The sequence below is a fragment of the Lolium rigidum genome, unplaced genomic scaffold (genome assembly GCF_022539505.1).
Source record: "Lolium rigidum isolate FL_2022 unplaced genomic scaffold, APGP_CSIRO_Lrig_0.1 contig_42955_1, whole genome shotgun sequence".
NCBI lineage: Eukaryota > Viridiplantae > Streptophyta > Magnoliopsida > Poales > Poaceae > Lolium > Lolium rigidum.
Window position 1 is genome coordinate 1 of NW_025900555.1, and position 60,170 is coordinate 60,170.

Consider the following 60,170-nt stretch of genomic DNA (forward strand, 5'->3'; position numbering starts at 1 on the left):
GGTAGTAGTGAGGTAGGGATGTCCTCATCACAGAAAGTAATCAGAACCGAAAAATTTGAAATTTAAATCTAGCGGGAGAAAAAGTTCGGCGATGAAATCATAATTCATACTTACATAATTTACATATCGATCGCAAAATAAACATCACATATAGGTAGTTCCTCCGCTGCGCGACCTACGATGAACAAAATTCGGCCCTACCGGGGCCTCTACGCGCGGAGGACGGGGCGGCGGACGACGGCGAGGCGGAACCCCGCGCGCGCCTACTCGTGCACCTGCCGGATGGTGTCCGCCTCCTCGCGGCGGAAGCACGCACGCCGATCACCGTCGCCTCCTCGTCGTTGTTGTGGACGTAGTCCCTGGAATTGAAGACGCCGCGACGCGGCACCTCCTCCTCGTCGCTGCTGTCGTCGACGGGCGGCGCTAGGGTCCGACCCGACGCTCCGGAGGAAGAGCCCTCGCCGCTATTGGCGTAGCGGGTGAGGTTCCCCGGAGGCGTCAGGCCCCAATTCGTCCACCGCTGCGCGCTCCGCTTTCGCGCACCCTCGGAGCGGTTCCACTTTCGCTGCTCCGCCTTCGAGCGGAAGACCGGGGGGCACGACGGCGAGTTGTTGCCGCCAATCCGGCTGCCTACCCTCCTGCAGCTGCCGGTGCCAACCAAGCAGTGGAGGTGGAGCACACGGAAGCGCGAATGCGGTGGCGGCTGCGCTCGGATTGCTCGTCGGAATAGCGGGGCGGAAGATGACGGAGCGGCGAAAGCGGCAGAGGGGAGTAGGGTTTCAGAACCGAGCCCCCTCTGCGGCGTGTATAAATAGGGGCCGCGCGGAGTTTCTCGGGCCCCCGAGAAATTTTTTCGGGTCGGGTCGCCGATTTAGGCTCTATTCTATGCGGCTTTTAGCCCGAACCCGTAAATCCACCGGAAAAATTCAGTCCCGGTGGAATTTACGGGCTCTATATTAGAGTTGCTCTTAGGGCATCTTCAACGGGGTGATGTAAATAGGACGTCCAAAGCGACCATTTGCGTCTGTTTGCGTCGGTCCATGGATACAAAAATGATCATTTTTTACCGCGCCTCCGTTTGTGTCTCGGTGCCCTAGCCGCCCTACACATATTATTTTTTCATTCATCAATTGAAAAGCATAATTTAAATAAGCAATAAACGGAAAATAAGAGGAAACAAATACAATACTAAAATGAAAATGGCTAGGCCCCTAGACTACCTGTCGCCCCTCGGGGCGGTTGGACGATCCGGCCCCGTCGTTGTCTCCCTCTCCTCCGCTTCTCCGTCGCTGCCCGCCGCTCCATCCACTGCACGCTCGCCAGAGCTCGGTGGGCCCCTATGTCCTCTAGTAGTTGCTGCTGCAACGCCTCGTTGGCGTTATCTTGGGCCTTCTTCGGCATCTCGAAGGACGCGAATAAAGCCCTCTTCTCTATTGCTTTCTCCTCCGGGTCAGGTCCGCTCCAGTCGTCGTCGTCGTCTTCGTCCCCATCAGACTCCTCCCTTACGGTCGCCGCCTCCCGGCGGTGTTGCTGCTTCATGTTGAATGCCGCGTGGGCCGCCCGCTCCTCCTCTGCCTCCTGCTCCGCGTCAGCCATGAACTTCGCGTTCATCACTGCGTCAATAACGTCGTCTGCGCTATCTTTGTTCTCGTCGTCGAACTCGTCGGTGTCGGTGTTGTCGGACGGGGGAGGTGGTATTTTCTAACACATAGGTTATCACAAAATGGTATTTTCTAGAAAATAACTTTTGATTTGATTCTTTTCCTCAATACCATGTATCAAGAACGTTGGGGTTGCACTATTCAACATCCGAAACCAAGATGTCGAGGTGTCTTGCTGACGTGGCACCTTGGTGTGACGTGGACATGCCGAACGCCCCTAAATCGGGGCATCTAGCAGCCCGAGCTCGACGTCGTGACCCGTGATGTTGAGGTCGTAGAGGTCTACACCCCAGGTTGGGCGCTAAGCTTGGGCACCCCAGCACCTAGTTCAGGCGCGCATAGCCGCTCAACACCTCAACTCCTTGACCTAGAGCCTTTGAATAAGACGACTTTGGAATTGCATAATGGCCCAAGTCTACCTAATTAAGAAAGGGAGCCAACATCTCGTTGTTGAATGGTCAGATTCTATATTAGTTTTCAGAGCGAGTAATTTTGATCTAAACTTTTCCTTGTAGGGAATTGGGAAAAATGGTCAGATTCTATATTATTTTTCAGAAGAACGTGTCATTTCCGTCTAAACATTGTTGGATCGGACTACCCAGCGGCGCCGCACAATACTCTTACCGTGCGGCGCCTGGCAAACTCTGCGACGTCTGCGTCCTTCCTTCGCTGTTCGCATGGGTTCACGTTAGAAAAGTCAAACTTGTCCTGCGCTGTTCACACAGGCTTATCTCGTCATGTCGCTGTCTGAATACAGTGAACTGCACAGTGGCCATTTGATGGGGCTTCAGCCACGTAATTATCTCAAAGTCTACCAGTATATCACTACATCCTCCAGGAAAAAATGCACTAATAGCAGTAAGTCATAGCAAAGCAGAAGGCACTATACCAAAGTGGTCGAACAATACGAGAGCTTGAACTCTGTGGAGCGCCAAAGTGACCATCTCACTTGCATGACATCATTCCTGCCGGTTTAATTAGTATAGTCACCATTATGTCAATTACATGCAATTACCAGGTTATTCGGTAGCCACTGCCAGATTAACTAGGAATGACTGCCGTATAAAGTTCAGCGGAATAAAATCTCCATGCCCCTAATTAATCCGGCAAATTAGTCTCATTTAAACTTGGCAACTGCCCAAAATTAATCTGGCAATTAGAATCTTAACACTCTAGCAGTTACTAGTAAATATGTCAACTATCACTAATTAATCGGGCAATTACTACTAATTAATTTGTAAATTACTACTAGTAGTACTAAATTAATCAGGCAAGTAAAGATGGAGGCGAGCAAACGTCTCCTCGCGCAGATAGCTCAGTGGCGGAGATGGACATGGCTAGTACGACTAGAGTAGCTCCATGTTCTCGTCGACCTGAGCCTCCCCATGGGGACGACGGCATCCTCCTCTCGTGTATCCCTGCGCTCGTCGACGAGTGGCTCTGCTGCGTGCTCGGCGTCAGTTGCTTTCTCGGCTGCATGCTGGATGGCGGCAGCCTCCCCTTTTGTAGCGTGCCCGACGGCGGCCGCTCTCCGCGCTGCGTCGTGCGGCGACGGCGGCGTCTCTGCTTCGCAGTGCTCGGTAGTACGTACTTGCGGCCTCCTCCGATGTGTGCTCAGCGTCCTCCGGCGCTGCTCCGTGCTCGGCGGCGGCCTCGAGCGCTGCTCCGTGCTCGGCGGTGGCGAAGACCTCCCGCATGGCTCCGCGCTCGGCAGCGACGACGGCCTCCCCTGTTGCGTCGTGCGGCGACAGCGACCTCCCATGCTGCGTCGAGCTCGGCGGCGACGGCGGCCTCCCACGGTGCGTCGTGCTCGGCGGCAAGGCAACCTCCAGCGTTGCTCAGTGCTCAGCAGCGACGGCGGCCGGCTCCTCCTATCTTCCCTCTTGGCGCTGCTTCCCGTCGGGCTCCACAGATAAGCGATGTGTGGTGAAGGGGTACTCGACATAAGGTGGGGTTGCAGCCTGAGGGATAAGATGCGGTCGCTGCCTAAGTAGAGCGATGCGTTTTTTCCGCCGCACGCGGAGCCTCACGATGCGGCGCCTCTGTGTATCATTTTCCAACATTGTTTCCTATAAAAAGACCAGATTTGTCATTTTTCATTGGTGCGTTCAGCAAATCCTAATGCGCCAAGCCGACGCAAACGACCGAGAGATCCCCGCGTGTGCTCAGCAAATTCCTCTTTTCTCGTTGCCGGTTGGGCCCCGAGTGACCCGACAGCGCCTTCACTAGTCGAGCCGCGTCGCGTCCCGCGTCCGCTGCTCCGCGCGCTGCCCCTCACCGCCCCAAAACTAAAGTTTCAGGTGGGATGGACATGGGACGTCCGCCTCCCATTCTCCCACGTCCCTATTATCCCGTTGTCCCATCTCCCTGTAATCCCAGCAACTCAAAAACGAATTGGATTTCTTCGGGATATCCCACTTGCCCCTATTAAACTCACAAATAATCCCAAATTTCAGAAGTTAACGGAGCAAATGAACAGAGAGCTACATAAGCTGCCCGTCGAAGTCGTAGCGGCCGACCGTCTCGAGGTCGCCGCCGGCGGTGAAGCGGACCTGGTACGCGCCCAGCTCTCGCGAACACGTACCGCATCCCCAGCGCGGCCGCCAGCTCCGACAGGCCGCATCCAGCGCTCCTCCTCGGCGCGCACCTTCTGCAGCCCGATGATGTCCGCCCCCGTCTCCCGCAGCACCTCCTCCACGCTCCGCCGCCGGCTAGCGTCCAGACCCCCTGTCAACGACGGCAGCTGCTTCTTCACGGCCCTTGGGCTGCTGCCGCCGAGCCTGCCGCTCCGGTCCAGGGAGATCTCGTTGTCCTGCGCAGTTGATCGACACCCGCGCCTTGCTCGGCGTACAGGCCAGCAGGCTCGCCTGCGCCTTCAGAATCGAACGCGTCCATCGCCGAGGTCGCCGCGCGCTGGAAGAAGTTGATGCAGCGAGGAGAGGAAGCGGCCGCGCGGAGATAGGGATGCCGGAGGCGGCGGCGGCGGAAGATTCGCGTGGGCGTGCAAAAACTGCGTGAGAGGGTTCGCTCCAGAGGGCGTGAGGGACACGTGGGCTGTCGCTGGGCTGATTGGGCTCGTCCCACTCAGCCCGTACGGGATTAGTGAAATTACTGAGAGGGTCAAACGGGATTAGTGGGATGGGATGGGACACGGGATTGCTGGAAAGTCCCATCCCACTTGAAATGTTACCCAAAACCACACCCAGCTGGCGTCAGGCCGTCACACTCCCACCGCACCCTGTCCTCACCGCGGGTGCCCGCACCGCCCGGCGACTCATTCCTCCCCCTTCAAATCGGATTCCCTTTTCTCTCTCTATTCCCCGTCTGCCAGGAGCTCCGTCTCGCGCACCGCCACCGCCACTACCGCCATTGGACCGACCCCCGAGCGCCGCAGCAGCTGACCCTCGCGCGATGTTGCGACACGCGGCGGCCCGGCGGTCGGCGCAGATCCGGCGCCTCCTGTCCACGTCCGCCCCCGCCGCGGGCGCCGGCTCCGCCCTGCGCGGCCCCTGCATCGTCCACAAGCGCGGCACCGACATCCTCCACGACCCATGGTACAACAAGGTATACAAGCCCTCTCCTCCCCGACCTCCCCCGACCTCTCCTCGATCTCGCGATCCGACGCGGTTCTCATGTTCGATTTCGTGTTCGCGCAGGACACGGCGTTCCCGCTCACGGAGCGCGACCGCCTGGGCCTCCGCGGCCTGCTCCCGCCGCGGGTCATGTCCTTCGAGCAGCAGTACGAGCGCTTCAGTGAGTCGTCCCGCGCACCCCCTCTCATTGTCGCGTCCTCGGTTACGCTAGGGCCGAATCTCTCTCTAGCGAGATCACGCAATCCGTCGTCGCCCGCTAACGTCGTGAACCCTTACCCGTGTTGTTACACAGTAAACTCGTACCACTCGCTGGAGCACAACACCAAGGGGGAGCCCGAGTCGGTGGTCTCGCTCGCCAAGTGGAGGATCCTCAACAGGCTGCACGACCGGAACGAGACGCTCTACTACAGGGTGACCTCCCGCTCCTCTGCTACAAGTGGTGGCTGGCCTTTTGTTTTTATCGTGGCAGTGAATTGCGTGTCTGACTGACGCGTTTATGTTCCTGCATAGGTGCTGATTGACAACATCAAGGATTTCGCGCCCATCATATACACCCCCACTGTCGGCTTGGTCTGTGAGAACTACAGCGGTCTCTTCAGGCGCCCCCGTGGGATGTACTTCAGCGCAAAGGACAAGGGGGAGATGATGTCCATGATTTACAACTGGCCAGCAGAAACGGTACGCGTACTGTTTCCAACAAAGTGATAGTAATACTTTTTTTGTTCACCACTGTAGCTGCACAGAGAAGGTTGAGATTTAAATGTTGCATCAATTTGATATCATATTGCGTTCATCGAATTGCAAATTGATGCTGACAGGGATTGCAGAGTAATTTACTTTGAAATCTATTGTCAGTTTCCATATGTATGCTTCATGCTTTATACTCCCTCCGTTCACTAATGTAACATCTTTTCAGTTTTTTTCATAAATGCATGAATCTAGACGTGTTTTAGTGTGCATGTTCACTTATTTTGGTCCGTATCTAGTCCATTTTGAAATATCGGAAAGGTCTTACATTAGTGAACATAGGGAGTACTATATATTTCTATCTAATAAAATATATAAGTGTAATATAATTGCTCCCATTCCTGCTTTGCTTGTATTGAACTTCTTCATGTGGTTGGCCGTTTCTTATTTCAGGTTGACATGATAGTTGTGACCGATGGGAGTCGCATTCTAGGGCTAGGTGATCTTGGTGTTCAGGGCATAGGTATACCTATTGGTAAACTTGATGTTTATGTTGCAGCTGCTGGTATCAATCCACAGAAGGTATATTAATGTGTTCCTTTCTGCTTGGATCATAAAAACAAATTTCTTCCGTTATCTACAGGTTGTGTATGGCATTTCCCCCATTTTATATGTTTCCCTCCTTTAGGTTCTCCCAATAATGCTTGACGTGGGGACAAATAACCAAAAGCTGCTTGACGACAAGCTATGTGCGTAAGCTACATTAAATGTAACTTCTGAAACAGTTCATATAAATGTTTTTATCCACTTTTGCGGCAAGCACAGATGGGCATTCTCTGATTAAATCAAAAGTCTAACCATACTAGTTCTCTAGAACAAAAGGGTAGAAACTGATTTGCTGTTAGGAGTAAATTCCTACATCATAGCATAGCTTATTAAGTGAGTATTTTCTTAGATTTAGGATTGAGGCAACCTAGGTTGGAAGGAGAGGAATACTTAGCTGTTGTAGATGAATTCATGGAAGCTGTTCATGCACGGTGGCCTAAAGCAATTGTTCAGGTATGTATGTATGTATGTGTGGTGTGGTCATACTTTGCTTGCTTACTCAATCATGCTCCGTTGCTAAAGTGGTAAATCCTCAGTTTGAAGACTTCCAAATGAAATGGGCATTTGAAACTCTTCAGAGGTATCGGAACCGATTCTGCATGTTCAATGATGATGTACAGGTAAGATGATTCCCCAACTTTGCTGTTGTGTAGAGTATTAGCACTCTTCCTTTCCTTCCAGTTATATATTATAATTTGTTGGTCTCTTCCTATTTCATAGGGGACGGCAGGAGTTGCTCTAGCTGGTCTACTTGGAGCTGTTAGAGCACAGGGTCGACCCCTAACAGACTTCACTAAGCAGAAAATAGTTGTGGTGGGAGCTGGAAGGTATGTGATACGTTTGACATGATTGCACATTTTCCTCAGTATATTTCATATAATCTTTTGCTTGTCAAAATTTTGTTTCGTCAATTCTAACACCTCTTCAGAATTCAGTGCTGGGTTAGGTGTGCTTAACATGGCTAAGCATGCAATGTTAAGGATGCCAGGGATCCATAAAGTTGGAGAACTGGGCGAAGGACACAATCAGTTCTGGGTCCTTGACAAGGATGTAAGTTTAATCTGTGCAATCAAATACATGTTTAATGCTTTCCTGCTAGATATCTTCTGTCATATGTGTTCAGTTGACATTTTAGCACTAAGTCATCATTTGTAAGTGTGTAATAGGCTGAGTACTTACGTGCCACTGTTGTGATGTACCATGCAGGGTCTTATTACCAAAGGTAGAAAGGACCTGGATCCAGCAGTTGCTCGTTTTGCCAGAGGTTTTGGTCCTGAAGAGGTTGAAGATCTCCATGAGGGGGCTAGTCTTGTTGAAGTGGTATTTAAATTTTGTTAATATTTCTTTAATCTTGAGCTAAATCAATGTTATTAGCACGAAAGATTTCCAACTGGTTTTGTAGTTTCACTGATTCAGCTCATCATCAGGTCAAGAAAGTAAAGCCTCATGTGCTTTTAGGACTATCTGGAGTTGGTGGTATTTTTACTGAAGAGGTGCAATCTCTTATCTCATGAGTAATGACTGCTGGAAGCTGATGTCTATTCTTTTATTTGTTTCCCTATTTACCAGTCTACTCATACCAACCTCAAACCAGAGGCTTGGCTATAGCTGCAAGTAGTCCATTTAACCTTACTATTTATTTCATTGTTACATATCTGCTCTTTAGCATGCTTCAGCATGGTTCAGAATTGTCTCATGAACAACGACAGCCTCAAATATGTGCATCTCCTGTTAGGTTCCCAAAACCGTCTACTTTCTGAACGTATAACATTAAATTGGCTAATATCATCTTAACAAGTGCTTAATTATACTCCTATATGATATTCTCATGTCCTACTCTATCATTTTCAGCACTTGAGTTTTAACTTCAGGATTTTTTTATACTTCCAGGTTCTCAAGGCTATGAAAGAATCTGATTCCCCCTGCCCTGCAATATTTGCAATGTCAAACCCAACTACAAAAGGTTTACCCCTAATTTTTAGCTTTTAAATACTCCCTCCGTTCACTAATATAAGATGTTTTAGGTTTTAGTAGATTCATCTACTTTGGTATGTATCTAGTCTACTTTTAGTGTGTAGATTCACTCACTATGGTGTGTATGTAGTTCACTTTGAAGGTGTCTAAAACATCTTATATTTGTAAACAGAGGGAGTACTTGTAATAAGGACTTGACTAACATTGGCCTTTTCTCGTTACAGCCGAGTGTACACCTGAAGATGTATTCAAGCATGTTGGAGAAAATGCAGTATTTGCTAGCGGAAGCCCTTTCAGTAACGTTGCTTTAAGTGAGTCATGTCTAACCTCCTTTGTATTGTTTGTGCTAAATTTCCTGTTGGTGACTGCTAATGGTATTTTTTGAATGTCCTAGGCAATGGTAGAAAAGGGTATGCTAATCAAGCAAACAACATGTATCTGTTTCCTGGGTATGACAATCTTCTGTTTTTTTTTCTGGCCATTCTTTGGTTTTCATTTTCACTTGATGTAAATTTGTGTGAAATACAGGATTGGTTTAGGAGCCCTTCTTTCAGGTGCTCGGCATATTTCGGATGGCATGCTCCATGCTGCATCTGAGTGGTAAGTCCTGTTTCATTGGATCATGTCATTGGTTTAACTGATGATATTCCCTTGCTTTACTTAATTTAAGTATCATTTGCGCAAGATGCAAACAAACTTGTAGGTACTATTGCCATTTGGAGGCAAAGTGCTAAACATTTAGGTTTGCAGGCTTCAATCACAAGGCTTTTCACAAAGTGGACCCATGATTATTGATTTTTCAATTTACATTGCACAATATTTGTAGTTGATTTTCACAATTGAGCTAAGTATTAAACTAATAATTGCTGGTGCAGCCTTGCTTCATACATCACTGATGATGCAATTCGAAAAGGAATCCTCTTTCCTTCAATATCAAGGTTAGCTCCTCACCCAGCTCTTGCCATTGCACTGTGTAACCACATGCCTTGTATTTTACCGCTGCTAACTACCACCCACCCACATTGCAGTATCAGGCACATCACCGCACGTGTCGGCGCTGCAGTCGCCCGTGCCGCTGTTGATGAAGATCTGGCCGAAGGATGTGCTGATGTGGATCCTAGAGAGCTCAGGAGCATGTCAGAGGTATGACATACCAAATCTCACATCCGTAAAGTTGCTTGCCAGAACAGTGCCTGATTTTCTTTATGTGCTCACAGTCGGACACAGTGGACTACGTGGCTCGGAAGATGTGGTACCCTGTTTACAGCCCCCTTGTGAATGACAAATAGAGTTCAGCGAAGCACACTTGAAGAGATGTATCGGGCACATATATTTCTTCTGAGTAGTTACCAATTTGCTATCTTGATTTAGCCGCTCTACTTGAGAGTATTTCAGCAGAGCTGCCCAGCCCACGTAATGCTGTTGAGCCATTTATTTACATTGACAGGTTCGTCAAACATTGCTCAATTTTGAGACCCGTTGAACGATATAAGTTCATGTCTCGCCTTAAGGACTTCAATAAATATCAGGTGCTGGATTTGTTTCTGCATCTTCATTGTTAAACTAAATTAACTTTGCAAATTTGTTTATGAAATCGTTCAGAAGGTGTATTTTCTGAAACTTCTTCATGCTACACAAGGTAAGGACAATATACTGAGCGCAAGTATATAAAACACATAGTTCGTCGTATGCCTGAAACTCTTGAGAGTGACAACGGATTGTCGATACCTTAGCATGCATCAAGTGGTCAAATTGACCCAGCTTCAAGATTATTCAGTATCTGGGCCAACAAAATTATGCCTTTTGGCTTATCATTAAATTTCAGTAATTACTCACCTATTTCGAAAAAATGGGATGAAACAAAATGATCCAGGCTCTTCCATTCAGCTTACGCGTGCCAGAAGTTTTGAAGTTTAAAATATGTAGAACGGGAGATGATGCTTTCATACGTGCCTGTGCCTAGTAGTGCTTACGGACTCGCTTTGCAGCTTAAAACTGTGAATTCGAATGTGCTTCAGGCTTTCCAGCTGCCCTAACTCGTGATAAGAGTTAGGGTGCACAAGTTCTTCCAGGGGTACGAAGCTTCCACTCTGAAAACAAATTTCATGCAGTTGTTCTGTCTGTAGTCTGCATATGTCCGTGAAGCCAATTGTGACCTCGTAGAAAAGCATCAAAACATGCAGTTAAGCAGTCGGGGTGTGGCCCTCACAGCCAGTGACAAACAAGAAAGAGATCGTTTGATATATGTGCTAATTGCATATCAAATTTGCGACAATCGACAGAAGTGTTATATGTCAATTTGTAGGTACTAGTGAATAGCTAAAGTTGGACAGTTCCCCTCGGGTCGCTCCCCAGGGCGGCTGTAGGGGCGACCGAACGGGCCGCCAGCAAGCCCCGATCCCGGCCCTCCTCGCCACTACTGCCGCCGGGCCTAGCCGCCAAACGGTGGTCTGGGATCGGTGGACGCTGGGGATGGCTGCTCAAGCTGTTGGGTAGGCGGCGGTCGGCTCATCTGATGCGAGGCGATCCGGGCGGCATCCTGGTGTCGGGGTGGCGGTGGTGGATGCCACCGGCGGCGTGCCTTGCCGGCTACGGAGGTGCAGGGTGATGGGCTAGATTGGGCACAAACCCTAGATCGGCCCTAACCTTGTCCCCTCCGCGGTCTCGGCTATCCATGGTGGAGAGCCGGCTGCTGGACCGGCAGGCGCCGCTCGTGCGAAGGCTTGGGATCTTCGGACTTCATGTTCTTCGCTTAGTGTCTCCGGCATTGCCTCGACCGACCCGCGATGGTCGGCGCCGTTGAGGTCCAATCTGAATAAAGGCGGCGGTCCTAGGGTTTCTCTTGTGCGAAGATGAATATATGCCAGAAGCCTGTCCTTCTTTATCTGGCCGAAGTGTTGTGTTCCGGAAGCTCCGCCGGCGAATGTAACAGTGCATCTATTGCCTGTAATTTGCTGGATCGGGTGATATTCGGTCGTGCGCATCCCATGCTTTTATTTCGATAGTGGAGGGAGCGGCGTGAAGCTTTCCGTGTTGCCACCAGATGACATTCTGGCTCATGGTGAAATCAGAGTCGGGAAATATCATGAAGGCCGGATGAGAGGACTAGCAATGGAAGATCGAATCGGTGTGTTGTTGAGGAACTTGCTTGGCGTTCTAGGTTTCGCGACGAAGCAATATGTAAGTGGCGACGGCAGCACAAGTGAAATTCGGAGTCTCACCTTTTAGTGTGAAAATTCAAGACCTGACCTTAATTGGTTGTGCCTGACAAAGGCCTTATTGAAGATATTGTTTTAAGAGCGGGAAATATCTTCAGGTTGAAAACCTAAGACCTTTTGATGGGGTGATGATGAAGCTTGTGCACTGTTTCCTTCTTGGAGGCGTCGCTTTGGAGAGCCTGGAGTTCAGGTGTTGTCTTGGTGACGGTTGTGTTGTTGCTGCTAGGGTTGAAATACCATAACGAGACCTTTATTTCTTAGCTTTCTTTCTCTTTTTTAGTTGTGTGCATCCGTACTACCATTAGGCTATTGTGTTGTTGCAGAAGCTGAATGTAATTGGTATATATTGATATTAATATATCCTTGATCGAAAATGCCAATGTCGAAGTACAGACTTTGCAGGTTCACTCCGGACAGACGCTTCCATTAACGAGTGGTTGAGTAGGCTGATTGAAGCAGTTCCTCGCTGTCATCGAAAAGAGATTAATGCCCTGGCTCGGTTCCTATGGTTGCAAGCCAAGTTGTGTGGAGTGTTAGGGGAGGTAGAGCAGGAGGAACGGTGAGTGGAGCCGAGCCTGATCGTCTGTGATCATGGCTAGATCTTGTAAACTTTCTTCTCTGTCTTAATATAGAAGACACACAGCTTGTGTGTTCTTGAAAATGTCGTTGTTGTCTTGGGAAAAGCAATGATCATGAAACCCTGCAGATGGAAACTTTGTTATTCATCCTTGGACTATTGTCCGAGTTCATTCACATAACACCATTGAACTCTAAAATCAGATACGGAGTAACTATATATAAATGGCATGTACTAGCATTTCAGAAGCAAATCAAATATCACTGCAATGTGTTGACCACTTTTAAGGGTTTTAGATGACGCCTATATGCGTGCCATATCATTCCCACATCATTTTAAGCTAGAAAAAATATGATGAAAATTTGGAAAATAAGTCATTTTCAGGAATAAATTTTAAGGTGTTTTCAAAATCAAAATCAGGACCTCTGTATTCTGAAGACATTTGAGAGAAAAGTTTTGGAGAAAATTCAGTAATAGAGATATAATATTTTATAATATCTCTACTATAATACCAAAAAGGTTTTACCAAATTTATGATTTGGTTTTCAAATAAAAATACGTCATCTAAATCTAAAACAATATAAAACCCTTCTCTGATCGAAACCTGCATAATCACCAAAACCGGCCTCCCCGCCAGCCCTCGCGCTCACAGCAGCCTGCAAAACGCCGCGGCGCCCCGGAACAGCAGCGGCTACACTGTCGACCCGCCGGCCGACCCCGGTCCGCGCTGGATGTCCGGGTCCCGATCCATCGTCCACCATACGTATGCCCCGATTCGTTTCTGTTTCCGATCTACTCGTCGTCTTCGAAAAGGGCGTTGATAGAATTAGTTACCGATGGGAAATCCTTGGGAACGAGAGGGTTCTGGTATGCAGATATCCATGTATTCTAGTGGATTTTCTAGCCTTTATCTGCTTTTGGCCTTTTGCATTCTTTGTTTTGAAGAAAGCAAACATAAATCATAGCACGACGACAACGCTTACATGAAATATTCGTTTCCCAAGGTTAATAGTTGTTCTACTCGTATATCGACCTTGTTCTGCTGCAGGTATGACGAGGAATGTGTTTCTAAGCTTAGATCTGCACAAACTCTGCAAGTACCAGACGAATCATCCTGGAAGGAGTTCCTCCACTCTATAGCAATGAAGGAATCCGATACTTTCTGGTCTCGCCGGGCAGTTGCTGGTCACACTGCTGTGTTCTTGCCAGTATCACGAAGCTACATTTCCACGTCTCCTGGGTCGTCTCTTTTGGTCCGGTTACGTCGTGATTGGAATTCGACGTTTTACATCAGGGTTGATCAGAATGGATCTTTCCACACATATCCTCCTGTGGGTGGACAGTTTCAGAGCTTACAAGAAGCGGACAATGCCATCGACCGCTATCTTCGTGACCGTCGGAGTCCAATGATGTAATGTTTCTCAATTTTGTTCTAGATTTTTATCGTCTTCCTTATCCCGATTTATGTGCATACTTGCAAAGTTGCAACTGATCATATTCAAACAGGGGGTACACGTCCACATGCCTCTATGATGTAAGTCAGAAAATATAAGCACAGTTTTATAGCATAACTATTGAAAAGTATAGATGCCGCTAAGTTAGTCTGTAGGAAAGTTCACAAGGTCATTAAAGAATACATTCCTAAGCTAATTTTAAAGGTTCCAGTTCTTAAATTAAGGGTGCATTATTTTGTATCTAGCCTAGCTATGTGAGCTGTAATTTCTATAATTGTTTAGCTTTTAAGTTTTAACCATGCGCACATATGTAACTATCTTTTCTCATACTAAACGATGGTGACAACAGAGCATTAAGTCCCATTAAGTCAAAACAGTATATAAGAGCACACTTAGCTGGGATCTAAAATGAAAGATGGGTACTGTCTTCAAAAACGAAAAAGAATTAATTCGTTCGTTCACTAATATAAGATGTTTTGGCATGCTAATTTAGTTTGCCAAAACGTCTTATATCTTATATTAATGAACAACGAAAGTACATGTTTATAACTTGGCATGTAAGCACTTCATTTTGCTTCATTTTAGACGATTGCTACCTTGATATATGTTAGAGGTGCAACTTGGGAGCTGTTCGATCTGTACTAACATCCTTCCATACAAACTAATCACCCTAGCTCTTTGTCAGGCTGATAACATTAGCAGAGTTTCACGTATTCCCTGCTTTTCAGAAAGTACAATGTACTGATCTCATAGAATGCTCCTTTATAAATTAGGTGCAAGGAGCTGGCTGGGGTTTCTCAAAAGGAGATGGCTATACGGCGATGCCTTTACTGGCCTGACGGCACAAGGAAGAAACGTAGAAAATCACAAGTGATTGAGAAAACTCTTGATCCGATGCGCTCATTGGTTCAAGCTTTAATGGACCAGTATAACGAGAATCACCAACCTGTGGGGTTTTGCTCTCCCTTCCTCCTATCCTTATTACCTATGCCACTTCCAGTATTGGACTATGTCTTATTGTCTTATACATGTAAAAAATTGCTAATACGATTCATGTTCCTTGGTTTCAGGATCTTCCATATGAACTCAAAGATTTTCTTCACTGCCAGTATATTTCTGAGAGTAGTATCGGCAGCTACTATCATTTGAATTTCACTGCAAATAGGAATGGAGTTGAGGATATTGACCGTAGCAAAGACAGTATGTTCTTTGTTGAAGTCAAATTTATGAAAGGAGAACAATTAGAATTGGTGGTTAACTGTTTCTGCATTGTTGAACCTAATGACAATGGTAATCTACGCTCTTATCTAAGACGGAGTAATTTTCAGCTATAATTTGTGGGTTGCACTAACTCGAACTTATCTGTTGCTGTTAGATATTGATACTTTCTAAGTCCACCTGTTTTTTTTTGCCTGTTTCTGTTTCCCTTGATGACATGACATTTGTAATACCTCAAAACTGCTTCATGCTGTCATGTGTAATGGATGTATATACACATGTTCATAATTATGTGTTTATGCCTGTCTGGGCATTTGACAGTCATACTAATTCCCTCTGTTATTTTTTTCGGTTGAAAATAGGTCACTGCTATGGTTGTATAAATAATGGAAGTGCTTACATGAAGCACCCCAGCAAGGATGATGCATACACTGGTGGTCACTTGGACACATATTCGTCATTTGGATATGATAGGAGTGACTCTGATAATTCTGATAGCGTATGATGATCTATCTCCTAGTGAACATTTAATATTGTGTTGCTTCGTTGTTAATTACTATTGTTTCCCCCTCTTTTCACAGGAGGAGGCTGAGGAGACTAGGATAAGACGTATGTACGCGGTAATGCCACATCTTGTTTTAGGTTTATTACCATTTGTAGCTGCATGATGTTGATTGCTTAATCTTTTCTTCTGTATTTTCTTTAGGACTATGATGTTGAAGAACGTATTGTGGCTGAACTGGGCCTCGACAAAGACCCTCCACCTAACATAACTGAAGAAGATCTGAGGAGGGTGTTTGGGCGTGAAACATGACATCACCTTGCACTTTCTGGGACTCTATGTAGGAGTATGTATATTCGGATCAGCAGGTCTGTTAGTGTTAATCTTCCCAAGTTGTAGACCAAAGCGGCGTATTTCATGTTATTTAGGCGCGAGAAGAAAAGGATGTCCTAAAGTTGCATTGGGAGATTATTTGGTTTGCGATGGATTTTTATTTATAACAAGTTGTATTTAATTAAGAGAACAGACATGTGAACCGGGGCATAGCCCGGATGGTTGCCGGGTGCTGATACCTGCAGTGACCCGCGAGATCCTGAGTTTGAGTGCTAGCGCCCGCTCTCTTGCTGTACACACCAATTATCATCTATTGAATTGCTTGGAGGGCTTCTTACCCCCAAGTCGCATTTTTTTAAAGAGAACAGACATGTAGTTGGATGGTTAGGACAACAGTGGCACCCCCACCCCCCGGCCCACCAAGGATCAAACCCCAGTTTTTATACTCGGTGTCTCATAAAAGTGAAATATCCTACGTTCCCGCCGATAGCGAGACGTCTGTGATGAATGTATGTCCTGTATTTTAGAGTTCACTATGTTTCGGGAAAATAACTTTCTGATTTTATAGCTAGTGTATTATAATCTCGGCTGTAATCAGAGTTTTCTTGTTATCTATTTATTTCTAAAGATAAAACCGATTTATAAAAGATTGTACACCACTAAATCACAAACCAAAAGTTTGTAAAAAAATACATATCCTAAGAAGGGTTTGTAGAAGCGTCAAAAGCAAAATTCGTGACGCAAGATCCAACGGATCAGAAACACAACACCTGGAATCAGATGAGGCGGCACTACATGGTGGATCCGAGCTAAGTAGGAAAAGTAAGGATTATTAAGCTTATTTACGAAGGTTCTAGCTGATTTCTCCTTACTGTGCTAAAAAATCACAACTAAAGTTACTGAATTCTTGGACGTGTATACCGAAGAGTCGGGAGCGCAGTCTTTGAGGATTTCAGAACCAAGATTTTTTTAGACAACTTTTTTTTTTTGAGCGGAATTTTTTTAGACAACTGGATTTGAGAACCAAGTATCACGGGGGAAAGAGATGCGGGCTCATTTCTTTAGCCCGCATTAGACTTGGGCTTTCTGCTCAGCCCAGGCTGTTGGCCCATACAAGTTAAGCCTCCTTTCTATTAAGAATTTCGGTGGAGCAGGTTGCGCCGTGCTGTGCTCTCGCGTTTAGTCCCACACCGCTGAGCGGGGAGCGCACAGGGGGTGGAGAACCAGTATATAACCAGACGCAGGGCAACGATTCAAAGCATACCTTTCTCGGCCTTTTGGCTAAGATCAAGTGTAGTATCTGTTCTTATCAGTTTAATATCTGATATGTGGGCCATGTGCCCACAACGATATTAAATTTATTTTTTATGGGGAAGGGTCCACCACAGTAGCTTGCTGCTGGGGCCCTTGGGTGTCGCCCAGGCGTTGCACTGCAGCCTGGGCCGGCGCACCCCAACCAAATCAACTCAAGATTAAACCTTTCTGCTTAAACCATGTTAGCTCTCTCGGTGTGCTAACTTTGGGCATAAAGCCTACTTTGATTTAACAGATCTAGACGTGCATATTGCTGGTGTTCAGCGTGGGAACATAAACAGAGGCACACGGAGCCAAAATTGTTGTGAGACTTCCAAGGTTGCAGTATTTTAGAAGGGGCTCGCCACTTTTTCTCATTCAAGTACAAGCAACACATAATAAAAGCCTCGGCATTGCATTTCATTAACTAAACTTAAGAATGAACAATGTTATCACAAGGGACATCAAATGTAACTCTTGCTTGACATATAGAGGATTCACTTCAAAGGGTGGCTGTCATCTTCCAGGAAGTTTAGAATCGCTACCTCCAGCATGTCGACGCGCGCAGCACCCAACAAAGTACACCAATGACTAGCGAAAAAGCAAAGCGCATACAACTATCAGAAAGTCATGATAACAAATAAGGTGGGGCAATTTATTGTGTTGAGAAAGAGCATACACTAAATCGCATTTGAGGGAAAATTGGGCTTACCAGAATAACAAACAATATCACATTGAAGATGGCAACCACCCGCCACTCTGTTTTCATATATTGTGCTACGCCAGCTCTAGAAGCAAAAAAAACTTCAAATGAGAACTGAGACTGTAAAAAGGTTTTGCATTTCGAAGGTGAAATAGGAGATGAACAGCTTACTTGCAAGAATTGCAGTCATAGCACCTTAGGGACTTGTCATTTTTGTACAGTTTGCAGTCGACGTTTGCGCTCACTGGATGGAAGCTCAGATCAAAGTTGGAAGCATTCAAAGCTGGATATCCACACCTGGCAGTGTTCAGAGAAATAACCGCAACCATGTCACACTCTGATGACAAGCAATTAAAGGTCCAGAATACAATGTGGAAGGTACAGGGGGGCATACTCAGCCGGTGGGCGGCAACAGCCAGATTCGATGGGAGTCAGATCAGCAAGCTTGTATTGTTTCAGAGTCTGCATCAAGTACAAAAAGATTCTGCATCAAGTCGAATGGTATAACTAAAATCACCGCAATACAAATGGTAGAAACTTTGAGACATCACATCAGGTAAAATAGGGGAGGTTGCAGAAAAGGAGAGACCTTGTATCTTTTTGACAGGCTACTGCAATCATCCGATTTCACAAGGCAACTTCTAAGATGGGTCCATTTTTCAGTGTCATTGAGCTTTAAAATAAAAAAAAATATGTGAGTTGTTACCGTTACCAGCATAGATAAACATGAATAAATTGCATACTGGGAAAAAAAAGAGAAGGAAACAAACTTCCCGACATACCTGTTTGATGAACCAAGAGCTATAGTCCTGAAGACGATACTCTTTATATCTGTATAGAACATGAGAAATGGCAACTGAGAACCCTATGCATGCAATGTGTTCTTTGCAGAAAGCAATTTTGTTCACAGTTCATGTAGTGACAAGCAGACAGAAAGTTGACAAAATTGGCTACATAGTGCATGTTTTCAACTTTTCATATGATAAGTGATACATTTCTTCAACTTGTCATTTGGCATTTCAATCATTAACATATAGTGAGATACCTGGCCCCAGGAACAGCATGTCCAGATCCAGTATTTGTAATGATAAACCTGCAACATTAGAAAGCAAGATGAGTTAAGAAAACATGCACCCACTAAAGTGGGCTACTGATTTATTAAGTCAAATGATAATAAAGCTCTATAATTAAATCCCATCAACTAATCAATGCACACTCTAGCAAAATTACAAATAAATAGTACAACCATGATTGCCACCAACTAAAAGTTTTGCTCGCGAATGAATCAGAGCAACTTACGCAAGCACAGTGAACACCATGATTGCCACCAGGACCACGAACAGCATTGTTAGATACTAGATACCCACATGTCAAGGCAACAACAAGTAACTCCAAAAGCACCAAGACAGCAACCAGCATCAGTGGCACTGATGTGGCTGCAAGTTTATGCATCAAATGTCACAACAAGGATACTGTCCAAAGCAAGCACGAAATGTTCTTCCAAGCACCCACGAATCCTGCAAGCGACCTGCAGCATGGGCACTAAACCAGGTTAATAATGTGAAGCACTACTATTCACTGACGCGGTGGGAATACAATTGGGAGATAGGCGTACATGAGAAAAATGACTCCTCCGAGAGCCATGACAGGGATGGTGAGGGACCGTCTGCACTCGTCGTTGTGGGTGCTCATCCAGAACCCAAAACCCACCACCAGTATCGCCAGCATCTGTTCAACAAAGAGCAATTGAAGAGCATCATAATGCGCGCCGAACATGAAAAAGGAAGCCATTCTTTCTAGAGGGCCCGGCATTAAACTGTGTGGAGCACTATCCTTAACATTAAGTTAGAGATTGATACTTCCAAAAGAAAGATGTTAACAATTGGCAAGGATGGATCATTGCGAGATGACAGGATAAGGACGCATACAACTAAAAAAAAATAATGGACAGAGACACACCAGATGGGAACAAACATGAGGCAAACACAAGGGGAAGAGAAATGCTACGATTGTCGGCTGAAATTCAGAAACCAACCAAGCAGTTCAACTGATTTATACTCGAAATGTGCAGCGCCAAAATAATTTGGAACCCAATTCCGAAAAAAGCTAAGCATCCGAGAAAACAATGTGCAGTAAGCCTCTCGGCAGCAGCGGCAGTTCGAAGCGGCTCGGCCGCCCATCGGGGAGGGAGAAGGAACGGAGCAGGGTAGGAAAAGGGAGGCGAGGAAGGGGGCTGACTGACCATGGTGAAGAAGTTGATCCACCTGATGACGAAGGTGCTGGTGCTGCTGCCCATCCCGAATCAGGCGCGGACGACGGTGGCCACAGCCACTGGATTCCGCACGGGACAGAGACGGAGTGAGGACTGACGAGTGGAGATCTGGGAGTGCGCCGCCGGAGACGGCGAGACCCGGGTCGCGGCGGTGCGGCACCTTCCTGACGGACCTGCCCCTGCCCGTGTCAGCGAGTGCGTGCAGTTAGAGCATCTCCAACAGTATGCCTGTAGGTGGTCACGGGCCGTCCACGGTGCCGCCAGCCCAGCCCGATTAAATCCTTATATCGGACGCCCACTGTCGGGGGAAAAAATTTGGTGGGCTTTCGCTACTCGTTCCCTACCGCCGCCAGCCCGCCACGCCGCTCGACGGGATTAGGTCTTCCTCGCTGCGAGTCTGCGACGCTGCGGTCCGCTCCTCTTCGTGCCGCGCCGGCGAGCCGCGCCATGGCCGGCGACGGTCCGCCGCTCCCTCCCTCCGCTCAACCAACTACCGCTCCCTCCCTCCACTCCGCTTCCCCCTCGAGCTCGCGTGCCGCCGCCACCCCTCCTCTCTCTCTGCCGCTCGCCGCTCCCCTCCATGGCCACTGCCCTCCGCCTCCTGTGTTGATCTCGTCCACGTCCGGCACCTCCATTCTGCCACGGGAAAGGACCACTCTCACCCCGTTGTTTGAGCAGCAGACCTGTGGGGAGCTCCCGGCGGCCGGCGAGGTTCTTGGGGATCCACAACCGCACGCATCCGGCGAGGTCCATGGGGAGCTGCCGAAGAAGATTTGCAAGAAGGTACTCGTCCTCTCTTACTCCTTACTTGCAGTTTGCAGCAACGAATTAGGAGACATGATGTTGATTCACTTTGTTCTTCTATGTGCACACATTTGATATTCCGATTTTAGGCCAAATGATGTGCAATTTGAGGTGACTGAATTTCAGACAACTGAGAATTAGCATAACTTCTTGAAATGTTTAGTGGAAGGATTATGTACTTAAATCCAACCTCATTCCTGCATCGTATGAGTAGGGATCAAAATGAAGAAAACACAGCTAGACCTTTAAGGCAGTAAAACACAGCTCACAAAGTTGAATCCACTGTTTTTTTACACAGTTAAATGGTGTCTTGATGTTTCAAAATTATCATGTAAACTGCAGAAGTGCGGCGAGGCCCGTGGGGTTCAGAAATTTACGAATGATTCTCGTATAGAGCAGCGGGATGGTAACGTGGTTACCACGTCATGTCCATCTTCAAAGAAGAGCACAAAGAAGGTTATATTTTTTTCATTGGTTTTAAAATGCTACTTGAATTACCATATAACTGTCACAAATATGCTGGAGTGTTGATATCAGTAGCTAAGACATATCCGTAGCTAAGACATATATGCTGGAGTGTTAGTGAATCAAACATGAAAATAACACCATGTGGTGCGGATTTGTATCCACTGACAGACAGTATTGTAACAGCTAATCAAAAAAGGAAATGCCCTTACTAATGTGGCTGCTATTAGTTACTACTTGCTACTGAATCCCAGTGTATTTATAGGATAACTATTTGAGGACTAAAAATTGATGGTAAACTAGGCTGTAACAGTGCCCAGGCTCAGATTATTATTTGGTAGTATTTCGAGCAATCCCCAACTATAAATTGCTGTACATACTTTTCTCAAAAGTTTCTGCTGCTGCACATACTTTTGCCATTTACGTTTGTACCTTATAGTTTAATCAGACTTCCTGTTCCAGCTATTCTAGTTTGTCAAATTGTATGACTACTCATGCGTCGTATCTGGCATGTCTGATGTATTGACGACGAGGTCATCTACAGCAGCCAGCCCTCTGGCTTCGTCGACACCGCCAACCCGTCGCACGTCTGTCGCCTCCACAAGAGCCTCTACGGGCTGAAACAGGCCCCATGCGCCGATGCGCGTGGTTCTCCCGCTTCACGGGCTACCTCGCCACGCTCAGCTTCGTCGCCTCCAAGTCTGACTCGTCGCTTTTCATCCTCCACCGTGGCGGCTCGACGGTGTACCTCCTCCTCTACGTCGACGATATCATATTGACGGCAAACACATCGGGCTTCCTCAACACCGTCATCACCGTGCTGCACCGTGAGTTCTCCATGACGGACATGGGTGAGCTCCATCACTTCTTGGGGATCAACGTCCACCGCAACATGTTCTGGCTGGATCTTTGGTTTGGGCAGCGACCACTTAAGGACCTTTTCCCCACTCTCTTTAATACATGTGACAATCAGCAAATCTCTGTTGCTTCCGCTTGCGCAACCCCTTCGGGACTCCGCTTCCGCAGAGCCTTTGGCCCTCAGGCCAGAGTAGAATGGGCCAGCCTGCTCCCCATCCTCCAGGAAACCAGTCTCGCTCCGGGTGTGGACACTATCGCTTGGATCCTCGACCCCTCGGGCTGTTATTCAGTGTCTTCCATGTATAAGAAACTTTCTGAGGGCGCGTCTGTCGCTCACGCAAGGGATGTGTGGGCTGCCAAACTCCCCCTCAAGATTCGGATCTTTACCTGGCAGCTGATCCTTGATCGCCTTCCTTCCAGCCAATTGGTGGCTTCCAGGTTTGGCCCGGCAACTGGGAGATGCGCCCTCTGTGACGCCCCAGAGGACGCCAACCACATCTTCTTCACCTGTTCGCTGGCTAGATTTATGTGGAGCGTCGTCAGGCAGCTTCTTGAATGCCGCTGGTCTCCTACCTCTTTTGCCCAGTTCTTTGCCATCGTTTCTAGCTTTTCGGGCCGTCCGCGCCGTCTTATTTGGACCTTATTTGCGGCACAAAGCTGGGCGCTTTGGCACGTTCGCAACAAGCACGTTTTTGAATCAAGGGTGATCTCTAAACCTGCTAACCTCCTGTATAAAACTATTGTGATTTTGCAGCTTTGGACTCCTCTCGCAAAGGCGCAAGACAGAGCAAATCTGGTGGAGATGGCAAGGCAACTAAGACTTATGCACGCGGACATGGTGGCAAGTGATCAGCATGGATCAACGGTGACACAGGCGCACGCGACCCCTCCTGCTCATGCTCCATGACTTAGTCTGGGCGCTCCTGTTCTCATTTTATGCTGTTAACTTTATCTTCTATGGCTAAGCTGTATGCCGCAATATTGTAATCCAACTATGTTTCGAACCTTGAGGGCTTTATTAATTTAAAGTCGGGCACCAGATGCCTTTTATCTAAAAAACGTCCACCGCAACACCAATGGCTTGTTCCTGTCGCAAGAGCAGTACACACTGGAGGTTCTGGAACGTGCGTCCATGCTCAACTGCAACCCCATCTCGATGCCCATCGACACCAAGGCGAAGCTCTCCGCATTGGATGGTGACCCCGTCCCTGATCCGTCGCTCTACCGCAGCCTCGCCGGTGCGCTGCAATACTTGACGCTCACCCGGCCCAACATCTCCTATGCCGTGCAGCAGTGTTGTCTCTTCATGCACGACCCGCGCACCTCGCACCTATAGCTTGTCAAGCGTGTCCTGCGGTACCTCCGCGGCACCACGAGGCTCGGCCTGCATCTTCATCGCTCACCGACTACGGAGCTCGTTGTCTACTCCGACGCCGATTGGGCTGGGTGTCCCGACACCAGGAAGTCCACCTCCGGCTACCGCGTCTTCCTCGGCGGCAACCTTGTCTCTTGGAGCTCCAAGCGACAGCTGGCGGTGTCTCGATCGAGCGCGGAGGCGGAGTACCGGCCGTGGCCAATGCGGTCGCCGAAAGCTGCTGGGTTCGCCAGCTGCTCACCGAACTCCATCGCCCGCCAACACGCGCCACTATCGTCTACTGCGACAACGTCTCCGCCATGTACATGTCAAGCAACCCAGTTCATCACCAGCGCATGAAACATGTGGAGATCGATCTCCACTTCGTCCGAGAGCGGGTCTCCATCGGTGACATTCGTGTGCTTCATGTTCCTACCACCTCGCAGTTCGCCGACATCTTCACCAAAGGGCTCTCGACCAGCGTCTTCCTCGACTTTCGTTCCAGCCTCAACGTCCGCGATGCCGCCGTTTCGACTGCGGGGGGCTTTTGGAATGGCACGCTGGGTACAGTCGACGACCTGCCTCAACGGTCAGCACAACCTCCTGGAGCGAGTCTCATGCCACGCTCGCCCACGCTCCCGCGGTGACCGCGCCACTCGCGCACGTTGCGCACGCCCTCCGCGGCACAATAGCTTAGGTTGTTACTGTGATCACGTCCTTGTACTCCCTCTCTGTAAGTATATATAAACACACCTGACATATCAATACAAGGCAGCAGAGTGATTCACAATCTATCTTAGTGTGCTTTGATATCACAATTGTAGAGATTTGTATGCACTATTATTGTCAAATATTGCCACGTGTTACTTCAAAACACAGTTGATGCCAAAATTTTCAATATTATTTGCTGATTATATAAGGTTTAGTTAAACAGTTAGCTTAACAAACGTAAATAGCAGCAGAAAACCAGAGCAATAGGAGCGGTCCGCACGTACACGAGGCAACAACGTATACTACATTCCTACCGAGCTTTGGTCAGCTGCGTCTTGCGTGCCTGTGTGCTTTGATCAGCTACGTAGCGGGCAAACGGCCGCCCACTTATCTGGGCGGGAGTAAATGGATCAGCAGCAACGTCCCGTTCAATTTAAAAAGACACAAGCGGCACTTGGTGGAACGTCACGGACGTGCCCGTTTACAGGTATATCCAACAGAGGCTGTAAACTGGGCGCGCGCTAAAAAAACTGCCAATATACAGCGCCAAACGCGTTTTTGCGCCCTCCAGCAGACGCTGTAAAATAGGTCGCGCTGTAAATATTTTAGTGCGCGCGGTAGTTTGCGCTATCCAAAGCTCTATATTTGACGCGTCATCTGGCGCGCGCTGTAAGTTGGCTTCTCCACCGCGCGAAGAAAACAACTCGGAAATATCGTCCGAGTTCCCTTCCACCAGCCGCGCCATGGCCTCCCCACCTCCCGCCGCCGCGCTCGATGGCCGCCACAGCGCCGGCCTCCCCATCTCACGCTACGCCATGGCCGCTCCGCCCAACCTCCCCCCATCTCCCGCCGCGCCATGGCCGCCCGGCCCAACCTCCCCCATCTCCCGCTGCGCCATGGCCGCTCCGCCCGACCTCCCCCCATCTCCGCGCTGCGACGACGAAGGTCCGCCGGCCGTGCTTGGCCTCGCCTGGCCCTCCGCGCATCCCGCTGAATCTCCGTCGAGCTTCGTCGGCCCAGCCTGGCCCCGCATCCCGGAGCTCCGCCCGTCGGGGCCCTCCACGCGCGCCTGCCCGGGGCGTCCGCCGCAGCCAGCTAGATGATTCCGGCGGCCGCGCGTGTGAATTGCTAGCAAGATTCGTTGATTCGGCGGCCACGCACGCATTTGCTAGCTAGATTCGTTGATTCGGCGGCCCCGCGTGTGCATTGCTAGCTAGATGATTCCGGCGGCCGCGCGCATTGCTAGCTAGATTGATTGCAGCGGACGCGTGAATGGCCGTGAGTGCATACTAGTTTGCTTTCTCTCTTATCTGTGGCCGTTTAGATTTGTGAAATTTAGTTGATTTTTTCAGATTTATTTGTGGGCTGTTTAATCTTGTTTGATGTATGTATGTTGAAGAAACCTGTTTGTGGAGCTCTATTTTACAGCCTCTGGCGAAGGGCTCATTTTTAGCTTTTTAGTCGCGCTGTAAAATAGAGCCTCTGCTGAAGCTCGGGTCGGCTTCGCGCGCTGTATCCGGATGAAGCGCGCTGTAAACGACTTTTACAGCGCCAAATTTTAGAGCCTCTGTTGGAGATGCTCTTAAGCTTGGCACACGGGCAGAGAGACTGAGAGAGAGATGGGGAAGCAGCAGAGTGAGGAAGTGGTCGCATCCTTGTAGGAACGATGACGTGTGGGGCAGAGGTGTCAGGCGGTGAGGACAGAGGAAAGGGTCCTACTTTTGGTCGGGTTTGAACGGCGGCCGCGGCCCCTTTGCGTCGGGGCCAGGTGGGTGGTGGGAGCACAGTAAAGCTTGTAAAGCATTAGAGTATCTCCAGTCGCGTCCCCTAAACCGTCCCCCAAAGCGATTTGGGGCGCGCCGGATACAAAAAGCGTTCCAGCCGCGTCTCCCAAAGCCCATTTTTGTCCGGCGCGCCCCGATACGGTGTCCGGCGCCCCGAGCCCGTCCCCGTCCCACAGGGGACGCTCCGGGGATGCCGGACACAACGAAAGCGAGGCCAACCGACGCGGGCCCGACCCGTCGGCGGCACGAGGGAAAATTCATCTCACACTCCCGCCAAATCCCGCCGCTCCCGCCAAATCGCGCCTATACCGCCGCGCACAGGCCTCCCAAAACATATCCTGCCGCCGATTCATTTCTCTTATCCCGCCGTTTTCTTTCTCCCTCCCGCCGTGCACCCGCCGCCGCTACCCTCTCCCCATTCCATGGCGCCGCCGACAGCCCCCAAAAAGATGGCGAAGAAAGCGGCCAAGAAGCCGCCGGGCAATGCGACGATAGGGGCGAAAGCGCCGTTCGCGAGCCGCGGAAGGCGCCGGCCGCGAAGAAGAAGCCCTGAAGGAATGACCGAAGATGAATGGCAGCAAGATTGCTCGCGCCGGAAGCTATCTACGGCGGAGCGGAAAGGACGGAGGGCGGCGGAGCCGGAGAAGAAGGCTCGCGGCGCGCGCCAGCACCAAGCACATAATCGCCGGGTGTATCGCCGCCACCAACGCGAGCCCATATAGTACGAACGTGCCGGTGTACGTTCCGGGAGTCTTCTCTCCGTCGCAAGCCGCCTTCTACAACGACGGCCCCTCCGCCACTCCCGGGTGCATGACGCCTAACTTGTCGCCGCACTACCAGGATGCGCTGCCGCACGGCGGCTTCAACACCAACAACCTCTACTCCCTGGCGTACGAGCAACGCGAGCCAGGACCCGGTCCGGACGGCGGCCCTTTCACCGGCCGCAGGGGTCCGCTCGAATACGACGGCGCCGGTGCTGAGGAGGACGACGGGGTTGAGGAGGAGGTGTTGACGTCAGAAACCCCCTGGCGGGCAGAGATGGTCAACACGGTAGAGCCGGGAACAACTAGGGCTGCGGCTGGCCCCAGTCCCTCTGAGCGACGGCCCGCAAAGCCTCCTGGTCGCACGTCCGATGTTTATCACAAGGGCACCTGCCACCTGACCTATACCTGGTCAGGAAGGTGTGGATGATGCCTCGCTTAGTTTCCTGCAGGGGCACACACGTAAACGTTAAATACGAGCCTCGATCGGCTCTCGGGTTATCCCGTGAATCGACTCAAAGAGCCGATCCACCCATGATTCAGACGGGGTGTCCGAATATATGGTGGTCCTGCTTGATCAAGATAAAGCTAATGAGATCCACGACGATGTAGGGTTTTCACCGCATAATCGGATCATCCTACTCACGATTGGGCCTCGCGCTCGCGCACGGTGACCGTAAGCCGTCCTAGACAGGGCCTAAAAACCAACACGAGGTTGATCCTCGGAACATCCTTTCTAGGGCTAGCAAACGCCACCCTGCACGCCGCTGGATCCTCCAACCCTTTGTAAGGCCTAACTATTGCGGATATTAAACTAATCCTTGATGAATCAAGGAGCAACCGTAACGGATCAGATCTACTAAACTATGATCAAGCGGGTGCCGCCCCTACACCTAAGATAGGTGTAAGGGCGGCTAGACATGCAAGGGTTGCACTACGAAAGCATGTAATTCGAAGAACAATGCTAACCCTAACATGTCTAAGATAACTACGCTGCTCGCCATCAAAAACGCTTCAGACACGAGCAACACATGAACAACGTGGGTAGGCTTGTGCTGCCTAGATCGCAAGATGCGATCTAGGCAGCATGGTGCTTACCGGTAGAAACCCTCGAGACGAAGGAGTTGGCGATGCGCCGAGATTTGTTTGTGGTTGAACGTTGGTTGTTGTTTATTCCATAAACCCTAGGTACATATTTATAGTCCAGGGGACTTTCTAATGTGGGCGTGCACTAAACCGTGCACGGGTAAAACTCTAACTTCTAAACTAAGATGCGATCTAATATGTTACGTATACACGGGCGGTTTAGCCCAACTTGGTATAAAAGGCCGATTCACGTATTCCTTCTATGTATATTCTTCAAATCCATCTTGGTCGCGGCCCACCTCTGATTTGGTCAAATTCTGGTGATAACACATGCCCCCCTGGTTTTGGAAATGACATTTCCAAAATCATCATGCGTTCTTTCGTCGGGTCATGTCGTAGCAGAGCAAAACTGCCGCAGAATCCTCATCATGACGCCTTGCCCCTTCCACTTCTCCACGTGGCCGCAAAACTTTCCTGTTGGGCAACATCTCCTCGGAAACTGCTGTGGCATTGAATCCCTCTCATATCCCCTTTATTTAACCGTTCTAAACAGTTTTGCATCTCCTTCATCCTCCTCGCATCAGCACGAAAAACCCTTTGCGCCACCATGTCTTCATCCTCCTCTTCCGAGCTCTCCTACGGGTCCGATTCCTCCCGCGAGACGCCGCCGGAAATCCGTGCCCCAGAAGAATGGGACGAGGAGAGCCACGCCTCCTCCATTTGGTCCGAGGACGACAAGTCCTTGACCAGCGGGGATGAAGATCTTCGGTTCCTCGCCGACGGGGAACTGGAGTCAAACAACGAGGACGACCAGTTCTCCTGGGACGGCTGCCCCACCTCTGAAGAAGAGGAAGAGGAAGGCGACGGCGCCGATGACTCCCTCGAGGGCTAACCGCCGGCGAAACGCCTCCGCATGTGGTGGGACGATGACAGCAGCGACGACGAAGACGGGGGTGAAGCCCCCGCGGAGGGCTACGGGAGTAGCGACGAGGAGCCCATCGGCAGCAGTGCCGATGAGAGTTCCGAGGATGATGAGGGCAGTGATGGCCCGTAGATTAGGATCTACCAAGATAGGCCTTGTAGTAGTAGATTGGTCAATAGACCCTTCTTTTGTTCCCCCTTCCTTAAGCAATCGGCTCTTCCCTTGTAAGAAATCCTCTTTATTAATGAAGAAATTTCCCCAATTTGATTTTGTTGATTTCTTTTTAAACCGATCCTCAATGAGCCGATGATATCACATCAGGCCTTCATGAACTATCCTTTGTCCCTTTCGAATAATGACTTTGGGTTCCACCGGATCACCCTTGACAAAAAATCATGACTCAGGACTTAGCCGATGGCCACCTAATCGGCTTTCCAAACAGAACATCCGCCAAGCCAGCCTGCCCCCAAGCCTCAGTCCAGACGACAAAGGTAGTAAATCAGCCAAATGTGCCGCCATCATCCTCAGGCCATAACGCGGAGCCAGCCGATTTTATCAGGAATCGACTTCCCAGAGCAGAGAGCCTTCAAGGTGAGCTGCCCCCCGAGCTTCTTCAGTTCTTCCTACACCTTGCCGGCCAGATCGGCTCCTTTCCTTTGGTGGATCCCATGCAATCCATCCTTGACCTGATCTGCACGTCCCAGCTGCTCTTGGCCTTGTCCTTGGAGAGAGGATCTGAGCCCTTAAACTACTCCATTGAGGAGTTTTTTTTCCCATTAAAATCTGATCGCGACAGTCATTCCTCTTGAGTCGATGGCCATGCATCGGCTTTTATATCCTTAAGTCGATGTCTGCTGCATCGGCTGTGCTCGAAAATTTTCGAATTTTTTGAATTTTTTTTACGGACGATTTACATTGGCCCCCATGCTTCGATACCCATCGACACAGGATGAGACGCTTCCATTGCATATCCTCGTGTTTTATCCACCTGGGTGCCCCCCCGAGCCGATTCTGTCAAGAGAATTGATGGTATCGGCTCGTCGATTACGATTGAACCCAGGCAGAATGGATGGTGAGGATAATTTTGGCCGATTGCTGGAATCGGCCTCCACATTGCTTGCACGGTGAAGGTTTTGTAACGTCCCTTCATAAATCTTTTGGGGCCGATCACAAGGATCAGCCTCGCCGCGTTTGTTTATTGGTTTGCTCCAACTACATGGTTGGGCCGGTGGATAAACCAGCCCAATCTCTGACTTCATCATGTTGGAGCGCTTGCTGTCGTCCACCTTGAGTGCATCGTGTAAACGTGGAGCGCTAAGCTTTGTCGGGAGGACGAGCACCATGTTTGTGCCAGCCGATGTTTCATCATCGGCTTTCCTTTGCTTGGGGCGCCACTCTTTTCTTTGTGGACGACCCTCTTCATCCAGGGTTCGCTGAACCTTCGCAGCTAGATCGGGCCTTGCCTTCCTCAACGTATGCAAGTATAACCTCTCGGCTTCCTCCAGGCCGCGCAATCGCTGAACCCTGCGTTTCTGGGAACGGCTGAGTCCGTCGTGGCACCACCTTGGCCGGTGGTACCTGTCTTCTTCTTCTTCTTGTCCCTCGTTTTCCGAATCCTCGAGATCTTCCCATCGAGGGGACTCGGCGCGTTTGCTTTGTGGTGGGAGAGGCCCTAAGCGCTCGAACACGGATACATTGGCTGCCTCCTTCTTCTTTCGGTTGCATTCGGGCAATTGCCGATTGTTGGCAATCGGCTCATTCCTGAGTCCCAGCGAGTGTACCGAAGAAGGGACAATCCCGAGGCCCGTCCTCGTCATCCCGCTCCCTTGCCTTTTCGTTGGCACAACGCTCGTGCTCCTCCTCATCGCGATTATGCCGACGATGTCTTCCGGCTTCTCTAGCCAAACGATCTCTTTCATCATCATTGCCGGACCATCGGCGTTGGTCATACCGACTCACATACTTGTTGAGGAGGTGATCGGAGAGAGGTCGCCGATATCTTATGTTCTTCACTTCTCCCTCCGTCACGTAGCGCTTGCCATCTTGGCGGAGCCGATCGCACGGAGCGGCTCCCTCTCGTATCTTTGCTATGAGAGCAGCCTGCCCTCATCTCCATCCTTGCCGCGCGTGGTGTCCAGATCCTACCATGTTGATACTGAACGAAGACCCTGGCTGGCAACCTTCGTGGTAAGTACACTCCACCATGTTAACGGCGGGGAAAGGGTGTGTGCCGACCTTCATGGCGTACTGGTTAAAAATCAACCGCCCATTTTCTATCGCCATCTGGATTTGCTGCCGCCACACCCTGCAGTCGTTGGTGTTGTGGGAGAACGTGTTATGCCATTTGCAGTATGGCTTTCCGTTCAGCTCTTGCACCGTGGGGAACTTGTGGCCTTCGGGTACCTTTATATGCTTCTCCGTGAGTAAAAGATCAAAAATATGCTCCGTCTTGGTCACGTCGAAGTCGAACCCTTTTGGAGGGCCTTGTGGCTTCACCCATTTGCAGGTCACGGGGCCCGTCGCTCGAGTCCATTCAGCCACTCTGCTATCTCCCGATCTCCCGCAAGCACCTTCATCTTCGTCCGCCTCAACCAAAGTCACCACCCGCTTGAATTTGTCCTGGTAAACATCTGGGTGACGCTGCTCATATGCTGACAGCTTTTGCACCATGTGCGCCAACGAAGGGTAGTCTGCTTGGGAGGCCACGTCCTTGATTGATGATGAGAGACCCACCACCGCCAACTCGACTGCTTCTTTTTCACTTATATGAGCCGAAAAGCATCGGTTCCTAATGGTCCTGAAGCGCTGGACGTATTCCGCCACTGTCTCCCCGCGCTTCGTCGTACTTGCGCTAGATCGGCAATCCCAACATCGGAAGCCTCCGAGTGATACCTGCTCATGGAACTGCTCTTCCAAGCTGCTTCCAAGTCCGGATGGAGTTCGGTGGTAGCGATGTGTACCACCCGAAAGCAGATCCTGTGAGGGACTGTGCGAAGAACCTCACGCGCAACTCGTCTGACGCTGAGATCGTACCCAGCTGTGCCAAATATCGGCTCACATGCTCGATGGAGCTGGACCCATCTGATCCACTAAACTTTGTGAAGTCCGGGAGCCGATATTTGGGAGGCAGCGGGATCAGTTCGTAGTTGTTGGGGTACGGCTTGGTGTAGCCGAACGCCTTCCTTTTTGGCATCATACCGAACCGATCTTTCGGAATTGCACAAATCTGATCCGCTGTGATGGCCGAAGGTGTCGAACCCTGAAGATTCTCCGGGGTGGCATACTTAACCAGCCATGCTTGTTTTTCCGGTTCTAAGCCAACTGCAGGAGCTGGGCTTTGGAGGTTTGTCGGGGTGGCGTACTTGGCCAGCCACGATTGCTTATCAGGATCGGCTCCTGAAGTTCCTCCTGCCGTTCCAGAGGCCCCTGATATTGCCGCCTGGTTCGAGAGTGCCCAGGCGTTGCAGTCCGGTACGTATGCGCACGCGTATCCGTGCGGGATCTCCTTGGGTGCCTCAGGTAGGAATTGGTAGTCATTAGGATCACCACCAATCTTGTAGACGACGTATGCCGATGAGTTCGGCAGTTCCGGTGCTGCCCATGCGAACGGCCGGGGCTGGAGCGACATCTCTCCCTTGAAAGTCCCCGAGCCGGTCCCGATGGAGAATACCGGTGGCTCATGATCTCCTTGACGACGCGCGAGCGACACGCTCCAAGGTGTTCACCGGGCTCTCGAGTGGCGGTGCGGCGAATGAGCCACCATGTAGTTGATTTCCGCCGCAGCGACCTGGTGTGTTCTTCCGACGGGGCGGAAAGGTCCACTCCATCGAGTGCGCCTTCGAGTGTGAAACCCTTCCACCTGACGCCATGGGAGCGGGTTCGGTGGAAGGAGCCGATGAGTTCGGCTTCGAGGACTGTCTTGATTTCGTCATGCTTTTTCTTGAGCTCATCAGGCAGATCCTCGTACTTGACCGGAGCGTCTTCCGCCATCTCGGATGTAGACGGCGATGCGGCGGATGTCGAAGATTGTCCCACCGGGCGTGCCAGAATGTGTTGACGTCAGAAACCCCCTGGCGGGCAGAGATGGTCAACACGGTAGAGCCGGGAACAACTAGGGTTGCGGCTGGCCCCAGTCCCTCAGAGCGACGGCCCGCAAAGCCTCCTGGTCGCACGTCCGATGTTTATCACAAGGGCGTGCCACCGACCTATACCTGGTCGGGAAGGTGTGGATGATGCCTCGCTTAGTTTCCTGCAGGGCACACACGTAAACGTTAAATACGAGCCTCGATCGGCTCTCAGGTTATCCCGTGAATCGGCTCAAAGAGCCGATCCACCCATGATTCAGACGGGGTGTCCGAATATATGGTGGTCCTGCTTGATCAAGATAAAGCTAATGAGATCCACGACGATGTAGGGTTTTCACCGCATAATCGGATCATCCTACTCACGATTGGGCCTCGCGCTCACGCACGGTGACCGTAAGCCGTCCTAGACAGGGCCTAAAAACCAACACGAGGTTGATCCTCGGAACATCCTTTCTAGGGCTAGCAAACGCCACCCTGCACGCCGCTGGATCCTCCAACCCTTTGTAAGGCCTAACTATTGCGGATATTAAACTAATCCTTGATGAATCAAGGAGCAACCGTAACGGATCAGATCTACTAAACTATGATCAAGCGGGGTGCCGCCCCTACACCTAAGATAGGTGTAAGGGCGGCTAGACATGCAAGGGTTGCACTACGAAAGCATGTAATTCGAAGAACAATGCTAACCCTAACATGTCTAAGATAACTACGCTGCTCGCCATCAAAAACGCTTCAGCACGAGCAACGCATGAACAACGTGGGTAGGCTTGTGCTGCCTAGATCGCAAGATGCGATCTAGGCAGCATGGTGCTTACCGGTAGAAACCCTCGAGACGAAGGAGTTGGCGATGCGCCGAGATTTGTTTGTGGTTGAACGTTGGTTGTTGTTTATTCCATAAACCCTAGGTACATATTTATAGTCCAGGGGACTTTCTAATGTGGGCGTGCACTAAACCGTGCACGGGTAAAACTCTAACTTCTAAACTAAGATGCGATCTAATATGTTACGTATACACGGGCGGTTTAGCCCAACTTGGTATAAAAGGCCGATTCACGTATTCCTTCTATGTATATTCTTCAAATCCATCTTGGTCGCGGCCCACCTCCGATTTGGTCAAATTCCGGTGATAACACATGCCCCTCTGGTTTTGGAAATGACATTTCCAAAATCATCATGCGTTCTTTCGTCGGGTCATGTCGTAGCGAGCAAAACTCGCCGCAGAATCCTCATCATGATGCCTTGCCCCTTCCACTTCTCCACGTGGCCGCAAAACTTTCCTGTTGGGCAACATCTCCTCGGAAACTGCTGTGGCATTGAATCCCTCTCATATCCCCTTTATTTAACCGTTCTAAACAGTTTTGCATCTCCTTCATCCTCCTCGCATCAGCACAAAAAACCCTTTGCGCCACCATGTCTTCATCCTCCTCTTCCGAGCTCTCCTACGGGTCCGATTCCTCCCGCGAGACACCGCCGGAAATCCGTGCCCCAGAAGAATGGGACGAGGAGAGCCACGCCTCCTCCATTTGGTCCGAGGACGACAAGTCCTTGACCAGCGGGGATGAAGATCTTCGGTTCCTCGCCGACGGGGAACTGGAGTCAAACAACGAGGACGACCAGTTCTCCTGGGACGGCTGCCCCACCTCTGAAGAAGAGGAAGAGGAAGGCGACGGCGCCGATGACTCCCTCGAGGGCTACCCGCCGGCGAAACGCCTCCACATGTGGTGGGACGACGACAGCAGCGACGACGAAGACGGGGGTGAAGCCCCCGCGGAGGGCTACGGGAGTAGCGACGAGGAGCCCATCGGCAGCAGTGCCGATGAGAGTTCCGAGGATGACGAGGGCAGTGATGGCCCGTAGATTAGGATCTACCAGCATAGGCCTTGTAGTAGTAGATTGGTCAATAGACCCTTCTTTTGTTCCCCCTTCCTTAAGCAATCGGCTCTTCCCTTGTAAGAAATCCTCTTTATTAATGAAGAAATTTCCCCAATTTGATTTTGTTGATTTCTTTTTAAACCGATCCTCAATGAGCCGATGATATCACATCAGGCCTTCATGAACTATCCTTTGTCCCTTTCGAATAATGACTTTGGGTTCCACTGGATCACCCTTGACAAAAAATCACGACTCAGGACTTAGCCGATGGCCACCTAATCGGCTTTCCAAACAGAACATCCGCCAAGCCAGCTGCCCCCAAGCCTCGGTCCGGACGACAAAGGTAGTAAATCAGCCAAATGTGCCGCCATCATCCTCGAGGCCATAACGCGGAGCCAGCCGATTTTATCGGGAATCGACTTCCCAGAGCGAGAGAACCTTCAGGGTGAGCTGCCCCCGAGCTTCTTCAGTTCTTCCTACACCTTGCCGGCCAGATCGGCTCCTTTCCTTTGGTGGATCCCATGCAATCCATCCTTGACCTGATCTACACGTCCCAGCTGCTCTTGGCCTTGTCCTTGGAGAGAGGATCTGAGCCCTTAAACTACTCCATTGAGGAGTTTTTTTTCCCATTAAAATCCCCCTTCGTGCTCCATTGACCCTCTGATCGCGACAGTCATTCCTCTTGAGTCGATGGCCATGCATCGGCTTTTATATCCTTAAGTCGATGTCTGCTGCATCGGCTGTGCTCGAAATTTTTCGAATTTTCAGATATATATATTTTTTTTACGGCCGATTTACATTGGCCTCCATGCTTCGATACCCATCGACAAAGGATGAGACGCTTTCATTGCATATCCTCGTGTTTTGTCCACCTGGGTGCCCCCCCCGAGCCGATTCTGTCTAGAGAATTGATGGTATCGGCTCTGTCGAGTACGATTGAACCCGGGCGAGAATGGATGGTGAGGATAATTTTGGCCGATTGCTGGAATCGGCCTCCACATTGCTTGCACGGTGAAGGTTTTGTAACGTCCCTTCATAAATCTTTTGGGGCCGATCACAAGGATCAGCCTCGCCGCGTTTGTTTATTGGTTTGCTCCAACTACATGGTTGGGCCGGTGGATAAAACCAGCCCAATCTCTGACTTCATCATGTTGGAGCGCTTGTTGTCGTCCACCTTGAGTGCATCGTGTAAACGTGGAGCGCTAAGCTTTGTCGGGAGGACGAGCACCATGTTTGTGCCAGCCGATGTTTCATCATCGGCTTTCCTTTGCTTGGGGCGCCACTCTTTTCTTTGTGGACGACCCTCTTCATCCGAGGGTTCGCTGAACCTTCGCAGCTAGATCGGGCCTTGCCTTCCTCAACGTATGCAAGTATAACCTCTCGGCTTCCTCCAGGCCGCGCAATCGCTGAACCCTGCGTTTCTGGGAACGGCTGAGTCCGTCAGGGCACCACCTTGGCCGGTGGTACCTGTCTTCTTCTTCTTCTTGTCCCTCGTTTTCTGAATCCTCGAGATCTTCCCATCGAGGGGACTCAGCGCGTTTGCTTTGTGGTGGGAGAGGCCCTAAGCGCTCGAACACGGATACATTGGCTGCCTCCTTCTTCTTTCGGTTGCATTCTGGGCAATTGCCGATTGTTGGCAATCGGCTCATTCCTGAGTCCCAACAGTGTCTGAAGAAGGGACAATCTCAGTGCCTGTCCTCGTCATCCCGCTCCCTTGCCTTTTCGTTGGCACAACGCTCGTGCTCCTCCTCATCGCGATTATGCCGACGATGTCTTCTGGCTTCTCTAGCCAAACGATCTCTTTCATCATCATTGCCAGACCATCGGCGTTGGTCATACCGACTCACATACTTGTTGAGGAGGTGATCGAGAGAGAGGTCGCCGATATCTTATGTTCTTCACTTCTCCCTCTGTCACGTAGCGCTTGCCATCTTGGCGGAGCCGATCGCACGGAGCGGCTCCCTCTGTATCTTTGCTATGAGAGCAGCTGCCCTCATCTCCATCCTTGCCAGCGTGGTGTCCAGATCCTACCATGTTGATACTGAACGAAGACCCTGGCTGGCAACCTTCGTGGTAAGTACACTCCACCATGTTAACGGCGGGGAAAGGGTGTGTGCCGACCTTCATGGCGTACTGGTTAAAAATCAACCGCCCATTTTCTATCGCCATCTGGATTTGCTTGCCGCCACACCCTGCGAGTCGTTGGTGTTGTGGGAGAACGTGTTATGCCATTTGCAGTATGGCTTTCCGTTCAGCTCTTGCACCATGGGGAACTTGTGGCCTTCGGGTACCTTTATATGCTTCTCCGTGAGTAAAAGATCAAAAATATGCTCCGTCTTGGTCACGTCGAAGTCGAACCCTTTTGGAGGGCCTTGTGGCTTCACCCATTTGCAGGTCACGGGGCCCGTCGCTCGAGTCCATTCAGCCACTGCTATCTCCCGATCTCCCGCAGCACCTTCATCTTCGTCCGCCTCAACCAAAGTCACCACCCGCTTGAATTTGTCCCGGTAAACATCCGGGTGACGCTGCTCATATGCCGACAGCTTTTGCACCATGTGCGCCAACGAAGGGTAGTACGCTTGGGAGGCCACGTCCTTGATTGATGATGAGAGACCCACCACCGCCAACTCGACTGCTTCTTTTTCACTTATATGAGCCGAAAAGCATCGGTTCCTAATGGTCCTGAAGCGCTGGACGTATTCCGCCACTGTCTCCCCGCGCTTCTGTCGTACTTGCGCTAGATCGGCAATCCCAACATCGGAAGCCTCTGAGTGATACTGCTCATGGAACTGCTCTTCCAACTGCTTACAAGTCTGGATGGAGTTCGGTGGTAGCGATGTGTACCACCCGAAAGCCGATCCTGTGAGGGACTGTGCGAAGAACCTCACGCGCAACTCGTCTGACGCTGAGATCGTACCCAGCCTGTGCCAAATATCGGCTCACATGCTCGATGGAGCTGGACCCATCTGATCCACTAAACTTTGTGAAGTCCGGGAGCCGATATTTGGGAGGCAGCGGGATCGGTTCGTAGTTGTTGGGGTACGGCTTGGTGTAGCCGAACGCCTTCCTTTTGGCATCATACCGAACTGATCTTTCAGAATTGCACAAATCTGATCCGCTGTGATGGTCGAAGGTGTCGAACCACGAAGATTCGCCGGGGTGGCATACTTAACCAGCCATGCTTGTTTTTCCGGTTCTAAGCCAACTGCAGGAGCTGGGCTTTGGAGGTTTGTCGGGGTGGCGTACTTGGCCAGCCACGATTGCTTATCAGGATCGGCTCCTGAAGTTCCTCCTGCCGTTCTAGAGGCCCCTAATATTGCCGCCTGGTTCGAGAGTGCCCAGGCGTTGCAGTCCGGTACGTATGCGCACGCGTATCCGTGCGGGATCTCCTTGGGTGCCTCAGGTAGGAATTGGTAGTCATTAGGATCACCACCAATCTTGTAGACGATGTATGCCGATGAGTTCGGCAGTTCCGGTGCTGCCCATGCGAACGGCTGGGGCTGGAGCGGCATCTCTCCCTTGAAAGTCCCCGAGCCGGTCCCGATGGAGAATACCGGTGGCTCATGATCTCCTTGACGACGCGCGAGCGACACGCTCCAAGGTGTTCACCGAGGCTCTCGAGTGGCGGTGCAGCGAATGAGCCACCATGTAGTTGATTTCCTGCCGCAGCGACCTGGTGCGTTCTTCCGACGGGGCGGAAAGGTCCACTCCATCGAGTGCGCCTTCGAGTGTGAAACCCTTCCACCTGACGCCATGGGAGCGGGTTCGGTGGAAGGAGCCGATGAGTTCGGCTTCGAGGACTGTCTTGATTTCGTCATGCTTTTTCTTGAGCTCATCAGGCAGATCCTCGTACTTGACCGGAGCGTCTTCCGCCATCTCGGATGTAGACGGCGATGCGGCGGATGTCGAAGATTGTCCCACCGGGCGTGCCAGAATGTGTTGACGTCAGATACCCCCTGGCGGGCAGAGATGGTCAACACGGTAGAGCCGGGAACAACTAGGGCTGCGGCTGGCCCCAGTCCCTACGAGCGACGGCCCGCAAAGCCTCCCTGGTCGCACGTCCGATGTTTATCACAAGGGCGTGCCACCCGACCTATACCTGGTCGAGAAGGTGTGGATGATGCCTCGCTTAGTTTCCTGCGGGGCACACACGTAAACGTTAAATACGAGCCTCGATCGGCTCTCGGGTTATCTCGTGAATCGGCTCAAAGAGCCGATCCACCCATGATTCGAGACGGGGTGTCCGAATATATGGTGGTCCTGCTTGATCAAGATAAAGCTAATGAGATCCACGACGATGTAGGGTTTTCACCGCATAATCGGATCATCCTACTCACGATTGGGCCTCGCGCTCGCGCACGGTGACCGTAAGCCGATCCTAGACGGGGCCTAAAAACCAACACGAGGTTGATCCTCGGAACATCCTTTCTAGGGCTAGCAAACGCCACCCCGCACGCCGGCCGGATCCTCCAACCCTTTGTAAGGCCTAACTATTGCGGATATTAAACTAATCCTTGATGAATCAAGGAGCAACCGTAACGGATCAGATCTACTAAACTATGATCAAGCGGGGTGCCGCCCCTACACCTAAGATAGGTGTAAGGGCGGCTAGACATGCAAGGGTTGCACTACGAAAGCATGTAATTCGAAGAACAATGCTAACCCTAACATGTCTAAGATAACTACGCTGCTCGCCATCAAAAACGCTTCAGCACGAGCAACGCATGAACAACGTGGGTAGGCTTGTGCTGCCTAGATCGCAAGATGCGATCTAGGCAGCATGGTGCTTACCGGTAGAAACCCTCGAGACGAAGGAGTTGGCGATGCGCCGAGATTTGTTTGTGGTTGAACGTTGGTTGTTGTTTATTTCATAAACCCTAGGTACATATTTATAGTCCAGGGGACTTTCTAATGTGGGCGTGCACTAAACCGTGCACGGGTAAAACTCTAACTTCTAAACTAAGATGCGATCTAATATGTTACAGATACACGGGCGGTTTAGCCCAACTTGGTATAAAAGGCCGATTCACATATTCCTTCTATGTATATTCTTCAAATCCATCTTGGTCGCGGCCCACCTCTGATTTGGTCAAATTCTGGTGATAACAGGAGGACGACGAGGAAGAGGACGGGGTGGAGGACGACGAGGAGGACGACGATGAGGACGAAGAGGGCGGCGAGGAAGAGGACGACGAGGGTGCCGGTGACGATGATCTCGTGGAGGTAGACGCGGACGGCGTGAGGACGAAGAAGAAGAAGAAGAAGAAGAAGAAGAAGAAGAAGAAGAAGAAGAAGAAGAAGAAGAAGAAGAAGGAGTCGGGCACACGAGGCCCGAAGTGGACGCCTCTGGAAGATCAATGTCTGTGCGAGTCGTGGGCGACGGTGAGCCATGACTCCATCATCGGCGCCAACCAAAAAGGCGGGAAGTATTGGGCGAGGATCAAGGCCGAGTTCGATGAGCGCAAGCTCATCAACGGCGACTACCGGAAAGTGACAATGAAGAGGAGCCGAGAAGGCAATGTCGACGCGATGGGCCATCATCCGGGCGTCGGTGAACTCCTTCCATGGGTACCATCACGACTTAGAGACCGGAGGCGACAGGCGGCGCCGACGTCGGCAACCGAGTACGACTCGTTTCTTCCATAATCCGTAGCGCCCACATTGTGTTCGATGAAATGACTCTCGCTTCTTTGGTTAGTTTGATCGGGCCATGGAATTGTACGCCAAGTACTCGGAAGGTCACAAGTCTTTCGCGCTGATGCATTGCTATGGCAAGCTCAAAGGGAACGAGAAATGGCGGCTGACGCGCTTGTCGCTGTCCAAGGGGAAGGACGCCATTGATCTGGGACGCGCCGCCGGGCAACGTCGGCAAGGCGTCCCTAGCGGCAACAAGGCTGCCAAGGCCGCCTTGGCCGACGCTGCGTCGTCTGAGAAGACGCAGGCGTCGATCACGAAATGCCTCGCCGACGTCTCCTCGACCTTTATCTCCCGCGACAAGAAGGCCGACGAAAGGTGGGCGGAGCTGCTCAAGAGGCAAGAGGAGAAGCCGGAGCTCAAGAAACGCGAGGGACGACATGTCCCCTGCCGAGAACGTCGACGAGAGGAATGTCTCCCCGGACGCGAGCGGCGCACAACTTCTTCAAAGGCCGGATCCTCGACGACATCGAAGCCAAAATGGCGGCGGCGGACGCGGCGGCCCCGGCAGCGGCATCGGCATCGGCGGCAGCGGCAGCGCGGCAGAAGAGCAGGCCGACGCGTCTTCTACCTGCTACACCTGCGTCGACCTCCGCGTCGGCGACGGAGCAAACGCACCATGCACAGGAACAGGCAGATCGCGACGAGGTCGTCGTGCTCGACGGGCCTGCGCCGACTCAGGACACGACGCCGTCGACCAACCCCTTCTTCTAATTTGCATGCACCACCGGTCTGTAATATGATCGCGCGCCCAGTACTTTCATCGATCGCCGCTACTCGATCGCGACGAACCGGCGGGAACGATCTCTTTTGAATGCATCTATTTGAATTTCTGATTGGGGGCGGCGTTTGGGGGACGCGGCTGGGGAGCGATGTCCCCCAAACGCGGCACGAACAAAACACGTCCCCCAAACGCTCGATCCGGCGCGGTTTGGGGGACGGTTTGGGGGACGCGACTAGAGATGCTCTTATGAATAATTCACCGACGAATCCCGAGAAATTTTACCCGGCAACATGTATGCCACGAATTTTGGGACTAAATTTAAAACAAGGAAGTTCACTTCTGGTCCTTAAATTGTAGTAAGAGTTCACTTTTATTACCACAACTTCTCTTCGGTTTAAAATGAACCTTCAACTCTCAAAACCATTCACTTTTGATCCTTGCCCCACTTGAGCTAGACAAGTATTTGCCACGCTTGCTCCACTCCCGGGGTGGCTGGTCGCCTTGCCGTCGGCGGTCGCTGTTGCTCGCGCCCATGGCCGGTGGTTGGCGGTTGGCTCCTGGTCTTGCCTGGCCTCGACAGATCTGACCCTAGATCGGGCCGCTGCCCTTCTACCATGGGAAGGGCCCCCTACTTCTCGTCCTTGGCGCTGCGGAGGTGGTGAGAACGGATCGTTCCGATACTGCGAGGGTTGCACACCTGTGTTGCTCATGTGAGCGCTCCAGGAGAAATCTAAGTCCCGAACCTCTCGGCATCGTCTTCGCGTCGATGATCCTCTCTGGAGGCATCACCTTGGAGCCTTACATGTGCCAAGCGGCATCGCCTCGGGTCTTCTCGCCGGCCCTTGGATTGTTTCCTTGCGGACGAGGTTGTGGCCAGGGTGGCCCAGGCAATGCTTCCTAGATGTCCCGGGGTGGTCTCGGCTTGTGTTGCCATTCAACCAGGGGCGACACATCGATGTTTGTCTCCCCAGTCTCGGTTATCCGATGCCTTTCGACTGTGCTTGGTCTCGGCGGCACAACTCCCTTCGGCTTCACTGACGGCACATTGGCATCGTCAAATGGTCTCGCTTATCCGACGCCCTTCTACCGTGTCGGTGAAGATTCTTTGTGTGCTCTCGTCCGCTCTCCATGTATTCCACTACCTGCTCCTAGGGTTGCTTGCCTTCGGTGTTGAGGTTCTCACCGGAGATCCTCCCCGCATGTCGACTTGAGGTATTCGAGGTGGTGTATTGGTTACGACTTTAATTATGTTCGTGGCTTGTGGCGGGACTCGATTCTGCATCGCCTTTTGACCTCGGGGTCGGCCCAACGGTGTAGCCGCCCCATTCTCGGCTATCCTACGCCCTTCGACGGTGCTTGCCAAGTTGTGGTGGTCGTCCCTTGAGGTGATGTCGTCCCGAGGGGGTCGGTGGGCTTTGGGTGCTAACCTCCCCTTCCTTTTGTGTTCTCTTGTTTCTAGTATGTTTGTTTTTGTTTTATTTGTCTTTTACTCCCTTCTATCCATTGGAAAAGTGGACTTTGTTCAATTTAAATGCGGCTAAAAGAACAAAATTTGACATATGTTGTCATTTAAAACTAGGTCCTTTGTGTTTAATTCTCTGAAGATGTGTGATAAATTTGGACTGAAAATCACGTAGTTGTATAGACATGTATTCTGTCTAATGAGGAAAAATGTTTTAAAAGATACAACTATAAATACCCCCTCGGTCTATAAATAGACAGATGTAGTATATCATGGGGAATCTGTGTTCCATTCTCCTCAAAACATGTGATTTTGAGAACCTACCACCCTATGAAAGTGGGCGGACGGGGAGGCAACACAACCACATGACATGACAGGCGGATTAACGTGCTCGTTTAAATTTGAGCAACATCTAAATGCCTGGGAAGCAACATTAAACTGAAGCGAGAACAAAGATGGCGCTGACCTCCTGTGTGGTGACTGAGAAGGCTAACAATGATTAGGGCCTCTTCCGAACGGAGGATTCCAAAAAAATGCTGTGGGTCCGTAAAGATTTTCTAAATGTGGAAATATGAAAACAACATGATATTACATGAACCAAAAACTAAGTGCTTGACACGGAATTTCAAAACTATGTGATTTTTTTTTTAAGAACAACGTGATAATTAATTCAAAAAATAGATAGATTTTTCTCTGAGCCAATGCTTGGATTCATACAAAACTTGCAAGAAACAATTATATCATCTGAATTTCATTTCATACAATCATATGTTCAAATCACCATATGTAAAATTACTTTTCTTCTGGGTTGCACTACTTCAAGAATTCCACAGATAAACATTATTTTCAAAAGGTAGACCTATAACCAATATTAGTGTTTGATAATGTCATTCATTGCATACACGTGGTGGACCACGTGTCCACTCTACAATGTACGTTTTAATTGGTATAGCAACGAAAACCCCACAATGATTAAAACCCTTAAAAGATCCATCAGATTTAGCATCATGACATTTGGCTGATTTAAAATGCCAAAGTTGCCACAGGTTTGAAAGTGGCATCCCTCAGGTTCGAACATTTTGTTGTGATAGGAAGTAGAATGGAAAAATTATACTGTATCAATTTCTAGCTCTCATAGCTGAATAATGGACTAAACAGAAACACACGCAAACTATGACAATGTCAAGATAAACCAGGTTATTCTGAATACAAGGAAAATACTCAGGTTATCGTCTACACCAAGAACATAAGAAACTGATAAAAGGGAAGCAAGTTAAAAAGATATACTCCTAGTACAAACAGAAAAGGGAAGTAAAGGAAAGCAAGAAAAGAGCCGCAATATGATGATACAAACTCAAGCAACAGAATCCCAACACAACCAGAATTTGAACAAGAAAATAAATGTATAGGCAATCTTGAGCAGATGCATGCAGCAAGAAATAATGTTTGGGTTGACCCCACTTCGCAATCTCCAAGCAGCCAAATGTGCATCTCCACAGTTAAAATGATTAGCACCCGTGCCCGCAGAGAACGCTTCTCCACTGATAGAAGTAGAAGCTTGGATGCATCACCAAGGCACGAAAATAAACCCTGTGTATGAAAAGGGGGCATCCCTTCTTATCCAGAACAGCACAATCTGCAATCTAAAAGAGCGATATTTGAAGCGTGGTTCTTACTTGATGAGGTGCTATGTACATCTGGTATACTTGCCTAATGATGTTTTCATAAAAGATGCGCTTCTAATACTGTTAAACTGATCATTGGCAATATTCTGCCAGGTCAATCTGTGGAGGTATTGTTTTTATTTCTGTGCCAAGTTCTTGCTCAATCCTATACCTGCAAAGAAGAAAACAAAACAGCTTAAGACATCTTGGTACACTAGGTAGAGAAGAACTCCCTTTTTTTATCAAGATATCCTAATAAACCACTTCAGAAAAATATCCTTACATGTTGAAGCGGTCCTCATAAGTGATTAAGTTCACTGCCAAGCCGAGGTGCCCAAATCTCCCAGAACGTCCAACCTAGAAAAATGTGAAAAGGGCGAAACTTTTAGAACTGAATCAAGCTATAAAATATACAAGTACTGGGAGGCAAAGCTGTTCATAGTCTTATATTATTGGAGGTTATTTGTTTGTATAACAAATACTAAGAACTAGACATAGCAATTAAGCACTAGTGACACAATAATAATGTCAGACATGTTTTCAGCAGATTTAGTATCAGTACAACGACTCTGACGTTGCCAAAAGGAATTTTGTGGGGAGGGATGTGGTGGGCTCCCAATATCCATAGCAATCAAGGCAATAAGGAAATCTGGACAAATGAATTAGTATTCTCTATCAAGGTTAAGCACACACAGGTTTACATGAGCCATGCATGCATATACGGAAAATTACTAGATCAGGGAGAGAGGCTGCATTAAAAATATTAGCATCAGAAACCATATGTTAACCAAAATATCAAACTGCTGTGCAGAAATCATGTACTCCTCCGTTCACTATTTTAAGATGAGTCCATACTTCATTACTTCAGTATGGACTACATACTGCCCGAAATGAGTGAACATACACAAACGACCCTAGAAACCTAAAACATCTCATAATAGTGAATGGAGGATGCATAATGCAAATAAGCTACTTACCCTATGCAAATATGTTTCAGCAGTCTTGGGGAAGTCAAAATTAATGACAACATTAACAGCTTGGATGTCAATTCCTCTGGTAAAGAGATCTGCAGCCAAAATAATTAATTAAGTGAAATGATCTTCATAGCACTTTATGGTAATAATGTGCGAAATAGTGATGCATTATTAGAATGTGTATGCCAATCATAGGCCTGAAGCAGTAAAGCACAACTAAATGTAAGATTATTATAATTAAGATAGTATAAATCAATATACACATCAGTCAGATTAGTTATTTTCAAGTACTCCTTGGACATGTGAACAACTTAAACGTTTTTTTAACTACATGCGTACAATCCCATTTTGTCCCTCCCACCATCTTCAAGCTCAAGTCAATATTCCAGATAAAACACAGATATTATACTCTGTAAGTAGACGTTAATGAATTGAACATGAACAACTTTAGCGGGTTTTTTAACTACCCTCGTACAATCCAATTTTGTCCCTCCCACCATCTTCAAGCTCAAGTCAACATTCCAGGTAAAACACAGAAATTATACTCTGTAATGAGACGTTAATGAATTGAAATGTTATTTTATTAAGTAGAATTACTTTTAACGCAAACAAGATGCCTATGTGGGTAGACTAAATTATTGCTTATTAAGACTACACAAGTTAAGGACAAAAAAAAATTTACAGGTTCTAGTGCAAAGAAGACTACAATGCCGACTAAGGCGGTTTATATCCAGCGGAGGCCTCCAGAAGCACCAGTCAATAGTGGGATTCTAAAGGGTACGGAAAATATTAGGAGGGGCAGAGGGCAACGAAAGTAGAATTGGGAGGTGGGGGTAAACTGAGACTTGAAGGATTGAAATGTACCTAGAGATTAGCTCTTGATAGGACTGCATGAAAATCAGCAATCCATGTGCTGGAATCTTAGTTTGCACTTTATTTACTCTGTACTTTATTTCCTCTTTTTCACTTTTTGGTTTACATATGTTTCTATTGGGTTTCTATCTAGCCTATCTAACTTGCTTGAGGCAGAAGGCTTTGTTTTTGTTGTTGTTTTAGTGCAAAGAAGATTACAAGAGTAGACTAAAATTTTGATTCAAGACTAAATGAGTTGGCAGAAAACAAATTACAAGTTCACTTTACTGTGTCCAAAACTTCAATTCACAAAGGGTGTGCTTTGGAGGCCAGCTGATGACAATTTTACTATCAACAAGGTAATGCTGGGAGAGAATAATAAAGCAGCACAAAGATATGCTCATGAAGTGAAAGAAGACGGTAAACGATTTGAAGCACCTAGTATGAAGAAAGCATATAAAACTGTAAAACAAGATAACAGGCGATTAAGAGTATTTGCTAAAATAGTGGAAAATACTATGAAGGCAGAAGGTGGGGAGAACCTGTGCACACGAGGTTTCTGCAAGCACCATTGCGAAAATCATGAAACACTCGGTTTCGATGGTCTTGCAACATTTTAGCATGAATGTAGAAGCACGAATAGCCAAGCTCAGTGATTTTCTTAGCCAGTAGCTCAACTCTATTAACAGAGTTGCAGAATATAATAGACTGGTTTATTTGAAGCTGCCAAGAGAACACAAAAAGGTAGAATGTCTCAGACTGTCAGTACATACAGGAAACGACAGGTAACAAGTTTTTGTAATATGTACCTTTGAGAAAAGTGTGTTCAGACAATGAACTTTTTGCCTTTCTTCTACAAAAGCATAGTATTGTGAAATTCCTTTCAGTGTTAGTTCATCCATCAGATTAATAACATAAGGCCTAGGCAGATATTTCTGCTTGAAATCCTTGACAGTTACAGGAAAGGTTGCAGAAAACAGCAATAGTTGCCGACTAGCTGGAAGGTAGCGAATAAGTTGTTCCACGGAAGGCTGAAACTCAGGAGCCAACAGCTTGTCTGCCTGCATTACAACAGGTCATAATTCTTCAGAAGAGAAGTACTTGACTTGCTCTAATCAGAAAATAACAAAAATACAAAGGCCAAAGATGGTTCCAAAAACTACAGGATTTAACATCTTTAAATCGGCGGATTAGTAAATGTACGCTACTTAAGGAATTGAGCGCAATTAAAAAAAGGCACTGACATGGATAGAGCCAGAACAATAAGAAGACATGGGAAGAATTCAGTCTTTTTCCAAGACGGGTAAGATTATATGATGCTGCTGGCTAAAGTACCATAACTTAAGATCAATTAAGTAATGAGAAGGAATAACATGAACAAAATATAAGCCCAACAAAAGTAGCATACTTCAAATCTGTGATGTACATATAGATCAACAAAACAGAATCTGAATTTTGTGGTTTTCAAATGATACCTCGTCCATAATGAGCATTGAACACTCGTTCAGCATACAAATCCCCTTCTTGGTAAGGTCCAGTATCCGTCCAGGTGTCCCAGCAAGTAAATGAACAGGTTGGTACAAACGCATAATGTCGTCCTTCAAGCTGGTTCCTCCAGTACTCACCATAACTTCAATATTCAGGTACTTCCCAAGCTCTTTGCAAACTTGTGAAGTCTGCAGGGCTAGTTCCCTTGTTGGTACCAATATAACAACTAAAGAACAAAATTCATGAAGAAAATAGAGTTAAGTTCAACAAATAGTGCGTAAAGTTTTAGTTCACAATAACATAACAATTAACTAAATAAGTGAATGCCAAATTGGCACTACACAAGGATTTGGCAAGGGATTTGAGTAGGCGGGTGGAGAGTGATTAGCTAATCAGCTAAGTAAATGGCTGTCGTTGCATTACATTAAAATTTAAGTCCATATTTCAACCAGAGAATGCTGGAACATAAATTGTTTACTTATCCACAAAAAACAAGTTAAATATCTAATACCTTTAGCGAACTTTGTCCACCAATATATCTCTATAAAAATACATTCAACATACTCCCTTCTGTTCCACAAAAAGCTTCTCAACTTTGTCTAGGTTCAGATGTATATAGACATATTTTAGTTATAGATACATCCGTATCTAGCAGAAGTTAAGAAGCTTTTTTTGGAACGGAGGGAGTACTAAATATTTAGAAGATCATACAGATTTAAGCAAGTGAGTACGCATTTTGGCATACAAGATGCAACAGCATGAATGCTAGAAATAACAAAATGATCTTGTGGCAGAACATGGATACGCTATGGAAATGTAAGATTGACCAGGAACATGACACAAACTTTTGACCAATTGTCAATTGTATTGCTATACACAAAATGGAAAAGTATGGCTTTGATTAATTCTTATAAAACAAACACTAGGAGTGGCAATTCACCTTGTATGGCATTTTTCTCTGGGTCAATTTTTTCAAGTGCTGGAATGCAAAATGCAGCAGTCTTGCCAGTGCCGTTTTTCGCTCTTGCAAGAATATCACTTCCAGTAAGAGCAATTGGAATGCTCTCTTCTTGAATAGGAGATGGCCTTTCAAATCCCTTCTCATATATTCCCATCAGTAGTTCGCGCTTCAAAAAATAATCTTCAAACTCGTTGCCTTTTGTTGCAGTAACATCCTACGTAGAACATCAAACATGTTGCAGAATATAGTATCAGTACACTAATGTTTGCAGATTGGTGCTATTCAGCACCTCTCACAGAACCTTGCCCAGGCATAATTCTATGATGTCATTAGCAAATAATCACCTCTGTCCTGAAACGAGTATCTGGAGCTGGAATATTCAGCTGTGCCTTCCAATCTTGAGAGCTGGAACAGCCAAAGGAAGATCTTGTTAAATTAAAAGCGCCAACTAATTCATTTGAATGCAAATCTTGTTAAAAATGCTAACTAATGACATGACAAAGTGGCAACTGAAGTATTCCTATGGTGCAGAGTAGAACACCAGCAGTAGGGCACCAAGATGAAAACACAGCGCACTTGCATAAACAAAGTGCGTCCAACCAGGTGGCAATCAATTTCAATTTAACACAGGAGCTTAGTGCAATATTACACCCAAGTTATTCCGTTGACAGCCTATACACAGTAAGAGTTAAGCCTCTTCGGGCCATACAACTTAATCAGAGAACTGCCTAGTCTTAAGGGGCACGGCCTAGCCATGAAATCAGCCAATCCCCTCCCCCAGAATCACATCGGCGCAGCACAAACCCTAGCAATCGGTCATAAGCAGCGTTCGGAGAAGGACCTTGTCCAAGCAGCGAGTAAAATGGTCCGTACCTCGTGTCCACGGCGTCGAGCCGCGGCGCTGCCCTTGCCGCGGACTCTCCTGATGCCTGGGCCGCGGCCTGGTCCCGCCGCAGCCACTGCTGATGCTGCTGCTGCTGCTGCTGCTGTTGTTGCTGCTGCTGCGAGAGCGAATTCCTCTGCTGGTACTGCTGCTGTTGCGGGAACGAATTCCTCTGCCCGTGCTGCTGCTGCTGGTGGTGGTAATCATGGTGCTGCGGGTGCGGGTTTCGGCCACCATAATAGTTTTGGTTTCCGCCGCCACCCCCACCGCCGTTACCTCCACCGCCGCCGCCGTTACCTCCACGGCCGCCTCCGGCGCCGGCGCCGCCGTAGTCGTAGCCGGGTGGGTACCGCGCCCTCGGGTGGTGCATGGCGGGATCTAGGGTTTTGGAGCTGGGGGCGAGGAGGCGCGAGGGATCTAGGGTTCCGACGGTTTTGCCCCTTCCGGAAGGCGTGGGTCTCGCTTTTGGGCTTTGGACGAGGTGGATCCGATCCGGAACCGCTCGGTTTCGAATTGTAGACTTCGGGAGGACTCAGATATTTTTTCTCAATCTTTAGGGGAGAACTGTATGGCACTACTTCCATTCTCGGAAATTTTCAAACAAAACTTGCCTTCTGAACTTGGTTTTCGAAATTAACCCATATTACATCTTTGATTTATAGAATTTTCAGAGGACTACAATTTATAATTGAGTTGTTTCGTATATGTGTGCAATTTTGGATGTTCGTACTGCCAATTGTTTTTCACTTGTTTCATAGTGGGTTTCATTGACTACAGCTTATTTGTGAGGTATCTATACACTAGGATGTAGATGTCATGACATTGCAATCTTTTTTATATATTGGTTGGGTTCTTAGAGATCAAAGAGGCCACCGTGTTTCTCTTGCCAACGAGGAAATTGTGTAGCGTCCAATCGGAGGTTTTTGTTTTTTTTGACACATACTCGTGACGGTGATGTAAAATTGACAAGGGACTAAGAACTAAAAAAATGTTAAAAGGAAGATTTAGAGTGTGAAAGAAGATGTCGCGACAAGTGGCATCAATAATCAATGCAATGGAATGATTATATATAGGTACTACATGGCATCCACCTCGCGTAAAGTGGCTAGTGGAATTGTTGAAAGATGAAGAATGGTTTTAAAAGTTGAAAGGTTCAGGTTAAACATTCTATCCACATGATATTGGGTAAAAAAATATTCCCTTCTAGTTTTTACATTTAGATATTTATATGTTTTGGTACATAGTTCTAGAGTTTGCCTATCTTATTGGTTCTCATGGCACCATAGAAAGTGTAAACATAGATGAACAATGGTCATGGCATCTTTAATCGTAAATGAATCGAACGGCATACAAATGTGTACTACAAGTAATTTGGTTGGTCATGTAAAAAATGTGGAAATGCTTTCTAAGCAGTAAGTGTATGTCATAGTCCACAATGAAAGATAGGCCGACATGCGTAAGCTCACGCACCTTAAGTGGACCGACCTGTTTAGAGCCCAATGGGCCTATGATGTTTCTGTTTGTTTAAGACGTAGTAGGTCTTGTGTGGGCATGTTGTCTACCATAGGTTTTCACCCAATTAACAGTATTACCGGATAGTTAATGACGTCTGCCACGTGTTGGTTGACATGATGTCATTAGTAACCGGCCTCACTTCTGTTGTTTTTGTATTTCAGAAAAGTTATACAGGAAATATTCTCGAAATTGGACGTCAATATTTTACTGAAAATAAGACGAAGTCCAAAGGGGGTCGAAGAGGTGCAGCAGGTCGGCCAGACCTACCCTAGGCGCGGCCTGGACCTGGCCCGCGCCTAGGGGTGGTTTGGGCCCACCAGCCGCCCCACCGACCTAAATCCTCTGCCTATTTATACATCTTCTTGGGAAAACCCTGGATACCCGAGCCTCCATCCACGAAAAGTTCCATCGCGGTGCTGCCATTGCAGAACCCATCTCGGGGGGTTCTGAAGCTCTTCCCGACGCCCTGCCGGAGGGGGAAATCATCGCCAAAGGCATCTACATCGCTATGCTCTCTTCCGAAGTGATGTAGATGCCTTTGGCGACGAAAATTTCTGGGAGAGTAACTTTATAACTTCTAAGATTGTAGATGTGTTGTTGCTACTAGGGAGAAAACAATAATGTTTTATCCAAGGGTAATTCTATTGTTTACTTTACAAACATTACTTAATGCGATAGTCTATTGCTTGCAACTTTATACTCAAAGGGGTGCGGACGCTAACCTGAAGGTGGATTATTAGTCATAGACGCAGTTGGATTACGGTCTATATATTATGTTGTAATGCCCATATCAAATCTCATAGTAATCATCTTGTCATGTATGTTCGATATTCTGTCAATTGCCCAGCTGTAGTTTGTTCACCCAACATGCTATTTCTTTATGGAGAGACACCTCTAGTGAACTGTGGATCCCGGTCCTCTTTCTCCTTTACTGATAAATTCAACTACAACCCTATTCTGTTTACTTTCTGCAAACATCTCCTTCCATTCCATACGTCTAATCTTTTGTGTTCAGCAAACCGGTGAGATTGAAAACCTCACTGTAAGTTGGGGCAAAGTACTTTGGTTGTGTTGTGTGTAGGTTCCACGTTATTGCTGACGCCGGTAGTGTGCCCTGCCACTAGTCAGCCAGCAACACCTTCAGAAGTCACGCCTTTCGCCTACTGGTAGATTAAACCTTGGTTTTGTATTGAGGGAAAACTTGTTGTTGTGATCATCACACCTTTCTCTTGGGGTTCCCCAACAATGTGAAGTCGGCGTAACGATAAGCACCATCAATGGTTAAAGACCCTTCATTTTTCACGGACCAAAAAATCTATGGTAGATGTTTTGGCGACACGATATGCACCCCAAAGGCCGCTTCGTCGGCTATGATTCATTAACCACAAAAAACAGCCCTTAGACGACGATTTATAGTCCTAGTAGATAATGAATTTCTGTGTAGTGAGGGAAGGTGGTCAGCTGTCCCACGACACCGATGATGCCTCAAGGGTCGGGCATGCGTAGTTCTCTTGCGGGGAAGTCTACGAATGGATCGAGCCACGCGAGGGCCTCCTTCCATAGGGAAACCGGTCGTCGCACTCTCGTGTCGGTGACTTCGAATGTGACTTCTTGTGAGCAGAAGTTGTCCGTGTCACCAGGTTCGTTGGGCCAACTAAAAGTAGGGAGAGCACTCTCCGCACCACTGAACTCCGAGACGTCTGGCCATTGACTCAGGACGGAAGCGCAAATGGTGTCGAAGCAACTTTCTTTCCCTTGCTGGGAATATGTCTGAACCCCTCATGGATTATGAATGAAGGGCGTCCTATAAGGGTCCTCTCCTTGTTGGTGCAAGGCTCCGAGAATTGTTCCTAGAGGAACCGACAGTGCTTGGTGAGGTGTCGGGGCCTTTCTTTCCCCATGTGTGCCACAAGGCTGGCTCATAATGCCTCTAAAGAACACCTCCGTATATTGTGGACCACTAATCACCTTTGTTTGCCCTCGGGCCACGATCTCCGCGCCTCTTCCCTCCATGATCGGTGACAGCCCAACAACTTGGGAGTGTTGTGCGAAGGGCTCGTAGGGAAGCGAGGCGACATGCATCTTCGGGGAAGACGAGGTCGATCTTGCGTCTTGCGGACAAGGCGGTGGGCCTTGCCCTCCGACGCAGACACCGTTGGTGATTGCAGGGTCGTAGTTTCCGATTTCTCATATGGGTTTGTGGGTTTCTATAAGCGGAAGTCACGACTCCTAAGACTGAAGTAGAGATGGAGTTTGGGTGGAAGATATGATGTGGTTGGGGAAGGTCTTCCAGACTTCTCAATGCCATCACCCAGCTCCGCCTTTTGCGGGGATGTTGCGGGATCTTCTTAGTTTACGGGGGGAGGTGGCCTCCTTGTGTAACCCCGAGGCCGATCCTGGAAGTGTCGTAGTCGTAGATGCCAGGGAGGTGTCTGCCGATGCTGAAAGATGGGGGAACCCATCAAAGTACTCTGTGGCACGCAAAGCCCCTACCTGGCACGCCAACTGTCAGGGTGTTAATTCCCGGGCGTAAATATAAATGTAGGTGGGGGTTTGTGACCATGATTCGATGGGGCAACAACCTCAGGCATACAAGACAGATACATGTTCAGGCCTCGAGAATAGATCGCCGATAACAACCCCACTTCCTGGTGGTGTCAATGGGATTAATGTGTGTGAGGTGCTGGTGTGGGGCACTGACTTCTAGTGGGAAGTCGGCGGGTAGTTCTTCTTCCCTGTTGGGTAAGAATAAGCTACAAATGATGGAAAGAATTATGTAGATCTCCTCTCCTCGTTATCTCTGAGTGTGAGGGATCGATGAACTCTATCCCGAGTGGCTTTGAGTTTCTTGGGTTTCTTAAAGTTCAATGTCGGTAATCTAGAGGGGGTGAATAGGCTCTACAAATTTTTCTTTGACTTGTTTGCAATTTTTGGCTATGCGGATAAATAAAATGGACTAATGCAAACTAAGTGGAGCACCCTATGTGGCAAAATACAAATATCAAGAACTTCAAACTCGAAGGCTATCACAAAATAAACAAGTGGAAAGAAATAACCGAAGCACGCCGAGACGATGATGTATCCCAACGTTCACTTCCTTGAGAGGAAGCTAGTCACTGTTGGAGAGGTGCGGTTACCATGAAGGACACCGACCGCCACTAAGGCTCACTTTCTTCTCCGTGAGCTCCTTCCACGAAGTAGGAGCCATTTTCCACTATGTTAAGACCTTAAGGAGGACTTCGATCCCATACAAACTTTCTGTCTTGATCACAAGTTGACCGCTCCCGGCGATCGCTACCGCCTAGGAGTCCTCAATCTCCAAGAGTAACAAGATCGGAGAGGGAAACTTGGTACGATGGCTCAAATGAAAAGGTGTATGGTTGAGAGAGAGAGGATGAAGAGATCTTCGAGATGCACGGATCAACTCTCAAATTCGTTGGGTAAAACTCAAGGGATCAATGATTTGAGGCAAATAATAGCAATGGAGTTCTTGAGACCTTTTCGATGAGATCTGGATCAAATAGAATGACAAAGTTAAGTTTTCACGAAATTGTGGTTGCCTAATATAGCAAAACTAGCTGTTGGAACCAATTTCCGAGTAGGGAAAAGTCACGGAAAAAAGCGTTTGGTATGAATGGTTGTGTGCCCGGCCATACCGGGTGATTTCACTGGAAACGAGATGCATGGAAAAAGGATCAGGGGAACAGACGGTATAACCGGCTTGTGGGTCGGTTATACCGGCCCAGGCAGCATACGCGCTTAGAGAGAATTTAGGCGAGGCGAGCGATTTCAGCGAGCGCGGGGTGGATAAATTGAGCGGCAGCAGCGAGGGAAAAGCAGAGGGAGCAGGCAATGCGGAGCGGCCCATGTGGGAATTGCGGGCGACCATCAACGGGGAAACGAGCTGGCGCTGACCATGTGCGCGCGGGGCAAAGCGGGAAAGGCAGCGGCGGGATGGAATCGCGCAGGTGAAGCGCATGCACGCGTGGCGACATGCGAGCCGTGGGCCAGCGCGTGCGGGGGCGGAGCGAGGCGTGGGGCGCGTGAGCCGGTCGTTGAGATCGGAGCGGCGGCTGGTCAACACGGGGGAGCGTGATGCGAAGCAGAGCAGGAAGCGCAGAAAGGAGCGAGCCAGTGAGGCACTCGTGCGCCCGGGCGCAACGATGCAGGGAAGATGGGCCGGCCCGGTCATACAGGGTCTTGGGCCAGTATGACCGGCCAGACCCCTCTAGTGCGCTGGGAGACCGACCGGTTTGACCGGGATGGGGCCGATATGACCGGCCCAAAACACTGTTTTTGCCTCTTCCTTTTGTGTTTCTTTTTCCTTTCTTTTGAGAAAAAGCGGAGCACACTTCAAGTCATTTTTTGAAGCAAAACTTTGGAGAGAGCGGAAACGAAATATTGTGGAAAAAAATGAAGTGCAAGATGAAATATTTTTGTGGCGAATAAAAAGTGGTACAAAAATATATGGCAAACACCAAGCAAAAATTGAGCCACCTTTGGAGAGATGGAAAAGAGGAACCAAATGCGGCATGTGGTGGCGAAGATAAACTGATGAGAGATTCCAAATGAATGAGATGAAAGAGAAAGGTGATTTCAGCTAAAGAACCAAATAACGACTCCGACCCCCTCTTAATAGTGCGGGGTCCTATACTCAAGAAAAACCGAAAAGAGGAGGCTACCTTGTCGAGCTTTTCCGAGCTCCGTCTTCAAGCTCTCTTTCAAACTCCCTCTCGAGCTCTTCCTCTCCCTTTTCACGACGTGACCCGACACCATAAGAGGGCGAGAGAATTAGCCGCATTCCGCTTGACCTTGATAACAATGCTCATACTTTATTCAAGACGGAACACCTCGATTGATCGCATGCTCTAGGTCTTGGTCACCAATATCTCAACAGATGAGGCTTGGATGATTGTGACACCGACTTCGAGCCAAACCTTCTCTCTTAATATCAACTATCTTGAATCCAACAAATGGACTTCAAGCAAAACCTACGGAGTATTCCTTCAAACAAAAACTCAATGTAAATATTAGTCCATATGAATTGTCATCAATTACCAAAAACAAACATAGGGGCAAAGTGCCCTTGCCGTTTCAAAAGGTAGAGATTGCTTGGAGTGTGCAACCCTCCCTTCTGTGGACACCCGAGGCCTTATTTATACTAAGGTGCCCTAACATGGTCCACGTAGGGGGGAGGCCACGTCTCCTCGGCATGTCGTGCCATGATGCGGGTACTGCATCCCATGCGTGGCGCTGATACGTCTCAAACGTATCTATAATTTCTTATGTTCCATGCTAGTTTTATGACAATACCTAAATGTTTTGTTCACACTTTATGTCATTATTATGCATTTTCCGGAACTAACCTATTGACAAGATGCCGAAGTGCGGTTCTGTTTTCTGCTGTTTTTGGTTTCAGAAATCCTAGTAAGGAAATATTCTCGGAATTGGACGAAATCAACGCCCGGCATCTTAGAAATCCACGAAGCTTCGGAACACCCGAGAGCCACCGGAGGGGGCCACGGGGCCACCGGATGACAGGGCGGCGCGGCCCGGGGGGCGCGCCCCCTATTGTGTCACCGCCTCGTCGGCCCTCCGACTCCGCCTCTTCGCCTATTTCAAGCCTCCTCGACCTAAAACCTCGATACGAAAAAGCCACGGTGCGAGAAACCTTCCGGAGCCGCCGCCATCGCGAAGCCAAGATGCGGGGGACAGGAGTCTCCGTTCCGTCACGCCGTCGGGACGGGGAAGTGCCCCGGAAGGCTTCTCCATCAACACCACCGCCATCTTCATCAACAGCTGCTTGTCTCCCATGAGGAGGGAGTAGTTCTCCCCGAGGCTGAGGGCTCTACCGTAGCTATGTGGTTCATCTCTCTCATTGTGATCTAGTTGTGTTACTTCTGGTGATGTTATTAAAGTAGTCTATTCCTCCTCCATGATGTAATGTTGACAGTGTGTGCATCATGAAGTACTTGGTGTAGGTTATGATTGTGATCACTTGTAGATTATGAAGTTAACTATTACTATGATAGTATTGATGTGATCTATTCCCCCTTTCATAGCTGATGTTGACAGGTGCATGCTATGTTAGTACTCGGTATAATTGCGTTGGTCTATCATGCACTCTAAGGTTATTTAAATATGAACATTGAATGTTGTGGAGCTTGTTAACTCCGGCATTGAGGTGCTCTTGTAGCCCTACACAATGAATGGTGTTTGTCATCCAACAAGAGAGTGTAGAGAAAGTGGTATTTGTTTATTCGAGTTATGTGATCAATGTTGAGAGTGTCCACTAGTGAAAGTATGATCCCTAGGCCTTGTTTCCAAGCATCTGAAACTCCGTTTACTTATCGTTCGTTGCATGTTTACTCGCTGCCATATTTTATTCAGATTACTATTGCTACTCATATACATCCATACAACTTGTATTTCACTATCTCTTCGCCGAACTAGTGCACCTATACATCTGACAAGTGTATTAGGTGTGTTGGGGACACAAGAGACTTCTTGTATCGTGATTGCAGGGGTTGCTTGGGAGGAATATCTTTGACCTCTTCCTCCCTGAGTTCGATAAACCTTGTGTGATCCACTTAAGGGAAACTTGCTGCTGTTCTACAAACCTCTGCTCTTGGAGGCCCAACACTTTCTACAAGAATAGAAGCACCCGTAGACATCAAGCACTTTTCTGGCGTCGTTGCCGGGGAGGAAAGGTAAAAGGCACTCACACTCCGGTCCCAGGTAACTAAGTACTTTTCTGTTGCCGTTGTGTGAGTACTCGAAGCTATTTCCTTTAGATCCTGCAATTGCATCTTTTTGTCTCTTGTTTTACACTAGTAAGGCTTAATGGAAGACAACAACAAAATGAGAGATCTTTATGAACTTTATCTTGAATTAGGACATGATGTGTTTGAAGAGAAAACTAAAAAACCCATGGAACTTATGCATGCTAATGGGAATGTTATTAGTATGAATGCTTTGACCACCATTGTTGCTAATGCTATGGAAGAATTTAAGCTTGGGGAGGCTGGTTTTGATGAAAATGATCTCTTTAGTCCTCCGGGTATTGAGGAGAAAGTTTATGTTGATTATGATATGCCTCCCATATATGATGATTATAATGATAGTGGTCTTTTGGTGCCGCCTACTATGGAGGATAAATTTAATTATGATTATACTATGCCTCCTATATTTGATGATGAGAATAATAATGATAGCTACTTTGTTGAATTTGCTCCCACTATTACTAATAAAAATGATTATGCTTATGTGGAGAGTAATGATACTTTTATGCATGTGAATAAGAATGCTTTATGTGATACTTATATTGTTGAGTTTGTTCATGATGCCTCTGAAAGTTATTATGAGAGGAAAATATGGTTGTAGAAATTTTCATGTTACTAAAACACCTCTCTATATGTTGAAATTTTTGAAGTTACACTCGTTTTATCTTCCTATGCTTGTTACTTTGCTCTTCATGAACTTGTTTATTTACAAGATTCCTATGCATAGGAAGCATGTTAGACTTAAAAGTGTTTTGAATTTGCTTCTTGATGCTCTCTTTTGCTTCAACTCTTATTTCTTGCGAGTGCATCATTAAAATTGCTTGAGCTCCATGCTTGATGGCTATTAAGAAAGAACTTCTTGGGAGATCCCATGACTTGTTTATTTACAAGATTCCTTTGCATAGGAAGTGGGTTAGGCTTAAATTTGTTTTGAATTTGCTTCTTGATGCTCTCTTGCTTCAACTCTTATTTCTGCGAGTGCATCATTAAAAACCGCCGAGCCCATCTTAATGGCTATAAAGAAAGCACTTCTTGGGAGATAACCCATGTTTTATTTTGCTACAAGTACATCTTTGTTTTATATTTGTGTCTTGGAAGTTGTTACTACTGTAGCAACCTCTCCTTATCTTAGTTTTATTGCATTGTTGTGCCAAGTAAAGTCTTTGATAGTAGGGTTGATACTAGATTTGGATTAATGCGCGTAAATGTATTTCTGTGCCGTCACTAATCTGGGCCCACGTTCTGTAGGTAACTCAGAAAATTATGCCAATTTACGTGCGTGATCCTCGTATATGTACGCAACTTTCATTCAATTTGAGCATTTTCATCTGAGCAAGTCTAGTGCCTCTATAAAATTCGTCTTTACGGACCGTTCTCGCTTTGACAGATTCTCGCCTTTATTTCGCATTGCCTCTTTTAGTGTGTTGGATGGATTTCTTTTGTTCCATTGACTTCCAAGCAGCTTTGGGCAATGTCCAAGGATGTTAAGAATGATTGTGTCACCTTCCGAACATGTGAATTTTTGATTATGCACTAACCCTCTAATGAGTTTGTTTCAAGTTTGGTGTGGAGGAAGTTTTCAAGGGTCAAGAGAGGAGGATGATATACTATGATCAAGAAGAGTGAAAAGTCTAAGCTTGGGGATGCCCCGTGGTTCATCCCTGCATATTTCAAGAAGACTCAAGCATCGTAAGCTTGGGGATGCCCAAGGCATCCCCTTCTTCATCGACAACATCTATCGTGTTCCTCCCCCTGAAAACTATATTTTTATTCGGTCACATCTTATGTGCTTTGCTTGGAGCGTCGGTTTGATTTTATTTTGTTTTTTGTTTTGAATAAAACGGATCCTAGCATTCGTTGAAAGGAGAGAGACACGCTCCGATTGTGGCATATGGACACATGTGTTCTCAGGCTTTATCTCATAGTGTTCATGGCGAAGGTTGGATCTATCTTCGTTAACATTGTTATATGGTTGGAAATGCAGAAATGCCGCATGTGGTAAATGGTATAATGCTCTTGAATAATGTGGATACTTGGCAATTGTTGTGCTCATATAGATCATGCTTAAGCTCTTGCATCATGTACTTTGCACTCTATTAATGAAGAACTACATAGAGCTTGCTAAAATTTGGTTTGCATGATTTGGTCTCTCTAGAGTCTAGATATTTTCTCGTGTTGAGGTGTTTGAACAACAAGGAAGACGGTGTAGAGTCTTATAATGCTTACAATATGTCTCTTATGTGAGCTTTGCCGCACCGGTTCATACTCGAGGCTTTGCTTCAAACAACCTTGCTAGCCTAAACCTTTGTATCGAGAGGAATTCTTCTCAGGCATCCAAATCCTCGTGTCTCAACCACATATGCCATTTGTGTCCACCA

General features: G+C 48.3%; 4 protein-coding genes and 1 non-coding gene across 6 annotated transcripts; 3 read left to right on the forward strand and 2 right to left on the reverse strand.

Moving 5' to 3' along the window:
* Positions 1-5,123: 5,123 nt before the first annotated feature.
* On the forward strand, positions 5,124-10,067 carry LOC124681455 (NAD-dependent malic enzyme 59 kDa isoform, mitochondrial-like; the record flags this gene model as incomplete). Its single annotated transcript, XM_047216372.1, is given in 19 exon segments — positions 5,124-5,225; positions 5,318-5,414; positions 5,547-5,665; positions 5,765-5,932; positions 6,395-6,523; positions 6,630-6,690; positions 6,897-7,000; positions 7,084-7,167; positions 7,268-7,374; positions 7,483-7,597; positions 7,754-7,867; positions 7,975-8,040; positions 8,438-8,510; positions 8,746-8,832; positions 8,916-8,970; positions 9,050-9,121; positions 9,397-9,459; positions 9,550-9,664; positions 9,739-10,067. Coding segments are annotated over 19 exon segments (1,803 nt in total), but the record flags the coding sequence as incomplete, so codon positions are not given.
* A 926-nt stretch (positions 10,068-10,993) lies between these two features.
* On the forward strand, positions 10,994-15,802 carry LOC124681457. The gene is made up of 7 exons (XM_047216375.1): positions 10,994-11,013; positions 13,365-13,727; positions 14,544-14,716; positions 14,833-15,060; positions 15,351-15,487; positions 15,570-15,608; positions 15,695-15,802. The coding sequence occupies exons 1-7, from the start codon at positions 10,994-10,996 to the stop codon at positions 15,800-15,802; spliced, it is 1,068 nt and encodes a 355-aa protein (XP_047072331.1).
* Positions 15,803-17,083: 1,281 nt separating this feature from the next.
* LOC124681459 lies at positions 17,084-17,279 on the forward strand. Its single transcript, XR_006995872.1, has one exon. It is a non-coding gene; the product is annotated as a U2 spliceosomal RNA (small nuclear RNA).
* Positions 17,280-17,564: 285 nt separating this feature from the next.
* On the reverse strand, positions 17,565-20,297 carry LOC124681458 (tetraspanin-10-like). Its single transcript, XM_047216376.1, has 11 exons — positions 20,062-20,297; positions 19,435-19,547; positions 19,293-19,347; positions 19,119-19,174; positions 18,865-18,912; positions 18,602-18,650; positions 18,409-18,492; positions 18,214-18,281; positions 17,991-18,116; positions 17,829-17,904; positions 17,565-17,707 (listed from the first exon to the last, which is right to left on the reverse strand). Exons 1-11 carry the CDS (start codon positions 20,113-20,115, stop codon positions 17,633-17,635), a joined length of 804 nt encoding a protein of 267 aa, XP_047072332.1. The 5' UTR covers positions 20,116-20,297; the 3' UTR covers positions 17,565-17,632.
* Positions 20,298-43,847: 23,550 nt separating this feature from the next.
* Positions 43,848-49,974, reverse strand: LOC124681456 (DEAD-box ATP-dependent RNA helicase 12-like). Of its 2 annotated transcripts, XR_006995871.1 has the most exons (10): positions 49,486-49,974; positions 48,957-49,017; positions 48,592-48,826; positions 47,639-47,877; positions 46,973-47,224; positions 46,706-46,886; positions 45,315-45,403; positions 44,621-44,694; positions 44,350-44,509; positions 43,848-44,263 (listed from the first exon to the last, which is right to left on the reverse strand). XR_006995871.1 is itself a non-coding variant. In XM_047216374.1 (9 exons), the coding sequence occupies exons 1-9, from the start codon at positions 49,863-49,865 to the stop codon at positions 44,431-44,433; spliced, it is 1,590 nt and encodes a 529-aa protein (XP_047072330.1). In that variant the 5' UTR covers positions 49,866-49,974; the 3' UTR covers positions 43,848-44,430. The 2 variants fall into 2 exon arrangements, 1 of the variants encoding a protein (XP_047072330.1); XM_047216374.1 differs by having other exon boundaries at positions 43,848-44,509.
* Between the last annotated feature and the right edge of the window lie 10,196 nt (positions 49,975-60,170).

Excerpts from the sequence above, each read along its gene's own strand:
- LOC124681457 (XM_047216375.1), top strand. The coding sequence starts at position 10,994 with ATGGCTGCTCAAGCTGTTGG. Across the intron at positions 14,717-14,832 it reads GTATAACGAGAATCACCAAC|GGTTTCAGGATCTTCCATAT; the intron begins CTGTGGGGTTTT and ends TTCATGTTCCTT. Across the intron at positions 15,061-15,350 it reads TGTTGAACCTAATGACAATG|GTCACTGCTATGGTTGTATA; the intron begins GTAATCTACGCT and ends GGTTGAAAATAG.
- LOC124681458 (XM_047216376.1), bottom strand. The coding sequence starts at position 20,115 with ATGGGCAGCAGCACCAGCACCTTCGTCATCAGGTGGATCAACTTCTTC. Across the intron at positions 19,548-20,061 it reads GGATCAACTTCTTCACCATG|ATGCTGGCGATACTGGTGGT; the intron begins GTCAGTCAGCCC and ends TTTGTTGAACAG. Across the intron at positions 17,905-17,990 it reads TATGACTGCAATTCTTGCAA|AGCTGGCGTAGCACAATATA; the intron begins GTAAGCTGTTCA and ends TTTTGCTTCTAG.
- LOC124681456 (XM_047216374.1), bottom strand. The coding sequence starts at position 49,865 with ATGCACCACCCGAGGGCGCGGTACCCACCCGGCTACGACTACGGCGGC. Across the intron at positions 47,225-47,638 it reads CAATGCTCATTATGGACGAG|GCAGACAAGCTGTTGGCTCC; the intron begins GTATCATTTGAA and ends GTTGTAATGCAG. Across the intron at positions 45,404-46,705 it reads CAGAAACCTCGTGTGCACAG|ATCTCTTTACCAGAGGAATT; the intron begins GTTCTCCCCACC and ends TTTTGGCTGCAG.